Source organism: Anabas testudineus, chromosome 13 (assembly GCF_900324465.2).
Source record: "Anabas testudineus chromosome 13, fAnaTes1.2, whole genome shotgun sequence".
NCBI classification, from domain to species: domain Eukaryota; kingdom Metazoa; phylum Chordata; class Actinopteri; order Anabantiformes; family Anabantidae; genus Anabas; species Anabas testudineus.
The window spans coordinates 23552262-23624350 of NC_046622.1; the positions used below are offsets into that span (position 1 = coordinate 23552262).

At 40.4% G+C, this 72089-nt stretch overlaps 1 protein-coding gene across 2 annotated transcripts; it reads left to right on the top strand.

The window, feature by feature from the left end:
• The first annotated feature begins 405 nt into the window (after positions 1-405).
• On the top strand, positions 406-13243 carry gal3st2 (galactose-3-O-sulfotransferase 2). 2 transcript variants are annotated; one of them, XM_026365268.1, is made up of 4 exons: positions 406-486; positions 8492-8596; positions 8672-9362; positions 10302-13243. In XM_026365268.1, exons 1-4 carry the CDS (start codon positions 425-427, stop codon positions 11277-11279), a joined length of 1836 nt encoding a protein of 611 aa, XP_026221053.1. In that variant the 5' UTR covers positions 406-424; the 3' UTR covers positions 11280-13243. The 2 variants fall into 2 exon arrangements, with proteins under 2 accessions (XP_026221053.1, XP_026221064.1); XM_026365279.1 differs by having other exon boundaries at positions 8684-9362.
• Positions 13244-72089: the final 58846 nt, after the last annotated feature.

The window sequence follows — 72089 nt, forward strand, 5'->3', positions numbered from 1 at the left end:
AATGAAACTGTTTATAGACTGGAGTGTTGCTGTGTGTGTTAAACCATGCGGTTTAATGGATGATGGAGATTCCTCTGAGCACAACATCTTTCCCTGAATGACTGACACGGTTTCGCTTTTCCTCTGGGTTCAGGTCGGGGTCGTGGTTTGACCTGGGTTCAGCTGGAATCAGTGTGACGGTGACCGGCTCTCACCTGGAGGAGCCGCTCTCAACTTTCTCCTGCGGCGAACAGCAGCTGCGTGCGCGCTGCGTGCGCCACGTCTCATCCACAGCGAATATCACACACACACACACACACAGAGAGAGAGAGAGAGAGAGAGGAGGGAGAGAGAGAGAGAGAGAGGGAGAGAGAGAGAGGAGAGAGAGAGGGAGAGCCGGGATAGCGACAGTCGGAGCTGGATCTGCGTCGGGCGCCTCGCAGAGATGCTGTCCCCACCGCGGAGATGGAGATGGATCAGAGAGCAGCCTCTGAGCTCAATAAGCACGTAAGTCCGCTCATGTCCAGTTGTTCTCTCAGTCCCAGAGTGAAAAGACAACAAGATTGAAATAGTTTAGAGCAATGTGGATGTTCGGCTGTTCGACATCGGTTCGCGTGGCGATTTCTGCGGGACACTTGAACAGAAGTTGTGCTCGTACTATCTGAGTGTGTGTTGTTTGAGGATGACATCCCAGCTTCCTCTGACTTTGAAACTCAGCTTTCCCACTGATCAGATCAGAAGTGAAACTCATCAGATTGACGCCGCTTCACTTTGCTGTAGTGGAACTGGTATTTGAACCAGCAGGCTGTAAAACAGCCAACAGGAGAAATGTAAAAGGTGTAAAATGTAAAAGGTGTTAGTGTAAACTGATATTTCTGTGTATAAAACATTACATTAGTATTCAAACTGCTGGCTGTTATCACCAGTTTACCAGCATGAACCAAGAAGCCAGCAGTGCTTGAGAGTAACTAAGTACATTTACTTTCAGTGTACTTAAATACAATTTTTACAGTAGTTAAAATAATTTAAAATATATGTTTTATTAAAAATATCAAATGCATCCATAATCAAGTGCAACACATCAAGTTTTTCCTGAACTTCAGTACCATTCATTTTGAAACCAGGATTATTTATTCAAGTAAATGATCTGAGCACTTCTTCCACCACTGGAGGCCAACAGGTCAGGCTGTCTTGTGTTTTATTCCCGTGACAATACATTCCAACTCCACTAAATTAGGTAGGCTCATTTCCTGTGGTAGCGAATATCTGTCAGGAAGTGGGTCAGAGTGAACACAGGGTGGGATCAGTCCAGGCAGCTGTATGTTGGCCGTGCACACAGTACGTGTCCCAGGTGTTCTGAACAACCGTTCAAATACAGGTTTGTTTTATGGTTGGAGTCCACATTAAAGAACTAACACCCCGATCAAAAGGGCAAATCAGCGTCTGCTGCTGCGAACGTCACTCAGTGTGTTGCTGATACTGTATCCCAGTGAAACGTTAGCCTCTCAGCATCAGATTACAGTCTGCTGATGGGACGTGATAACTGTAACTGTAGTCCGGCTTGTTTGGACGTGGGCTAGTTTCATTACCCAGAGTCCAGTCCAAGGTCAGAGAGGTGTACAGGCCTGACCCACAAAGTTGATTGGTGTAAAGGCAGGACACGCGTTTCAGGTCTCCTTCATGTTATCTAACACTGCTAATGTGACACAGCGGACTGTTACTTTCCACTCAGGTTTTTGTCAGTTAGACAGTGGACGTCCACACAAGCAAGACGCACATGCTGTTGTTTTTAGTCACTTTGCTTTTATATTTAGTTGTGCACATTAGTGGTAGTTTTACATCTATTTTTAGTCAATTTGTGTCTATTTTTATGCTTCAGAGCTGGTAATAGCCGGGGCCAGAGGCATTATGTTTTCAGGTTGTCCATGCAACAGAATATGTATCTGGACAGATGTGTCACTGGTTAGTGGAGGTATACAACCACAACGCAGTAATTCTACTTAGTGATCTGATGTCTTTTGATGTTGTTTCTGTCTCTTTGTACTTTTGCATCCCCCTTTTAGTTAGTGATGTGTCTCAAGGGGTCCCATGACCACGTGGGCCCCTGGGCCTGTTCAGTAATCCATCCATACAGTATAAGCTTACTTTAATAGCAGTTTTAAAACTTGCTTAGCAGCTGGAGTCCGTGCTCTTAACTATAGATGTTTTTAAATGAATATTCAGTCTCGTGTCCTCCTCGTGTCTACTCCACTTTTTTTTTTGTTTTCCCACTTTTTTGTTTTAAAGTGTCGTCTCTAATTCCTTCACAGATGTTACACGTTAAAGCCTCCCAGCAGCTCAAAGTACAGTTACCTACTATCCTGTGGGGATTTTAATGTGAACCATCTGAAGGAAGTTTGGAGTTTGAGGAAGTTGGAGGAATTGTAAATAATTAGTGACCGACGCAGTATTTATATTAAAGAGTGTTGTGAAAAGAGTGGTGAGTATGACGTGAGTCTCCTGAAACGTAACTCACACTGAGTCAAACACTTTGCACTGTTGCATTTCAATGAGCTGATTTGACGTTCTGCCTATCCTTCATATCAACAGTCCAGTGTTTAGTTTAGATCGTAAATGTGATTTTTTCACTCAGGGTGACCTGGCTGTGTGGATTTCTCTGCCCGGAGACAGATTAGAAGCTGTGTGCGTCCACATTGAGTCAGGGGGACACATTTATCAGCTCTTACCCTGGCTGCGTATTTGAGTGAGCTCCTGCTGTTTGCCAGCACAGAAAATGTCTGGAATCCGGAGTTGCCTACCTGGAGCTCCCTCTTCACTTACACGTAGAGGTTAAAAGTTCATGTGTGTTTGTGAGGGCTGCTGAGAGAGGAGCAGCAGGCCAGGCTCCAGATGTTGTCATTGCCCGGGGAAACCTGTGGCTTTTTTCCCCGTCATTAAGTCTCAATGTCTGAAAGCATGGAATGTGGTCTATTTTACAGATTTGCTGACCAGTTTTCAAAACACACCGTGGTGTAAACCTAATGCGTTGAAGTTGCCAGCTACAATTGGTTTCAGCTCATTTTCATAGAGTATGAAAATCGTTTTGCAGATTTAGCACATGCTTTAGATATTACCAAACTATGGGGTTTGTGTGCATGCTTTGTACCGTGCATGCGCACATCAACATTGACTACGTGACCCACTATATTAAAAGCAATGCATTTGACTTATTGTCCTTTCTGCATTGAAGGTCTGCCAACTCCTGCAGTGGGTCCAGGTGAACCACTCAGGTGCCTCAACTACAGCAGTGCAGCTACAGTTTCCGAAGCAGCCATCTCGTGTTGCCTGTGAACTGCCGAAACAGGCATGTTTGAACAGGGGTTCTTCAGGTGGCTGTAACATCTGTGAAGGAAACATTGAGTTTTCTGAGATGTTGTAAACTGTCTGTAGGTAATTACCTTTTGCGTGAATTGGATTTAGGTAACAAGCCCAGTCTATGAGGGAGTTTTATAATATCATTCAGATGCTTAAATTCCTGGTGAGATTTCAGAGGACACTGTTTGAGTGTTAACTAAATCTTTTATCAGTCTTCATAACAATAGGGGCCTTTAAAAAAGATTTTTATCTCACCTACTAACTGTGTGTCAATCAAAGCTAAGGGCATAGAGACAACAAGCCAATTTGAAAGAACTAGCGACTAGTGACAAAGGTCAATCTTTGCATCGCCTAGTGTTGCCTTGTTACGTCTGTATCTCTCCTGGTGCAGTGGTTTCCACAGCTGAACAGCCAATCAGACTGGTCGTTGGTCTGCTGCCAATTCAACATGCTGAAGTGGCTGAAAAGCCGCCGACTAGTGTTAGTGGTGTGAGTCACACCACAAAACAGAGTGACAGATGCACACTGACATTGCTCAGTGCCTGACCATTGATTTGGTCCTCAGGTTTTTCCATTTCCATTAGATTTCAACACCTCAGGTGCTGCTACCTGAAAACAGTTAGAGTTGGACATAGTTCTATAGGGCGCTCCCTCACATTCTTCCTGTCACTGTGACCTCACCTTTTGATAAAGAGCTTTTCATTCATTAACACTATATTGCCATCTATGGTTGGAGAGTTTTGGACACCATGCTGTCTTGAATAGAATGATGTATACAATTAAAATGATTTAGTTAGTTTTCTGGCAAAACTAATAAGTTTCATGTTAATGTAGTTTTATATTTTCTATAAAAAATAGTTTTATTACAGCTTATGAAAGTGTTTTAAAATTAGCGTTTTCACTGAAGTTACTTTCATAATAACCCTGCTCTGCACATGGGGCATGTTGTTCAAAATGACTCATACATAAATGTCAGAGTTTGTGCTTGGTTGCTAGTTCTTTCCAAGCACTCATTTCCTATGAATACTTTCTTACCCATCTCTGTAAAACCACAACAGCCAAGGCTGTGACAATAGTGGTGAGATCAATATGATGAGTGATGTAACAGAAGCTACTGGGAAAGTTAATGAAGTCGAAACCCAGCACATGAATGCATTTGCTCCCTGAGATTATTCGTATTCATCTGTCCTGAATCTATTAAGAATTGTGTATTGTTGTGTGTATGCACATAAAGCACTTAACTGCAATGGCCTGCTACTGCTAGTCTAACTCAAAGACAGTCTCTTAGCATGGTTTGGACTTTGGGTTTGGCTAAACCAAATGTCTAATTTGTTTTCCATCTGGAGCTGTGGTTGAGCTGCTGAGCTCTGTTTATAGAAATCTCTGACTGTGCTGAAACATCAAACCAGCAGAACATGACAAAGCCAATGACCACTTCTCTGCAGTGTGGAAACCCACATAAGCCTACCCGAGCTACTCCCTTCTAGCTTCTAAAACTTGGTGTTTTGACTGATTGCAGGATGATGCTGATACTGGGATACTTGGAGATATCACAGATGCAGAAAGCCATATTGAATGCATTTACCATTTATTTCAACAGTACTGACAGAATGCTTTGTTTTATTGGGGCAGTCTGAACAAAACCCAAATCTGAAACTGAGCGTGGACATTCAGTGCTATTTATTGTATAAATAATCAGTGTAATAGGACACAGACAGACAACAAAACACATCTGTCAGTCACATGTTCCAATAAATCTGCTTACATGAAAAATGGGTGGGTTCAAATTAAAAGGTGCTATCTTCTCAGTTGTTTATCAGGTCCAGGAAATGTTTCCAGTCTACATCCAATAATGGAATTGACCTCGATTTTGCCAATACTTTTGGAGGGGAGCGTATACCACGTCTGACGCACTGCAAATGGACTGGAATTGAACAATATTGATGTAAAACTTCAAAGTGGACCTCAGTGAGAGGACAGCGTGGTGTGGTAGTGTGTGTGCCTTTGTATGTATTTATTCTAGCAGTACCCACAGCTGTTGAGTACTTCCAGCACTTCATCTTGGCGCAAGTCTACTTTGGCAGAGTAGACTGAGTATCACTCCAAAAAAAAAAAGTCCACATAGTGACACAAACACTGACTGCAGGAGAGAGTTACTGTCTAGGATAATACAGAGAGTTTTGCATCAGTTTATTGGAGGATGTGAGTAGAAACAAAAAGCATTTCTTGTTAGTTTGGAAGCCACTGCTCAATGAATCATTATATTTTGATTACTAACAGATTTGTTTTATATTTTATGCTTTTACTTGCTTGTAGGAGTGATGCTCTCTTTGTAGGATTCTGCATTTTGGTTATGTAAAGGAACCCCTGTCTTCCATCAGTTGAATCAGTTAGTCCCAAAAGCTTAGAGGGACATAGTGCTGATGAACCTTAATGTTCTCCTGGGTTAGCAGTTGTTTCCAACTCGCCACTCTCACACAGATAACATCTCTTCCCAGTGTCTATAAGATAGTTGAGTCATGATAACTGACCTCTATTGAGGTGACAAGTCTGCAGTTTCTTAGATGTTTTAGTGGGATCTTTTCAGATACCCTCAACGATGACATGCTTTTGGGCTAACTTTGGAAGGTCAGCCACTTCATGCAAAGTTCGCTATTGATCTAAGTCTTTTCCATTTATAGATCCTATCTCTAACTTTGGCTCTGTGGAATAGAGAGCCCCCTAAGGGCTATGGTGGTGAGTTTCTCACAATACTTTGGTGTTCCTCTGAAATGGTTACTACGACAAACACATAAAAACAAAAGAAATCAGTAGTTGTATGTTTTCTACAGCTCAAATACCTAAATTAAGAGGACGTTCAGCTCATTTTACAACAAACTGAGTTTACTTGTCTTGAGCAGCATGCCTTTGGAGTTGTATTACTGGATGGAGGTACAGTATGACGATGATAACATTGAAACAGTTATGTTTAGTGAAAAAAGTTCTAGAACCGTTTGTAACACAGACCAATGTATTAAAAGGCTTGTTGGATTTAACAACTGACAGTGATGAAGAGCAGAGCCTGAGACAGCTTGGTAGAGAGGACATAAAAGGTATAGACACAACAGGGGATTTTTAACCCGTTGCAAATGCAACATTAAAGATCACTGCCACAATCTATGTCTATCATATAGGACTGTTGCACGTTTGGTGCTGTAAGCTGCGTATAGCACCAATAGTGTCAGTTTTACAGGCGCAGGCAGCACAGACATTGGCTTTGTTCACATTAAAGGGTCTCAGTGATAATTTAGAAATTCTGAATTAATTTTTTCAAAAAGATTTGGGTGACTTCAGCAGGTATGAGACACTAAGACATAAGCCATTTTTTACATAGAAATTCCTAAATATTATTCACAGTGCAAAGAGTGAAGAGCTTTAAGGTTATAGAACAGAGGTAGAAGTAATATTCTCCAAACACTAAATGTCAGCGATAACACACAGCGTAGATTAGGTAGGGATAATGTTTGTGGTCCATTTCATTAGAGATGGGCTCACATCTCCCACCCAACACAGTAACACTAGAAACTAAAACATGAAACCTAAAAAAGTGACTTGTGTCTGTTTCAGTAGAGTTATCAAACTATGGCAGTGATTTGATATTGTGATGTACCTCATTCATTTTCCCTGGACGGTCAGACCTTACAGAGCAGACATTCCCAACATTCTTTATATAACTGAAGTAACACATCATCACACCATCAGAAAATGAAGATATTTTAGTCTCACAAAATATCTTTCATTTTTTTTATTAGACTGACAGTTTTCAGTGTAGACAAATATATGAATCAATACTGCTATTAAAATAGTGTGACCAGTAATCAGTATCAGCTTATATTAAATTCTGGAAAGAGAGTTCTTCACATTCAGCTGCATTAATACTTAAACCATAACAATACTAAGCCTATCATTTTATACCCATTATCATGAAGAGCATATCTTTTTCCTATATTATAACAAAGACCGCAATCTCAATTTTATGAATATCTCCAAGACCCAAGAGGCAGATGATTTAATATTAACAGTAAATGACAAGGGGACATTAAATGTTACCTCCGTCACACTGCTCCGACGGAACCTCCGTCATGGTGTCCAAACACAGTCTCAACACTAACTGAACAACTTGAACCTACAGATGAACAGACCCATCAGCTATCACACAAAGCAGCCGTTTCACTCTGGTCATTACAAAATAGTTTTTGATTAACTAATCACAGCTTTTAAAATAATGTGTCGTCCCAAACAACGGGGTTAACCACACCTCTTATGGTGGAACTTTGACCTGGGACATTTTAGGCTAAGTTAGGAGCTGACTGAGAATGTTAGATATTGAACTTAACTATGTTAAAGCATTTTTTAAAAATATTTCTATTAAACCTACAATAAACAACTTAAACAAGTGCTGGCATGCAATTAAAAATGAATCCACTATGTTCCAACAAGTCCTTCCCTCCTGCTGCTCTGCTGTTCTTATCCTTTCCTAGATTGTAGTTGAACTTATAAGGACCTACTCCATTTGTTTCAGGTACAAACATCAGTAAAATGAATAAATTGGTCTAGTGAATTAGCATGTCGGTTGGAACATCTTACCAGTAAATTGTTAAAGCTGCTGCTAATTATAATAATAATTAGGACTGAATTATTCAGTCCATATCTTCCACTGAACCAGTGCAGTAGGTTAAATGGAACAGAAATGAAAAAGCAGTAAAATTAGAAACCATGGCGAATTGTGTTTATTTGAAGCAGAGTTTTCTAAACGTGGTGATCAGGAGAGCATTTGTTGGCGAGACATTGTGAATAAAGACTGAAGTTCTGTCAGTCTTAAAATGGAAAATTCATTCTCTCATAGTTTGATATATTGTTTCACCCAGAGGCAGCTTAAGTTCCTGGAAAAGCTGTGATGGCAGAAGGGTGTTCTCTCATACTGACAATGCTGTGCTCTGGACCAGGTCTCCAGAGGGGGGGCTACCATCCAGCTGCAGCTGCTGAGTGTTTTCATTTCAAAATATTTTGTGGTCCAGTTCAAGCAAGATTTAAAAATTGTTGTTCATTGTGCAATAAATAAATGTGTAATAGAGGACAAATGTGTGTGACTGATGTGTGTATGTTGCACCACCTGCAGGTGTCTGAGGAGAGGGCTATGGAGCAGGCATCACTACCTGTGGATACTGCTGGTCCTGCTTGTGGTCTGTATCGCCATTCAGACCTTTGTCGCCCATCAGGCCAGGTAAAGTCACACTCACTGTAAAATTCCTACAGCATAGTAGGTTTCTGACTCCTACATAATGCTGACTGTGTTTAGGACTTCTTCCAGTGACAAGCTGACAGGACTCCCACGTCTGAGATTCACTGTCAACAAACAGCACCTGTTTCCTACTTTGCAAAACATCTGGGAAGGCCTTCATTCTGAGTCCTCGCTGGCAGTAAACCAGGACGCAGGGTTGCTACACACAGAAACAACAGCGGATCCTCACCATGAGAATGAGGGATATGGAAAGTCATTGGACAATATTCTGTGGAAACATGTGGATAAAAACATCAGCCTTGCAACGGGCTCTCAGGCAAGAAAAGTTTCACCTGGAAAACTGCTTCAAAAACACGGAGACAAACCAGCCGTTGAAGTTCCAGGTTCTTCGGTCCTCCATGGTACTAGAAAGGGCTTAATTGTCAGCACACATAAAAGGCTCATGAACACTCCCACTCCATCCAGTGTTTCAGAGACTCACATCAACAGCGTACTTACCAAAGCAACCTGCAACCCAAAGTTTCACATTGTTTTCCTCAAGACACACAAAACGGCCAGCAGCACCATCCTCAACATCCTGTATCGCTACGGCGAAAGCAGGAAGCTGACCTTTGCTCTCCCTCTGAACAAACACAGCCAGTTATTTTACCCGTTCCCCTTTACATCAAATTTTGTTGAAGGTGTAAGCAGCAGAAGTGTGAAGGAGTTCCACATCATGTGTAACCACATGAGGTTTAGAAAATTTGAGGTAAGTTTCATCACAAAACTTTGACTGAATTTCCAGCCCAGTTTACATATGGACTGCACATGGAGCACAACACGATATGTAAGCAAAAAAAAAAAAAAAATCCAGGAGAAATCACATGGTCTCATTTTGCCTTTGATCCCAGCCAGTATATTCATGTGGACCCCAGATTGGTTAATGATAGGCTGACATTTGGGCCTCGTTTGGGCAACGTGAGTAAGGTTCAGAAATGTGTCCATAGGCTTACTGTGGTCCCAGATGGGCTTGGACATGTGAGTTGACAATGGGGATGAGGTAGGGTGAGAGGTGCTCAGAGCCCACGTGGGACCTTTTTGTGTAGACATATGCAGTGTTGGGGAGTAGTAAAGTGCATGAGGAAGAATCACCATGTCCACACTTAAGCAAATACATTTATTAGTTTCATCACGGAAACCTATGTTTTACCTATAGTTGTAACTTATGTTAACTTGCCTTGACTTGTGAAGTAATTGGTTGGTGCAAAGCTGAACTTTCAACACTGCACCTACAGAATAATATGTGGAATAATGTTGAGACCAAGGAATTAGTGGAGCACACAAGAGTATGTGTAAGAGTATGAAATAAATGTGACGACACTGGTCACATCTTGATGAACCCCACTTAATCACCCAAATGGGAATTAAATGCTAAAGCAACTTTCCATGGGGCTGCATGTTGGCTCTGGAAATTATTAAAATATGTTTCATTCATTGTCATTTAGATTTTATTTCCCTTGAAGACAATTTACTTTATTTTATTTTTTAAAGTAAAATAATTGACAGGGAATTACAACTTTTAGAAACTTTTAATATGCTAATTACATTTTACATTTACAAAATAAATAAATAAATAAATGAAATATGAACCATTTTGTTATTTAAATATATTAAATCTAAAACAATTTCAATCTATTTTGTGTTCTAGGTGGCAAAAGTGATGCCTAAGGATAGCTTCTACTTTTCTATCCTGAGGAATCCTGTGGCCATGATGGAGTCCATCTTTATTTACTACAGGAGCATTCCAGCTTTCCACAAGGCTCGTAGCCTGGATGACTTCCTGGACAACGGTTGGAGCAACTACAATGCATCAGTTGGTGGAAACCATTATGCTCACAACATCCTGGCTTTTGATTTTGGATTTGACAACAACGTTGCAGCTGATGCTGAGGACTTAGAGGAGAGAGCCAGCATGGCTATTGCAGCCATTGAACAGGACTTCCACCTTATTCTTATTTCTGAGTACTTCGATGAGTCCATGATTTTGCTCAGACATGCCCTCTGCTGGTCCCTGAAAGATGTGGTTTCCTTTAAGCTTAACAGTCGCAGTGAACAAACTCGTCATCCACTTTTACCAAACACTGCAGAGAAAATCAAGAAGTGGAATGCTTTAGACTGGAGGATTTACTTGCACTTTAACACCACCTTCTGGCACAAAGTGGATACTCTGATTGGGCAAGAGCGGATGAAGACGGAAGTGTATGAGTTGAGAGAGCTTCAGGGCAAACTAGCAAACACCTGCTTGAAAGATGGCGGCGCAGTCCACCCATCTCAGATAAAAGACACTGGGCTGAAGCCGTTTCAGTACGGAGCTGCTGTCATTCAGGGCTATAACTTAAACCCACACATAGACAGACAAACCAAAGCCAAATGTCAGACACTTATAACTCCAGAACTGCAGTACACTGATCGACTGTACACCCAGCAGTTCCCCGAGCTGGCTGCTAAGCTTAAAAAAGCATCGAAGGTGGTTGCACCACAGCGTCAACACTCCCTGGCCTCGGCCAGAAAAGCCCATCATAAACAGTTCGTAAGACACACATTCTCTAATCCCAACAACCAAAGGGCCCCCACAGGTTCCCTGTTAACACACAAAGAATCGAACGACAAAGCAAGAATGCTGTGAATGGTACCTGTGACTAACAATGTTACATGATCATACTGCAAGGTATGAAGGCAGCTGTTCTCTCTAACGCTTATGTTCTATAAGTTATATTAGAGAACCTACAGGGTAAAGCAGTTGATGATCTCCAAGAGGTAGCAGTGACCAATATAAGAGAAAAAATCTAAGAATGGAGCAAACAGGGTACTGTGTTGCTGTTGTTAAAGCCTTACCAGTAGTGAAGCTAAAAGTGTGAAGGTGGCGCTAGGTGAACTACTAAAAGTGTCCAAAATGGAAATAGGGTTCATCTTGACAGCTTCTGAACAAGTGAAAACTTTTACCTGACCTCACCAAACAAAGTTGCACCAAAGGATCATGGTTAATTCTGTCTTGATTATGAATATTGGCTGCAAAGATCAGCTTTTCCTGATGCTGTTGTCAGGTCGATCTTGTTTGTTAGTGCCTTTCAAATGAGTTATGGTGGTTACAAAATGTACTTGTCATCTGCTGGCGCTATGGTTTAGATGTGGTTAAGTTTAGGAACAGTAGGAAACGCGAGTGATGACAGTTCAGTCGAGACTGTACATCCTCTGATAATGTAACAGTGAAATGATCATTGCTTCTCAGTGATAACTGTCATTGTTCACTTGACCACTAGAGGTTGCTCAACAAAAGACATAAACAGCATTTACAATTAATAATAATGACATACTTTATTGATTCCTTTGGGGAAATTGTTGTTTGGACAGCTGCAGTAGATGACGGTGCTACTGTGTGGTGTCAGTGTCTTGTTCAAGGACACCTCAACATATAGCCAGCAGGAATCAAGAATCAAACCAGTAACCCTGGTGTTTTATAGACGACTCTACCGTCTATAAAACCTCTGCTGCCTGTTAAGTGTTTGACCGGAGCTGTTGCGCTTCTGTTGAGACACGATGGTTTAGAGACCAGAGTATTTGTCTTGTTCGGGGAAAGTAAATTATACCAAATAGTTGGTTTATTAGGTAAACTAACATAGTGTAGCTACAGAGCTATAAAAAAGTCCCCTCATAGTGTTTGTCAACTTTAATTATTTTACAGTATTGAATCATGGTGGTTAAAATGGTACAGTGTGTAAAATGTGAAGGGTTTAGCATCATCTAATGGTGAGGTGTAAGCTGCTAATATGTCAAGTGATGAGGTTGCTTAAGATAGGCATATATTTCCAAACTAGATTTAATTACTTATCACACACATGATCACAATTCAACAATATTCTTTGTAGATACATGTCACAACCAGTACTAGTATGAAGCTTATTATATTCAGTTTTAGGTTTAGGTAAGCATCATTATACTGTAGTTGCCACAGTTTGGCTCAACTTTGCATCAAAGAGTTTTTCCATTGATCCACATGAACCTTTGTCTAAGTATGAGCTCCAGGCTTGTATTGACTATACACACAAGATACATCATAACCCTAACCCTAGGTGTATTTAGTGACACTAACTTTCCATTCTTTAAGTCTTTATGCTAAGGGACAAAGAAACCCTGCTCTGTTTAATGACTTATTGTTATTTGCATTTTTCAGTCTGTGAATTAAGGTTCATCAGTACTGACAGAGATTGATATTTATTTCTGATTTATTAGAATAAGGAATTTTTGTCTTGACCCGGTTGAACTAATGTTCAATGATTCTTCTCCGCTGTGCCCCCAGTGAAGCTGTAATCGCCACCACAGTGTCTGGAGCTTCTAAAGAGGTTTTACTTCACCCAAGGTGACTTTGAAGCCAGATGCTGCTTTTGATGTTGATTTTTCATGAAGTTAGTGGTGAGAATCCAGAAAATGTTTTCATTGTTATGTTGTTAAATTATAAAGTTTAATTTAAGTTTTCACAGTTGTGCTTTTCTTACATAATGAAACTGATGATGATGATGATGATTCTGTAAAGGACATGAAATGATTTCCAATGATCTTGATTTCTGGATACAACACAATAAATTTGACTGTGTCAGATTAAGCAGGATACAACTTTCATTTCCATGTGTCACACATAAACATCACCTTAGAATGTCCATCAACCTACAGCCTGACTAAACTGTTGCTATAGAGACCAGAGAATATATCTATAGATAGATTTTATCAACTGTTTAGTAAATGGACATGGACACTTGTTTTACTTTGAATTCTTATGAAGAGCACATGAATGCACCAGTGGTCTGGTCTCTGTGAGACCTGGTGATGTATGAACCTTGGTATTGTGGAGCAGAATCGGGTTTAGTCATCAGTCTTCAGCCCTATCTAGAGCAGATTTAGGCTGAGTCGTTCCAAGAGGGCAGAGCTCCGTGTACTGTATTGGACTGATCCATTAAGAGTGGTTGGTCTGTTTGCACTTGGATTTGTTACTTTCTTTGTAGAATAAATGCCAGAACCAGAAGCCTCCAGTATTAAAATACTAAACCCAAATTTTACACAGTTAATGTTCAGAATTCTCACACTTTAATAGCAAGCTGTAAAAACATGGTGAACTGGAGAGATTTAGTGCCCAGTAATGAGACAATATCATGATCTTTTTCCTGTATAATATGAAATGGATTCTATAAAATTGTGAAACGTTATAATGAGAAAATCAGCAGAACTGTCTTTGGATCACAGCGACAGCAGGGAACATGTTCCAGATTCTCTCTTTTTCAGAGAAATCATTTCAAATGTCCCGTTTCATCAACACAAAAGAAGAGGAATGGATGTTAGACTGAGACAGTAATATGATTCGACCACTGGAGCTCTTCTGCTGACACTCAGTTTAAGTGTGCAGCATGAACCATGGCTCAAGTCTGCTCCTGTGTGGTTAGTAGCTGTTATTACATTGAACAATTCAGTTTTATTCAGCAAATCACAACAAAAATTATCCCAATTTACACAGTAAGATTAAGACCTTACAGAATTACCCAGAAAATCCCACTTGACCAGGACTCAGTGAAAGTGGAGAGGAGAAACTTTGTTAAACCTCCAGCAGAACCAGGCTCAGGGACATCTGCTTCAGGCGTTTGCTGTCACTGGAAAGAGGAGGGAGAAAAGATCTGCTAATCTTCTAGCTACTAGCTGCCTACTATTGGCGGCCGCTCATGGAGAAAAATGATCTAAACCTCACTGAGCACTGGTTTGATCATGTTTTTCAATTAAAACCTATTTCACTGAAAAGTATTCTAATTTGAATTGAACGTTCCATGTTCATAGTAAATACATTGGAGAAGTAACTGTGATGGGATGTTTACATGTGGTTTTATGTTTTAATAAAAATGTTTATAATGCATCACATCACATCAGAATCAAGGCTGGATTGGGAGCAGGCTAGTAGGGCCCGTGCCCTGAGGCCTGAACAGGAAGGAGCCTTGGAAAGATGCAGGGTACACCCCTCCTGAGGTTCCTGATGGCCCAAGACAAGATGTGAGGTTTTCTGAGACATTAGGGAATTTTCTGAGGCTTTAACAGTTGTGGTCTAAGTCTGAGGCACTGAAGGCCTGGGGCCTGATCCCAGGCCTCAGAATTCCAGGTGCCTCGGCTCCTGGCACCCTGAGGCTTTGCCAAACAAAACCAAGGTTATACTACAGTTTTACAGCCCTGTGGAATGTGCCCCAGGACCTCCCAGGACCAGAATCCAGCTCTGGTCATCTTTTACTACTGTAAGTAATTATGTTTGTGTCTCTGAAAGCCCTGTGTGGCCAGTGTGTTTCCTGAATGACAAATGTATTGAAAAGCAGGGAAAGCATAAGGAGGTTTTGCCTACTGGAGGTAGGCCACAGCCAGGATTCAAACCCCAGTCTTCTACATGGAGGGCAGCAATGTTACCACTACACTCTCCAGCCGCTTCTAAGTAGGTGGATACACACAACTTCTTACACATCTTCTAATGTGTGCTATACATAGATTAGCTAGTGTTTCTTAGGAGCAGTATTTACACTGTACTAAGCTTTCTACTAGAATAGAAACCTTAATGTAACCATTAAGATTTACATCACATCTCACAGCACTGCAACGTGACGCTCCACTTTCCCTCAGCTACAGCCACAGCATCCTGATGCACTCCTGACACTGGACAGCACACTTAATCAGCACAGCTCAGTTCCTGCAGCGGTGATCCGGTGGCTTCTTCTTTTCCCTTTCGAATGAAGGAAACAACTTAAGAAGTGTTATTTTTACACAAGCTTGAAACAGGATTACTGTGAAACAAGAAGCCTTTTCAGATAAGAGCAGGAGAAAACTGACTGTGGTTTTAGAAGTCCAAGAGAAACAGTCTCGATATAGTCGAGTCTAGTCATAGAAGCTTTAAAATGTGCCTTTTGTCTGGGAGCAGATCATCCTTCTTCAAGGCCCCTCTGCAGTCTGATCTGTTCGTAGCTGACCTTTTCCATGCAGCGTAACCTTTTCGCTCTCTGTCTGAATGCTCAGTGTGCCGTTGAGTATTTGCATGGCCCAGGGCCTCCATGACTGAGTGTGGGAGAATTTACAGCATGTTTCTGGGAATAAACAGAGTGTTAGTGACTCTATGTATTTTCCCTGGGTCTTACAGCAACTACTGGCAACTTAATTCAGCGTGTAAATTCTTACATGTAATTACTAAATAATTAATTGAAACCCCTTTTTGTTAACTTTTGTTACATTAGTATTAACAGTATTATAACTGTATATATATATATATATACATATATACATATATACATATATATATATATGTGTGTGTGACGCGTAACATTGATTTAATTCAAAATCACTGTATATCTGAGTCACAGAGTGACTGTATTCAGTTAAGTAACATTTGATGCATATGGGCTTCAAAGGTTCTTTCTTTCTGGTATTTCAAACTTCATTGGCTATTTATTTTTAAGAAAACTGGCTATTTAGCATTTGGATTTGAACTATTATACTATTAATACACAAGAGAACTTATGGGTCTGTTCATCTGTAGGTTGTTCAGTTGGTGTTCAGACTGTGTTTGGACTGATTGAATAATAGTAGAGTTTATTTAGTCAATATGATGGAGGTTCCTGTAACATTCAGTGTTATAGTGTTACAGTATATAATAACATGATTTATATTAGAATTCATATCTATAATAATTTGTTAAATTATACTTTAATGTTAAATTATATATTATATTAATTGTTATAAATTAATCTTATATCTATGTACATATATATATAAATTATGTGTTTTGGATATTGCCATAAAATTAAGGTCTGTTTTTAGATTCTTCACTTCCATTAACACTTATCACAATAAAGAAACAAATATAATAATGTGTTCTCAATGATTAGCACACTCTAATAGTTTACCTGTTCTCTCTGTACAGAATATATTATAAGCTGATAATGATTATTGGTCATTTATCTATTTCAATAGCAGTATAGATTAACATATAGTATACACTAAAAACTGTCATTCTAATAAAATTTAAAGATTCTATGTTTGTGTCACATCACTTATATCAAGACGGATGGGTAGGTCTGCTCTGTATGGTCTGAACGCCCAGAGAAAATAAATAAGACATGACACACTATGAAGCTATGGAAGTGCTGCATTAGCCTTTAGGCTGAAGAAGGTTTGTGAATACGGCTCCTGATGTTTTTGTCTCCTTGCTGGAAGAGACAAGTGACATTTCTGCATTTCAGCATTTATTCACTAAATGTGGTGCCACTGGAAAACACACACTGACTTCCAACGTACATGGGGAACTGCAGCTGAGCGCCTGACACAGCCACAGCCATTAGTTTCACTCTGTGTTTGTGTTGAGTGTGTGTGGTTTCCTGCTGTGCACACCTGCTACTCATCCCCTCATCAGCTCCTGCACCCTCAGCAGCTGCTCCTCATCACTCATTACTCTCTGAGGCCCCGCAGAGTCGAACCTAATCACATACAAACATCCTGCAGTAAGCTCACCGGAACTAATATTGTTATTGTACTATTAACGGAAAGCTTAATCCTTACAGTAAAACAGAGTCAACTCAACTTCAGACACGTCACTCTGTCCCTTTAGGAAGCACACGTGGTTGTGAAGCAGTTTCACCTGCTATTGGTGCAAATGAAAGTGACGGCAGGTGAAATGGCGAGACAAACACAAGACAAAGCCCCAAAATGGAAGAGTTTTTACATGTGGTGGTCACAGACAAGGGCTCTCTTCTCAACTTATCCTTGTTACTACTGGTAGCATGAGACAGTACATGCAGCTCAGTCAGGTTGCACAGTTGCACCACTTACTCCAAGATGGTACATTCACACATGCAGTTGGAAGAAAGTTAGTTGTGTTTCTCAGCACAGTCTCAGGAGCACAGAGAAGCTACCAGGAGAGCTGGACAGGACTGTAGAAGGCTAACACTACAGCAGCAGGAGGGGGAGCAACAGAAGTGCTGTGAGAACCCTACAAAACGGCCTCCAGCAGGCTACTGGCGTGTACGTTTTCATCATGTGGTCAGAAACACATTCCACGAGGATGGCATGACAATGTCCAGCCCTATGTGGTCAGAGTGTGTAGGTCGTTCCTGAATAACAAACATGTTGATGTTGCTAACTGACCCTCATGTTCCACTCACCTAAATTTAATTGGGCACCTATGGGACATTATGTATTGGTGCATCCAACACCACAAAGTACCACCACAGACTGTCCAGAAGCTGACTGACGCCCTGATCCATGTCTGAAAGGAGACCCCCAAGGACACCATGTGCTGACTCGTCCAACACATTTCCATAGTTGTCGGGGGTCCAAACAGACAGACAGGGGCCGCGCACGCTTCTGAGTCACATTATGAGCTGCTGTATTGAAATTCACGTAACATGGTTCAGCCATATTTTCATTTGAACTTTCAGTGTGGTTTTGTGGGTTGATGATTTTACTGCAGTTTCCACTGGCTATGTAATTTTGTTGTGAACAAATTATAGAAAGCACATTCAACTTGTATAAATGATGCATCAAGTTGGAGCAGTCTACATCCTAAAAACGATCCTCTATACACAGAAGCGCCCTCCTCTGGATCATGTGTCGGCTGGACTGCAGAGTGGAGTCCACTCTGTGTCTTGGGCTGATATTCACTAGGTTTAATTCTCAAAGGCCTGCAGCTGCACCTCCTGCCTGCTCCACTTGCTCTGGCTCAGTGTGGACTGCAGCAGACAGATAGGTGCGTTCAGCTGTAATCTGTATTTGCTCTGTGTCTCTCCTTTTTCCAGCACGGGCAGATTAACTCTCGCATGCCCTGCCAAACACATTTGAACAGTGACAACCGACGCTGTGCTTGGCTGCACCTCACTGCGCTCTTCAGTCATTCATGCCCCATTCTGTCCATCTACTCTCTGTTCAGTCTTTTCTTCATCCAGTGCAGCTGGTCCAGGTGTGACAGTTATCTCGGGCGTCACAATCTGTCTTTCAGACCGGGACAAAGGGAAGATAGACAAGCTGATTAGTAAAATGAATAAAGCTTTCACTCCACAGGCAGAATTTCCCTTTTTACTGAAACAAAGGCTGTGTCTTTGTCTACATCTGTATTTTCATGTCATGTAAAAATAGATGTTCAGCTAGCTGCATTGAAAAATCTAATGAAGTGTGGGTCATTACACTTAATAAGTGTATTGATATAAAGTGCAATAAACTTTATATCACCAACATACAGTCATTGTGCACTCACAGTAAATTTATATTTATATATATATATATATATATGAGTATATATGAAGAGGAGAGACCTGGGTCACGTCTGATCTTGACAACACAGATTTGTAAAGGTTCTGAAGACTATGGTAAGAGGAAGGGTCACAAGAAAATTTCCCAGGAGTTCACCACCAGTTGACTCTCGGGCAGACTCTGTACAAACAGTCTGCTCCTTTGTTATCCTCCCTGGAAGTGGTCAACCAACAAATATCATGAGAGTAAAGTGTGCAACAGTCACAGATCACAAGGAGCCTCGGGGTAATGTGTAGGGAACTGAAGTCCTCTCTTTCACTGCTTAATGTCAATGTCGACCATTAGGAGACCACTGAACAACAGTGGGGGTCACGGCAGACGTAGAGAAAATATTTATGCATTAAGTATAAGAAAACAAGAGAAAACCCGAGCTAGAGAGCAGCTGGGTCTGCGGAGTACAGGGCACCTAGTGATCCAGACTTGACCTGAGAGGCTTTTAGGTGTGGTCAGTTTTTCAAAGACACATTTCTTTGTCTCGTTAAGGGTCCAGTAGAGAAGACTTTGACCACCCCACTGTCACTTTAAACATGTTTCCTCTCTACTTTGGAATAGAAGACACATGCATTTGTAATCATACACTGCACATCAAATCACTTAATCAAGTTCAAATAACAAACCACATGTATATGGAGACTCATGAATAATTCAGTGCTGCTAAATTAGCATACAGTATGCGATTTTCTGTTGCTGTTTTTTTTTTTTTTACCTCAAAATGCTAATTGGAGTCAGGTGTTATCATCAGTTAGGAAAATGAGTTTGGAGGAGTAGAGTTACATCAACTCACAGAAACCACTCTGCTCTGCACAAGAAGAATATGTGAACCATGCCTCACAAAAAGGAGCTTTCAGGGGATCTTCGATCAAGAATAGGTCATTTACATAAAGCTGGAACGGGTTACAGACAAAAGACAAAGTAACACAGCAACAGACAGAGTTGATCACGTTTGGTCACTGTGCTTTATGTTTCCATGATACACAGATGAACCAACAGGTTCATCGCATCATATTTCAACGATTTTTAAAGACTACTGCTAAGATAAGTAGCTGCTATGCCAATAGATTGTCCCTCCGATTAGACATTCCCAGTGCTGAACTGTGGGCAAAATGCTGTGATCATTCCTGAAACATTGGTGCTCTGCTGATATACAGGTGGGGCAAAAAAAATCAAGCAGTCTTTATGTGGTACATCAGTTGTAAGGAGAAGTTAGAGCAGAGGCAGCAAATGGAAAACTCCTGACCAGGTTAATTGATCTGACAGTGTGTCTTGCACGGCTGGGACAAGCATTCAAAAGGTGAGAGCACCTCCAGTAACAACTGTGTTAACAGCCCTGAGCTCGTGGATCTATTTTACTGCTGTGGCAGTCTGCTGAGATGCATTTAGAAAATGTTGCCAGAGTAAAGAGTTTCCAAGAAAAGGCCGAGGTGTTAGCGTTGTACAATAAAAGACAAAATTACAGAATTGTGCTGGGTATTTACATGTACCCACATCAGGAGGGACATATGAAGTGAAACTAAGGAGGCTTTACTCCTCCATGTTGGATGAAACCTCTGAACAAGTGTTATTTCTAGTACAATTTATTCATTGTATGACAAAAAAGGGGAAAATCATTGAGGTGTGCTGAATACAACTGGCAAGGAGCTGGAAAATGTTCTCTCCCGTCTGCAAAAGAATGTCCTAGACTTGAAGAATATGTAGTCCAAGGCTACGATAGCATGTAAAAAGGTTGGGTAGTAATTGGTGAAACCGTGGATCAGTTGGTGGGGCAGTTGTCTACATGAAGATGAATTCATTGTAGTGTAAAAACCCTTTTTCAGAATAAAATGAGAATGTCTGTATGTCAGCTGAACCTGAAGTTTATTGCTACCAAGAGGGACACTGTTTTCTTTGTTCATGGTAGAACTTGTGTGGTAGTTCAGTTTGTAGTTGTTTAAGTTAAACTATCTTTTGTTGATCTTCTGGGCCCCAATTTGTTAGTAATTAGATGTTCTTTGTCAATTTTTGGACTACTTCTTTTGGGAACGCACTTCCTGTAGCCTATGTCTACCTACTCGGTCCCTGACAGCAACACTGCCTGTGTCAGTAGTATACAGTATATGGAGAAGGAAGGCTCCCAGACTTTCTGCTGCCTGCCATTAAGCTGGGACAGCCAGATAAGAACTGGTGAGGTCATTGAAAATTCCTCAGGACATAGCACCAAGGAGGCTGTGATCATAAGAAATAATGCAAACTCAGTCAATCCCCATGAACTGTGTAAACCCCACAGTTTAGCTCACTCATTACATTTCTGCAAATTCTATGTTTTGTCTGTGCATTTCAGCACCAAGAAATGTATTATCCCCCACATGCACAGTCAGATCTTTTAGGCTGTCTATGTTACCATTTGCAAATCTGCATCATTATCATGTGTGTGTATCATACATAAATAAAAGATATGCTGCTGAAAGTGACTTTATTTTTTGTGAATAACTGTCGGGGAGTGGGGTGTCCCTTTTATTTTATTTTGTGTGAGTATGTGCACCCCGAATGTCTAGGCACGGCCCTGTGAGCACACGAAGCTGCTATTTGACCGTGTTGTGGATGATCACACACCATCACACTTGACATAGGAGCTTGGAAACATTTTTGTGGCAGAGAGCAGTGTAAAAGTCCAGCCTGGACTTTCCAGTGAAGCCTCCGACTGGTCTGCAACTACACACAGCTGCACATGCAGCAAGATGCGATGCACCGATGTTAACATATTCTGACACCTGTCAACCGTGGGCAACTATACTTTTGTGTCCACCACAACATAAAACCCACCAGGTGAATCTAATGTGGTGTCTGATGGGTGTATTCTAACTGCAGAGCCTTTGGGAGCTGATCAGTGCTGTGGTGTGTAGGAAATGAGACACCAGTCTACCAGCGCAGGGAACACTGTAATTTCCCATGGCTGAGCCTCTATCCAGACACGATAAGAGTTCTGTCAGAAACCATTTGTGATGTGCGATTCCAGGCTCACTTTTCAATTTCATGTTATTAAGATTATCCAGTTCTGCTTCTACCATCTCAGGAATATCGACGAAATGTGTTTAATTGAGCATTTTAAAGACACTGACACCTCCTACGTGCTTCCCTTTCCTCGCGCTGCAGTGTCTTTTTACGTATCAGGTAACAATCCACAGACTCCAGATTGAACAAATGAGATATCATCATGTCAGAACTGCAGAGCAGATATTTAGCAGGGAGCTCCCAGCCATTCAGGCCACTTAGCACACACGCTGTCTGCAGACAGGCCCACATCATAGCCATCATAAAGACTGTCTGTCTGTGAGGTCAGACCTGCAGTCTCAACGTCTGCCTTTAACTGCTGCTCTCTCAACACTGACACACTGCAACCATGTCAGTGCTCATATGGCTATTACATAATGCTAATATAGCCGTGATGTGGTGCAGCCCTTGTACCAACAATTTCATTACTGAGTACTACATTACTGAGTACTAACATTACCCACCATAAGATACAGTAGTGCACCTATCCTACTAATAAGAATGAACTGAATGTGCAGCAGTGATTCTGGGTGTTTTTAGTGCTTATGAATCTTTTGATTTGAAAAAGAAACATTGCTACTTATTTTAACAGAAACGACGCAGTGTCTATAAACACTGATGGAGATGAAATGCATCCACAGACTAATGGGGGAAATAAAAGAGAGTTATTGTGTTTTTCCTGTATTACTAGAATCCTCGTGCAGTTTGCCAGGGACATTCACTTGGATTGGGAGCTTGTAAGTCAGCAAAACACTCCACACTTTACTTCTTTTATTGCATTTGACTGCTTATTAAATCTTTATTGATGCTTTGTTTTCAGAATGGACACAAAACACAAGACATTCGCCGGCACCTCATTTGCATTGTTGTTTCCTCCAACGTTCCATGGTACTAATACTATGTATTAATGATAGGAACATAAACTGTGTGCATATCTGCTCATGAATTGCTGTAAAAAACTAGTAGAACACACTGTAGATTGAAGCTCCTCGTGTGTGTGTGAATGTGAAAATGGTTTTATTTGTGCCCTCACTTTGGAGCACTGCTGCTACCAGGTCAGAACAGGCCAGTTAACCAGCAGGACATCCAGGAGTTCTAGTTCCTACTCGCCTGGCTTAATCTCTCCTGAATAATTCAACGAGCAGCTTTTTGGCTGGGATCGCTGCAGCAAATGAGGAGTGACATTAACATATGACTGCTATCTGCTCTCGCACACCTTTCCTGCCTTTTCCATTTTGACTGAAAGGGCTGAAAAAAAAATAACAACTGAGCTTTTATGGCTACTGTTAGTAATCAGTAGGCCTGGGGGGTGAGTGAGCAATTATCTCAACAGGGTTTTCCTCTGGGTTAGTTATACCTTTTTGGAAACAAAACACAGTGCTTTTATTGAGCCACAGCTTCAATTGGTGGGATTTGGAAAAAGTGAGAGGTGTTGTCTTGTATAATGGATAAAAGAGCCACTTGTGTAATAAAAGTTTAAGGAGCATTTAAACATTTTATTCCGCTGTGCATGTGGAGAAGGGTGATTACATGTCATTACAGTGTAGTTGCTGCCGCTGCACAGAGGGAAGTAGCTGGAAACAAAGAGTGAGGCAGACTGGGACTGTCATTCAACACTGCACTATATTGCTCCCTTACCTGTGTTTCAGCTTTATTGCGTTTCCTCCTGCAATTACAGTGTCAGTGGTGTTTTTGAGCATAGCTGACAATATTCAGGTGGGTGGGAAAAGCCACATGAGACGACAGAGCACACTGTAAAATCAACACTGAGGGCATTTGTATTTTATGCAAAATAGATGAATCCTGACTTGCGAGCAGTAAACTACACTATGTTCTCTGGTAGCAGCAACCCTGGGGTCCATACGAGTGCTGTCACAAATTGACCACTAGAAAAAGCATTTCGTACAAATCTACAATTCTGCTGTCCAAGAAATTACCTTGAGCATGCCCGAGGCTGAAGTACAGGAAGGGTTTCTCAGTCTAGATGACTGTTGTCCTCAACTGCCATTTACTGTTACTCCACCAAGTTGAGTTAAATGTGGCAGTTGCTGCTGCACTTCTGCAGAAACAACGTGCTACTATAACTGTGCTAAATGACACCTGCTAGTGTAAAAGGAACACGTGACCTTACAAAATAACGCAGTATCAAACAATACATTACTGTCAGGTAGGGCTAAGGAGAGACGTTTCCTAAACTAGTGGTTCACAGTTACTTCTAAAGCTGTACTATGTATTATGAATGAAGGGGCGCTGAAAATAGAAAACACTGCAGCTTTTTCGGCTCGGTGTTATGGAGAAGAGCTGCAGGATGTAGGCAGTAATGATTGTCATTAGTATCATCCCGAGGTGGGGGTGGGGAGGCTGCATTGATCTCTAGCTGCAGACATGGGGAGATTCACCCACGCTTCATTCGAACTACACCAACTACTGCTGCCTTTGATTACAAATCAAACACCACTCATCCATGCTGCTGAACACTTCATTGTGTGTTGTCTTTAGAACTAAATCTAGTATACGTAAAAGTATATTGTGTACTTATGGCTGTCTAGTACCTGTATGATCTGTGTTTGCCAAGAGGAATCTTTGATGTGATGATCTCCCAGTCACCAACGTCATTTGAAGTCATCAAGGTAACATGCACTGGAGGGCGGCCCTCACTGCAGAGCCACTGAAACCTAAATGATGAGTATGGTAACAATAATAACTGATACTTTATTAATCCACTTGAGGAAATTCTTATGGACAGGGAGCTGCATTTAAGGCACCAAGAGTGCCAGGAATCAGGGGAACCGTAAGTCAAATGACTTCGGAATATGGTTGCCCCCAAATAAAGATCAATAACATCCAGTTTGACAAACAGATCTGAGCTTTCAATTAATATGCACAACTATGTACAGCAATCCCAGGGCCTTTACAAGTCTGGACATTAATTTTTTTACAACATTGGATTTACCCTGTACCTTCCAGATTTTTGTAGCATGCAAAAACTACAATTTCTTTTTGGCTTAGTAAGAAGAAACCATCTAATGAAACTCTAAAAATAAGTCTAACCTAATCACCAATTGTCTGACAATCACATATAGTACACTTAGTTGAACTAGGGGAATATCAGCCTCATAAGCCTGGGGTTAAACAGCTGCACACTGCAGTCATAAGACCATACTTATTTTCAATGTGATGTTAGTGGGAAACACGTTACAGTTTGTCTTCCCTCCACTAAGTAGTGTATTAAAAGCTGGGGGATGAGGGACGCGTGCACAGATCGGAATATGTAATACGTCGCTGAACTGATCCAACAGTGAGCAGCAAAGAGTAGAAACTAGGGGACAGTCTTGGTTATCATAATAACATCATTATCTCTCAGTGTGAGGCCCACACGTGGCCTGACGGATGCACTGTGGCAGCTGGTGTGGCGTTTTTGTTATGCAGGTATATTGATACATAAACACACACAACAAGTTGGAAATAGAAATATATCCCAGTAATAAACACACCCAGGATGGAATTTGCAATGAATTATATATTCATTCACTCACCCTGGTATTATTCAGTCTGCAGCAGGAATGTGTGATTGGCAGGTGAGGCTGCGTTCCTTTTGCACTGTTCACACTCGTGTGTCAGTGTTTGGTGGAAAGAAATAGTAAAGAACACAAAATGCAATTTTTTTTTTCCTGCATCGAAGGCAGCGCATAGCCCGAGGCTCAGCACAGACTCACTGCATACATCACACGTGTACCTCAGTCTGACAGCATCGCACACACACACACACACACACACACACAGAGGAGTCGCTCTTCTTATTAGACTTTGTAACAAGCACCCACAGGACTAATGTGCACATACATGTGGGCACACACACACACACACACACACACACACACACACACACACACACACACACACACACACACACACAATCTCCAGCCGAATGCCCCTCAGGGAGATTCTGTTCTTCTGTCATTCCAGCTAATGCTGATTCTTCATATCTCTCTACATGCTCGACTCACCTGCTGCCGCTCTGATCCGGCTCTGGATGCTCTGTGGCTGTGAAGGCTTTATATTGGGTTTTGTTCATGTTTTCAGTCATTCGTAACACAGAATTAACTGTCAGTAACGCTGGTTTGATGGAGGTTAGCGGACTGAGAGGATAAAACAAATGCTTGATATTTTCAGCTTTGCCTCTCAACGGAAAATGACAGTTTGAATGGTTCATACAGCTACAACAGACACATGCTTAAGAATATTAAAAGAAAATAATCTATGATATAGTTAACTAATTATCTATTTACCACTATTGCTACCAGTGTGACCAACTCAGCCATTTCACTGCCAGATTTGGATTTGTACAATATAAAGGATCTAGGTACAACCAGCAGATAGTGGGATTAAGCTGTAAATATGCCTGTGTCTGTCCAAGTCAACTTTATTTAAATTTAACTTAAATTTAAATTTTATTCAGCACAAGTTCATTTGAAACTTTTTCATCCTCTCTGTTCATCATACCTCACTCTGTGGAGCTGCCTACATAAAAAACTTATGGAATCTGAGGTAGATCAGAGATACAGTAGATGCATATTGATGTGAAGATAGGAGCTTGAGAAGTAATGATTCGTAATGAAAAAATTCAAATAAATTTAATAAATTAAATATACTGTGTCTTACAGTACAGTAGTTAAAAGCCACTAGTTTGCAAATTAGCATGTGGCGTCATCCGGTGATATGTAGTGACTTTCTGTGCCAGCTTTAGAAGATGTTGGCTATGCTGGCTACATCTGACCAGGTGAAGCTTACCTTTTCCCTGAGTATGGTCTGGTTATGTGGAACACGTCTCACTGAAACCCACTGTTGCTATGGTTAGTGAGAAACTGACCACAAAATGTAACTCTCTACGATTTATGCCAAGCAAATAGGCCAGAAACCTTTGTGTTAACAGCTGTCTCAGAACTAAACCTTGGGTCTCATATTAGATTCATCACTATATGTGCTCTTTATCATCTCATAAGATCACTACAGTACATGTCTTCTCTGAGGAACACTTATATCCCGTAGATTGGGCTATTATAATGCTCTCTTACCTTATGTTTCTATCTGATCCAGAACTATCAGGTTCTCTGTCATTTTGAGGGTTTTTTTGGATCAGACATATAGGACCAACCCCTATGTTGAGGTCCAATCCATCCGTTTTCCTAATTGCTTAGCGAGCAGGACTGGTGGATCCTATCCCACCTCTCAGGTGGGTGAGAGGCAGGGTACGTCCTTGAAAGGTCACCAGTCTATTACATGGCCGACATACAGAGACACACAAACATTCACATCTAAGTGACAAAATTAAGCTAACATGGATGTTAAAGTTTGAAAACCTTTATTGAATTGTTTTGTCTTGTAAGTTTAGAAAGCGGAGAAACCAGAAAAGAACCAACACAAATGCAAAATAATATCAATGCAACATATACACACAATATGTCAAGAAGGGATGAAATGGGTCAATAATAATAGACTAGAGTGGAGTGAAAACTTATGATATGACGATGATGAAATAATGGTCATAGAAGATGACGCTCAGCACCACAGACATTTTAGAACATCCGCAGCGCTGTTCTGCAGACCTAGATGGACCTGGGCCTCCTCAGAAAGTCCATCAAGTTCTGAGCCTACAGTGCTGATGAGTCAAAACACATGTGGCCCAACAAGATCAACTTGAGCAAGCACTAGGCAAACAGTGGAGAGGAAAAACTCCCCCTAGAGGAAGAAACCTCCAGCAGAACCAGGCTCAAGTTAAACGGCCATCTGCCTCGACCGGTTGGGGTGCAGGAAACAGTAATACACTCTTCAAGGTATTCTGATGTGACCTTCATCCCCCCCTCCTAGACTCATAGATTTTCAGAAGTCCATCACTAGCTCCTTTGTTTTCCTAGTGTGCTGAGGTAAATAACGACCTTTGAGAAATGCAAAGTGAAGTCGTTGTCCTGTCTTAGTGTTCAGAATGCAGGAAATGTTTCCTCACCTTCACTTTCCTCTCTGAATGTAGAGGAACAGCACAGTGATCGCTGTCTGTTCAGTAATACTATAAACAGCAAGCCAGCTGGTCTTTGCACTTTAAGGCCAATTGCCTTGGTTGTACCAGACAAGCTCAATCAACCCCAGAGTCCATTTCAAATCAAATTGACCCCAGGTCTGCAACAGCAGCATACACTGTAGATAAGTGGGTGGGAAGGTCCCTGCAGGTGAGCAGGATGAGCGATGGGTCTGCCTGGTTGTCAGCTTGCGGGTCAACCGACATCTGAGCCGATAAAGAGTGAAAAACAGCGGGCGGTGGAGGATATTGCAGCTGTCTGTGTGCTCAGAGCCGCAGTGCAGAAAAATGGATCCAAACAGAATCAGATGAGGAGTGATGATAACAGACCGGCTACGCTCTTAGCCATTGTTCACAGAAGAACACACATCTTTCATAAGCCCCATCTCTGCTTTCAAATGAGATGAAGTTTAAGTCAATATCTGGAGGGAAACAGGGGGCTAGATGAGAGATGAGGGAGGGTGGAGGGTATGTGTTAGGAGGTGCGAGGAGCGCGTGGCGTTACGCTTTCGGTGTGTGCCGACTTACGGAGTTTTCACATGAAGTCTTGTGTACGTGAACCAAACATCACAATGGTTCCGATGTCCTGATGCATGCATGAAGCATTTCAGCTGATTTGATGGCTCTTGAGAAATGAATGTGTTTTGTCTTCAGACTTGTCTTTCAATCAGACGGGGGCTGTCAATCCATTCCTGAGTGTTTTGCATTTGTGATTGATGGTTTTCTTTCTGGTTTCTTTTAATGAGGGTCCTCACTGCCAGTCCATCTTCTCCACATGGCAGGTAGCTCCTGATGTGCGGTTGTGGGTGAGGAGGCTGTTTTGTGTGTGGCCTCTGGTGTTTTTTGAAGCAGCTGCTGGCTGCGGGTTGCTACAGGGGAAAGACCCCCCCATAGTGCTGTGATCTTTGGGCTTGTTGAACCTATGCCACCTATTTCTGATGAAGTACGCAGCAGGATATGGCTCCCACATCATGTCCTGAACTTCATCACTGGCGTTGTAGTACCTCTTGTGTTGAGCTCTGATATAGTAGGAGGCCGGATATGGCCTCCACTCCATCCTTTCTACTTGAGCAGCAGCTGTGGAGTTCCTCACAGCTGATGATACAGTAGAGCGGTACGTCTTGTTCATTGTGCTTCTTTCGCGTTGCTGAATCTGATTGTCGGTCAGATACTTTGAGATCTGTCTCCAGTCCTCATACACTCTAAACTGAGTTTCAGAATCTTTTCTCCTAAGCAGTGATCAAAGCTCAGAATGTTGTGATGTCACAAAGAACAGAGGAAGAACTCTCTTTAAAAATTAAAAATTAAAAAACAACCAAAAATCCAAAAACAACAAACTTGTTTAACACACAACAAAATGTTTGTTATTTTAGTTTTAGTTTTAGTCACTTGGTTATATCTGGGCTGTGCTGAACATTTTACATGTTTAAACATTTCTTATTATGTATTTACATCACTGGAAAATACAGACTACTTTCCAAAAGATTAGTATACACGATCTCCATATCTCTCTGACTGGAGCTACCATATTCTGACTTTCTCAGTACATACAATACTTTCAGAAGCTTTTCAGACAGTTCCATATTTTGGACATTGTTTTTTTATTGTAGATTTTATTTTACCATTTAGACCCCTAACTGTGCACTGTGTAGAACCCCTTCTTTGAGTCTGGGGAAGTATCTACAAGCTTCTCCAGTCTCTACAAGGTCTCTGCACAGATGTTTAATATGGTTTAAATCTGGGAATTCGGCTGATCCACTCAGACTTGTGCTGAAGTCACTCCAGCATTGTCTTCGTTCACATTTCAGCATGACAATAACTTGAAACGAACAGCCGTCTCATAGCACATTTTGATAAGGCTGTCCCATGTAGAAACTGAGAAATGTGGCGTTCCTTTCCCAGGGGATCCAGCAGGTGGACTGGACCAATCCTCAGTAAGGCTATCCCAAGATTCTTTGTGCACCATTGATGCCTTTGAAGACCGTGCAGTGTCTCTTTTGAAGGATGCAGCATACTGCTGAGACACTGCTATAGACTTGAGTGTTTGGGCATAGCTGACATAGCTGAATTTCCATTCGTCTGGACGGCAAGTGGTCACTCCAGGCTTATTGTGATGTTCAGAGAGGGTAGAGAATGGATTGTTTAATTTGATTTGGAGGAGCTGTTGACCAGTCTTAAGAGTTCAACCAGTTTGTCTCCCTCACTTTTCCTGTTCTATTATTTTCTTTCCCCAGCAAACCTGTCCTGTCCTCTGGAGAGTTTGAACTCTTAAATCTGTGGATCTGAGGCTGTTCTAGTTTGTTTTACTTTACGTTATATCACGATGAGAATGAAAGGAGCCTCAGTGATGGGGAAGTGACAGCCAGAGAGAAGAAGGAAGTTTGTTCCTCAGTTCGCTCTCTCCTGCCTCCTCCTGTTCCTCTATGATTGACTCCTTTCTTTTCCTCTTTTCCTGCATTTGATGGGTCCTGACGACTAATAGTTAAAAATGCTAAGCACTGATGAACAGCGCATTGTGTGCTTTTTCTTTTCACTCACACTCTTGTTTGTCACAGTGACAGTGTTTGAGTGATCTGCTCTCTTACTTCCAAAGAAACAGTCTCCCACTGAGAATTCTCGAGCTTTCATGTTCCTCAGACATGCATGTCTGTCTGTCTCACTGTCTGATTGTCCATCTGACTATCTGTCTTGTTCAACAGCTAATTTTCTTTCAGTTCCTTCAGTTATTCAGTCGTTTTCTGACACTGCTGCCTTCCCTGTCACCTCCCCTGGGTTCTGGTGCCCACACTTAGCTTTACAGCCTTCATTACTGATCATATCCTCACTATTCTAATCACCTTCCTCTTTTCTTTTGGTTGCACCCCTTTTGTAACAGTATTCTTACCTTCTTCTCGCGTGACATTTGCCTGTCTGCTGACTTTGCGATTCCCAAAGATGAGCTGTTCCAAATTGTGAATTGTCCTGTTTCACAGTGAATTCAGGTAGTAAACAGTGTGCTGCATTGTGGGACTGACAGGGGTCAGAAGCCAACTTGTAACCAATTTGTAGCTGGTGAAGAAACATATAATTTAATTGTTTGTGTCCCTTGTTGTCAGTCAAATTCCAAGAAGCACAGCCTTTACTTTATTTGGCTGTCATCAACAATAAGAAACAAAATAGACATTGGTTAGTGGACCAAGAGACAAAACGTATATTTTCCATGTTTGGATAAATGGCTGAATGCAGCAGAGAAAGCTAATATTAAAAACACTAAAGATTGATAATAAATCATATAAAATGCTAATGCTAACTGTCATAATGGGATTTTGTACATAAATGAATCTGGTGTCAGGTCTCTCTTGCAAAGTAGATCATGATCTCATTCAGAGTTTTTGATGAATCAAAACATAAATAGTTAACAAATTTTACTAATTTAGCATTTAATGTGTATTCAGCTGATGCCTTAGTAATAATGCTGTGTTAACCTTGGTCTCAACAGGTCTGTCTGGAGTATGAGTGGTAGTGAGTGTAGGGAACAGGGGAACACGTGTAGTGCTGTATTTTTGTGTGAGACCAGCCCTGTCATAGTCAGATTGTTTGATAATAAATATATTTATTATTGAATATATTTGGCTATGTATAATTTGAAACATCAGAAATTGTGCTGCTGTCTGCTGCACAGATTAAGCTGAGCTTTATTTCTGTATGAGACATGAAAACAGAAACCACGCTGCCCTGCTACAGTGATAACTGTAGGTGTAGGAAAATGTTCATTCTACATGAATGTATGAATGAGAAGAGAGTACTGAGTATTGTTTGCCGTTTCTTGTGCAGTTCCTGTGCCTATGTGCACATCTTTGTGTCACCTAAAACCTTGTGTATGTGTTTACAAGCAGGTAAAGCAGTTGTCACTGAGCATTATGTTGTGGACGTGAGATTCACTGCAAACTGATTCATATTTAATGGTCTATTACCTCATTTGCCTGTGTCTATGTTCAGGTTTGTAGACATCTAGACTTTGTAGACTGAACTTTCGTTTAGCTTTTGCAACTTATGTGTGTGTGTGTGTGTGTGTGTGTGTGTGTGTGTGTGTTCACAAGGGTGTCACCGTGAGCCTTCAAATTCAAAAATATTAGGAGTTCTATAATCAAGTAAGTGTATGGTGGGTCCTGTCTGTGGTGAATCCACCAACTTAAATTAACTGCTGAAGGACTTCTGGTTACAACTGGTCACATGACAGAAATTTACATGAGAGATGCACGGTACACTCTGGCATTAGTCAAATGAAAATATATATAATAAATCTGTAACAGCAGACAGTAGGTCATTAATAAAAATGTGAATTAATTTGTAAATCACTGCTGTGTTTCCATCAAAAAGCTGCAGGATGATACAGAACATGCTAACATAACTGTCAAAATAAGTGTATACAGCACTGACATCAGAGAAATCAGGGGTATGTTGTCAAGCTGTCTTACCATAGTGGTGTTACGTGCTTAATTACCACTGGTTCAAAGAGGGATTAGGCTGAGATGCACCTCTTAAACTCTGGTCTCTGTTATAAAATCTGTAATTCCAAATAGCTAACTGTCTGTATGGTCAGAGAACTGAGACTCTACTGAAAACAATCATGTCTACAATACGTGTTGTATGAAAAAAGTAACAGGAAACAGCACAAGATACAAATTAGACTGTTGTTTGTCTCCAAAAATCCTGGTTTAGTGTTGTACTGGAGTCTGTGGGGCACTTTCCCTGGCACACTTGTCACACAGAGGCTCACATTTCAAATTGTGCGACTCTGATTGCTTCCATACTTTAGTATTTCGACAACAACAAATTTCTCTACATTTTGACCTGAAATGAGCCACGAAGAGCACAGATTGTAGGAATTACAGCAAGTTCTAGAGAAAAATTCAATTCAAATCAATCCAATTCTCTCTCCACTCTAGTGTCATGACAACAACTGTGGCTTGCCAACAGTCTACACATGTATTTCTCAGTGTCTGCCTTTCTGACCAAGGCTCAAACTAAGTTGAACCATTTGAAAATGATGAATGCAATTTGAAAGTAAGATAGTAGAGAAATGTATGAATTATTTAGAGTTTGAAGGGAGTGTATGAATGTGTAGAAATAGTTGAAAGATGCATGAAATATTCAGAAAAGGTGTGAATTTTGAAGATTTCGTAATCCACTCAAATGGAGAAAAAAAAAGGTGAGAAAAAGCTGAATAAATGGAATGGTTTGGATATGTTGAAGGGTGTGAAAAGAGTTAACTGCCAAAAAATAAGCATAATAATAATAATAATAATAATAAAAAAAGAAGAACCTGAGAATAACATATTATGGGATTGCTTGGTGCACAGCAATCCCACCAATAACTGATTCTGTTCCAGTATTTTAAATGGAAGCCACACCTCTGCTATAGTAGTATAGAGTTAGCCTCATTTTCTAATTATGTTGGTACTACTTTGGACATCTTCTTTCAACCGTCATACTTGGTTTCTTGTAAAGAAGTTCAAACTTAAACTGGGCTTTCACTTCAGAAATGTGAACTGTTTGTCTTTTAAGGCTAGAAAGAAGCTTGTCTCTGCTACTTTCCATACATGAATGAATGATGCGAGCGCCTACATTCTCTGCACTCATAGATCACGATGCTCTGAGATTCATTAGGAACTGTAAGGTATTCATCACTGTAGGCTCAGGTTGGCTGGTCCTGTTTGACCTCTCAAAGATGCCTCTGTTGGCATTATTTTACTTGACATCTCTCTGATATGTTGAAAACCCCTTAGCAAACAAAGACTTGTGCAAAGTGCTGCTAGAACTGTATGTTTGATGGCTTTTAAAATGATAAACTTTGAATAAACCAAAACTAGGCTTACTGCAATGAGGTTGTTATACTCTAATATGTTTCCGCAAGAGGCCAGAGGTAATGAAATGCCCAAGAATTGGACAGATCTGAGGTCACAGTGACCTTGACCTCTGACCACCACAATCAGTTCAGCAGTCCAAGTGGACATTTGTATCAAATCTGAAGACAGTACTTCAAGGATTTTCTGTAATGTCATGTTTATACAGATTGTATGGACAGTGTTTATTGTAAACTTGACATTTGACCTTTGACATGTAATCACATCATCTTTAAGTTCAGGTGAACATTTGTGCCACACAAAAAAAACAAAAAACCTTAAGGCTTTCCAGACATATAATATTTCCAAGGTTACAGTGCCCTCAGCCTTTGACCACTAAAATCCATTCCAGGTCCTTGTCAAATTCAGCATAATTATCCAAGTGGAGGGAAAATTACATTAAGGCGTCTGAAAAGGTCTGTGGCCAGTATTTGCTTCTCAAATTCTCAGAGTGGCAGAATTTTTCGTCGTACTTTTAGGATTAGGAGCACCTCATAAAGAGTTGTATATCAGGAAACACTGCTATCTCCTCCAAAAGATAGGAAAGCTCCGGAGTTGTCTTAACTGCTTAGGAGTTGCCAGTGATGTCATTCAGTGAAAGATATTGGAAATACCATTTGGTCCAAAGGAAAACGTGAAAGATTGACACGTGTTCTTTAGGACGCAACTGCTCCATCAAGAAGAACAAATGTTGTGTAGTGTATATAGAAACCAGCATTACTGCAGACACACATGGACACAAATAAAAGAACCAGTTTAAAACTCCAATCATTTCTGATTCACCATCTCGTTAAAGTAGAGGATCTGTTTTACTGTGAGCCCAAAGAACCATAGCCAATTAATAACACACTATTATTTCCTACTATAAATAACATAGTCATAAAGAGGAGAAGAATTGTAAATCTTCAAAGGTATATTCTATAATCTTCACATCCTGTTTTCCAGTGTTGGAAAGATAATTAATCCACCAACACAGTTAGCCTCTGACCTGCTGTATAAAAATAAGTGTACTGAATAAAAGTGTAAATCCATGTGAAACTGTGGACCCAGACCACTTCTGCAGCTGCACAGGAACAATTCAGTTCGGCTGTCAACATTCAATGCCGTCAACTCCACAACGCTGGATGACGTAATTAAGGATCTACATTCATCCAGCTGCTGTTTTGACATCTGGCCAACGTTTTCAAAAATGTTTTCAGTCGTGTGAAATGGATAAGCTGAAAATGGTCAGTGACTCACTCCTATCAGTCATTTTTCCGAAATTACTCTAAAGTGCTTCTAAAGAAAGTCAAAGAGAAAATGATTGTGGGAGCTGTTTTCATTCAGTTTGAAACTCTTTAAATGTAAATGTCTGTTTTGGAGAGATTCCATTCTGACAATTCTTTAGCATACCCTGATAAAAACGAAGAATCAGGAGGGCACCCATCAAAATATACTGAATCAAGTAAATCTAAAATATCAGAACTCTTAATCAGCATTTAGTTTCTAAACAGTAAGCGTTAGACATCTCATGTCAAATAAGATTTAGAGGACCTCATTCATGTCTTTGTCTTTAGCAGAATGGCCTGTTCTCTGGAGGGTGTTTCTTGTCTGGACTTCCCAAAAGGACCATAAGCCAACTAAGTTAAATACATGTATAATCTTGAAATAACCCAGTCAGCTGGCAGCTACAGCAGGTACGGTCCATCATCTGTCTTATAAAGATTACTGAGTTATTTCAGTTCAACAAGGACCTGATGGGAATATTTTAGTTTCTGAGATGCAGCACCACACATAACAGTTGTGCCCCATGGCCTCCATTATTCCTCATTTCTTTCTGTGTTTGACATCCATTTCTTTTTGATGGTATTTTTGCAGCCTTTGCAGCATTGAAAGTGAGACAGCATTGCTGAGGCAGTTCACAATAAAAACAGGGAAGTCTACAAAGGAAGAGCTCATTCAAATCACAACTTCAGGTTCAATCAAGGCCCAGCGAACACACTTTGAGTCTCTGAGTAGATGAAATATTTATGCGTTGTCACTAGAAGGTCAGGGATCTTTGTATTCATAGCAGAACTGTGCTATAACACACCAAGGCCTTTGGCCATAACAAACTCACACAAATCAGATGACAGGATAGAGGGTGGTTTCTGTGAGAGCAAGAAAAGTCTGTCAAAGTCTACTGATCCAAACCCTCAACGTCAAAAGGATCACTGGTTGTTGGTGTCAGGATGAATATGTGTCATTGGGCTGCAGCACATGTTACATGCTTAAAAGTCTAAATCATGTTTATGCATCATGTATTACTCACACTGTGATACATGACATGACTTTATCCATGGCCACCCTCTAGAACAACTATGGAAAGAAGACAGGGACACACATCCTTTGCAGTATGTTAGTATGTTATTATTAGTATGTTATTTTTGCATCTCTAACAGCCATTCAGGAGAATGAGCCTATGAACCCTACTACACTCAAAATAAGAAAAAAAACTTGAGGATGGAGATTTTACTGACTCTGACAGGCAGGATCTCTTCTCAGGAGACTAACTGACCTGAGACTGCTCATGAGACTGTGGTTAAAGAATTAGTATCAAGGTGGGAAAACTGTGGCGACCATTTCTCCGCTTAATCCCCAGGTTGTGCCCGTGTGCATTAGCTTTAGTGCTGCTCGCGTTGAGTGTTTGTTGCACTAATGGTTTATTAAGTGGCTGCGTGCTGCCCTGTCTGTCAGATAATCAGCTCCCATTAATGTGGGATTCATCGCATTATCTCGGGCAATTAGACCCTGCAATAACAACGTCCCCCGGGACAACCCAGTTCTTATCAGTTGGGTCAGATGTAGCCTAAGTAAGCGTGTGTGTGGTATAGATTTGATGCCTATTAATGACCGGATATAATGGGAGGAACCTCTACATCATATTACAAATAAAATTAATTGGTATCTTTCCCGTTAACTTTTTGTAGGAAATGCAAAACATATAAACAATCAATAGAGTAGATAACTAATTGTACAGAAATCACACTTTGGTTGTGGAAATACTGTATAAATACTGATAAACTGCAGTGTTACATTACCCACCTCCAACCTGCTGGGGCAGTGTCCCAGGAAGTTGTTTTTTCTTGCTTGCGTCCTGGTTTTGTGGTTCCCCCTCCTGGGGGCATGTCTCAGCTGGTCTAAGTGGCAACAGGTGTGTGTTTCTAGCAGGTGTTTTTAATTTCTTTATTTAAGTTAGTCCTGTGCAGCTAGTTTTTGCTAGTGTGTCACCTGTCAACCTCGTTACCTCTACTTACCTTTTCCCCGACGTCTAGCTCTTGATAACAGCAGTTTAGTAAGTAGAGTAGCGTAGTCAGTTAGTCAGTTAGTCTTGTGTTCCTTCTCGTCTCTTGTTTCTCTGGTTAGTCCTGTTTCTTAGTGATCGTTAGTTCCTGCTTTGCAGTGCTTTTTGGTATTTTGCTCTCTTAGGGTTGTTCGTTAGACCACTGTTAGTTGTTGTTTTCTCTAGCTTTCCAAGTTTTTCTCCTGTCTTTGTGCAGCGAGACTCTTGTCTACTGTTCAGATATCCTCAGTTTGCCAGGTTCACATTTTTTAAAAGTTTGTCTTAAAACAAGAATCATATGCAAATATTTAAAAAGGGATCCCCTGGAATTGTTCTACACTGGCCGGGAAAAGGTTCCTTTAATAAATTACATGTTTCTAGTTGTAAGAGAAAAAGCTCAGCCAAAGCTGCAATCAGACTTTATTCAGATTGGACAAATCTATCTTCACCTTGATCATAGTATTCCCTTTCTGTTAATATCCTTCCACTAGCACATGGATCTGGCCACATCTTACTGGCAGAACCAAATCTGAACCCTAGAGTCTAGTGGCTGAACCCAACAGGTATATTACATTTTGTGGGCAAACACAAAATCCTGATCCTGAGAGAGCTGAGTTTGTGTATTTCTAGCATGGCCCTCGTGTGATCCATTTGAACTGAAATTACATGAACTTTCCAAGTGACACACCATGCCAAGATCAAAGAACTAGAGGTGACTTTGACCTACCGTCGTGACACCTCATGTTGCTTTTTTCTGGGTCAAAAAGTGGCACTATAAACGACTCTCTATTCCACCAGTAGTGGTTGTCAGTAGTCCTCATTCAAAAAGTGATAGCAGATGAAGAGCTATGACTGCAGATATACAAATTATAAATATTAGGCAGTGTTTGCTTACTATTTTCACACCACAGAAAGTTTATAGCTACTTATAATGGAAAATATGTTTGATAATAGGTTTTAAATGGCACTGGGGTTCAGTTCTCTTCTTGTGCAGTGATTTGCTAATCTGAATAGTCTATCAGTGTAGTCTCTCTTACCGATACTGATTCAACATCCTGAATTGGCAGCTGACCAGCATGTTGAATCTGAAAAGCTGCCAACAATTGTCCAACCAGTGGCAAAGGTGCAGAACACGCCGCCAAAACTATGACAACTGTCAGCTCGGGGTGTCATAGCCCTATCTGCTTGCCTATTATAGTTGTCTTATTATGTTTTCATTAAGGACCTAATTGCATATAATACGCGTTATGCGTTTGGGGATCACAGAGGTTCCCTAAGACTTGACAATGTGTCATTTTGAACATGAACTTTGAATTGGACCATTCATAACTGACTTCTACAATCAGGAAAATGTATAAAAAAAAAAAAAAAAAAGAAGAGAGTGCACTTCTAACATAATTGGTTTGTGTCTTCATGCAGCAGACAGTCATATGTGTACAAACATTACCAAAAAGTGGATTCTGCATAATATGGGCACTTTAATAATCTTAAGCAAAAATACACAGACTGATAGATTAATAGCTGCTAGTTTGAAATAAATAAATAAAAAAGTAGAAAGTGGCAATAAATAGAATTCAGGCCAGACTTCTCACCAGATGACAGACAAGACTGAATGCAAACAAATGTGAAAGTGGCCAGCAGAGAAAAGTTAGGTTCACAGAAAAGGTTTCACAACACCTTTAGAAGCGAGTGAGTCTTTATGAAGTGGAGCTCAGTGTCACAAGAAGAAACTGACAAATCAATGTGGGAGGGTGTGAATGAGTGAAGTCCGCTTATATACTGGCTGTGATTGTTGGGAATGAGCTGCAGGTGAATCCGGGGTGGAGTGGGGCAGGCCAGCTACAAAAGGAGGGAACAGAGACAGGAGACAGGTGTGTATATGTGTGGTAACCAGGAACTGAGGGCATGTATCGCAAGTGAAAATGGAGTAAGGGAGAAACAGACAAGATAAACCAAGGCCTACAACACAAATTGTGACACTAACTCTGAACAGTACTGGCCACAAGGGCGCTGCATGATAAGCTATTTGTGAGTACAACCCATGGCCACTGTTCCCAGCAGCTGCATAACACATCTTATGAGATCTTACTGTGCACTCTTTGCTATGCACCTTAGACTTTTTTCCTTGCCCCTTCTGTTTCCCTACAAACTGCAACTGCTACATGTATTCAGTATACAATACAATACTTACTTGGTCCAACATATATTTTTTCAAATGCTCCCATAAAATAAATTTCAAGTCAAAAGAGAAAATGCATATAGTAGAAAATAATCTAGATGTGTAAAACTTAAGAACACAATCCTAAACCAAGCATGGTGATGATTCTGAAACAAACGAACAATGAGATTAATAAGCCAAGTGCACAGCTCAATAAACTGTAAGGAGCAGATCATCTGCATATTAATTTGACACAGTAAGTTGCCCGGATGTTCTTCCTGACCTAACATTTGCTTGTGCCACCTTAGTCTCTGAATGAATGACTTTTGGACATCTAGGGTGTTCAGTTTCTTGTCCAAGGCCATTTTGACATATTGGCAGGGGCAGAGGGAGTCCAGCTTTGAGCTGCTGTAAAGGATGGCAATGAGTACGGACTGAGTCAGAAATCCTGACAAATGCAAAAACACTAGCAATAAATATCATAAAAAGAACTACTAAAGTAGTAAGAAATCAATAGTATCATGTACATGTTATAATCCCATCAATGGGCATTTTCTCTGTGTATTTAACAACTGTAGAAGGCAATACAAGAAACAGGAATATTTTTCAGCAATTTACAAAAAATGTTTGATGTGATATTCTTAATGCCGACCTTGAGGTTTAAGAGTCTAAAAGCTGAAAAGATAAAAGCTCTCCCTTTTCATCAGTAGGATGCTGATATCGTCTGCTCTTTACAGAGATCCAATGTACGTGATGACAGTGGATAGTATCTATGCTATCTATGCTTTCGGCTGCAACCTGCACGCTATAGGTGCCTGCTAAACCAAATGATTAAAATATTTCATTTAGAATATAGTACTTTTGTTTGCAATATATTGCGTAAACATAGTAAAGTCACACAGTTTGCCTAATGCCATTAAAACATGAGTGCTTTAGCCAAACTCACAAAGCCACAGTTTGGGATAGTGTCATGGGTTTTAGGTCACAGATTGGATCTTTTTTTTTTTTTTTGATTAGCCCACCCCCAATTAATTGTTAAAATTTTCCATTTGTATAAAGAAGCATTATTTGTAAACACGAATATCTAATACAACTACTATACTTGTTTTTTAATATAATAAATACACTTATTTAATAGTTTATTCAGTACACATAGCTGAAAAACATCTAGTCTAAAGCTAGTTTCAAATTCTGACAGTGCATCAAAACTAACCAGCTTATGTTGCTGTGCAGGATATGTAATTAACAGGATTTGGAAAAAAGTTAAACATATCACTTGTCATTATCTACAGATATCAACAATGTGGCAACAGGCAACCAGATTGAACTCATCCGATGTACCAGTGTCAGCAGGACTCAAATGAGAACCTTAGCTGTAAAATAAATGAGGAACAACCTCCCTATCACCTTACCCCAGCTGGAACAATCACTGGCAACACGTGCTGCCAATTCATGGCAGTCTCATTCAATTACCTCAGGCACAAACTAGAAATAATCAATGTTTACCCAATTAATGAGGGAAGTCGTGAACATGAGAGGTGGAGGCTGATTATGCTGTTCTCTAATGGTTCCCACATGGGGCAGAGCAGAAGAAAGCACTACACATGCATTAGTTGAAAATGAGGCATGATATGTGCTACTGGAATAAACAAATGAACTCACACTCCCACCATGTGCATACTTGTATGACGGCTCCTAGAGGTTTATATGGATTTCTTCTAAATCCTTCTTATCCATCTTAAAAGTCATATGGTCGTTCGACCCTGATAAAAAAACTGGACTGTTGTTTCTTTTCACATGATTAACTCAGTCTCACATTGTCCATATTAGTAGATTTCTGTTTGGAAGGAGAGTCATTAGATTTTTGCCAATTAACAGGAATAGGAGCAAACAACAAAAAGGATTTATCTTAATCTCAGTTTTGGCTATTTTTAATAACAACAGTGATGCACTGTATTTTTATAGATACAACAAAGTACAATACAATGTTGTCCACAAAACAAAGAATAAAATAAATACTAAACTCAAAACACACCAGAATGACCATAACAGAAATATTTAAAGGAAGTACCACTAATTACAGATAAAAGAACAGACAACAGAATACGGTGAGAAAAAAACGATAGATAAAATTGTTTCTAAAAAAAAAGTAATTTTAAAATGATGAGTTTATGTCAAGGGACATATGAGCTAATTGCAGTTCCCACATAAAGTTTAGTCCTGGACCGAGGAACAGTTAATGTAAGGAAGTCAGCAGAGCACAGTAATCTTTTACAATTATATATTGTGAAGAGCTCATTGATGTAATGTAGAGCAAGATCATTAAGTGATTTAAAAACAATAAGAAGCACTTTAAAATTCTCTGGCAGCCAGGGGAAAGATTTTAATGTAGGGGAAATGTGTTTGTCATTTTCATTCACTTTAGTTTGGGTCTAGTTGCAGTGTTTTTAACCAGCTTTAATAGCTTTACCAGGTTCTGCAAAAAGGGTTATATAACTGGTTGTAAAACATTATCAAGCTTATTCGAATTCGAATCAAGTTCGAATGTATTATTCTGGTCTAATAGTGATAAAATACCACTTTGCTGAAGGTTATTTTAAGCCATTCAGTCTCTGATTTCACAGATAAAATGTATTGTTCACATGGCTCAAATCATCAGGCCAGAGATGTAAAGGTGTGTGTCATCTGCATAACACTGGAAACGGATACATAGTCTACAGATAAAGGAACCTAATGGCAGCATGTGCATGTGTTTCATATAATGTATTATTTAAACATATTTAAAACAGTACCAGGAAGGCCATCCCATGTTTGTAATCTGTCAATACAAACATGGGATGTTCCCACACAGTTGATTGGGATCAACTGTGTCAAAGGTGGCGCTGATCCACAAGAACTACAACTGATATTTTTTCGGTATTAAGATCTATTGTGATATCACTTTCCCACTTTTAGAAGTACTATGTACTATGTTTGGCACAAAACTCAAATGAAGTGGAATGAGCCAATGAAATTAATTAATGAAGTATAAACCAAATTCTCCATTATTAGAGCAGTTTCAGAAACAACCTGTTTGTAGGTAGGTAGGGAAAGGTTCATAATATGCAAAAGCTCTGCCGACATACACTGTGAAGAACTTACTAAATAGAATAAAATTATCATAAAATCCTTATTGGAATTTCTCAAAGATATTATTGACATTCATATGAGAAATAATTTGTAATGCAACAGACTTTAATAATAATTTGGATGAATGGATGTATGTACATTTCAAAGTAGATGGAAATGAACCGGCAACATTTGGGGCCTGAATGGAATATGTCTTTTAAGAGTATAGAGGGAATAACATCTAGGTGACTTGGTTGAGTTGAGGTGAAATACTATGTTCTTCAAATCAGTGAGTTTACTAAAATGAGAGAGAATTTTGGGCAGATATGGTTATTTGGTGTGGTCATTTTACTAATAAAATGTTTGCGACATTGCTCACATGTATTAAAGGAAGCCACTGAATGTTGAATTGAAGGGGCACTGATCATTGAGTTGTTTGAAATAGAATCCTAGGGTTGTAAAAGTTTTGAGTAATCAACAGTGTGTTTTGCCTGTTTGACTGTCTGCTATTAATCCATCATTAGACTTTTAATCATTTTATCTTTCATTTTCTTTCCGCTCTGTGTGTTTTTGTCTTTAGTTCCCTTACATTTTTATTAAGCCATGGTAATGGATTGTTCTTATTGAGTTTCCATTTGAGAAGCACAGTGTTATCTATAATAAAGTACAGGTCTGATTAAAGTTTGTCTACATGGAGGATTTGACCTTTGTAATTTATGGCACTATTAGCTGGTGCAAACTTTTGAGAAAACTTGTTAGTGGACTCAAAAAAAGATTATAACAAATACATACAGTGAGGGAAAAAATTATTTGAACCCCAGCTGATTTTGTAAGTTTGCCCACTAACAAAGAAATGATCAGTCTATAATTTCAATGGTAGGTGTATTTGAACAGTGAGACACAACAATGACAAAACAAATCCAGAAAAATGCGTTTCAAAAAGAGTTATAAATTAATTTGCATTTCCACGAAGGAAAGAAGTATTTGATCCCTTCGAAAAACGTGCTTTAGTACTTGGTGGCAAAACCTTTGTTGGCAATCACAGAGGTGAGCCGTTTCTTGTAGTTGGCCACAAGGTTTGCACACATCTCAGGGGGGATTTTGGCCCACTCCTCTTTGCAGATCCTCTCCAATGTTTGGCAACTCGAACCTTCAGCTCCCTCCACAGATTTTCTATGGGATTAAGGTCTGGAGACTGACTAGGCCACTCCATGACCTTAATATGCTTCTTCTTGAGCCAGTGATTTGTTGCCTTAGCCGTGTGTTTTGGATCATTGTCATGCTGGAGTACCCAACCACGACCCTTTTCAATGCCCTGACTGAGGGAAGGAGGTTCTCACCCAACATTTGACGGTACATGGCCCCATCCATCCTCCCTTTGATGCGGTGCAATTGTCCTGTCCCCTTGGCAGAAAAACACCCCCAAAGCATAATGTTTCCACCTCCATATTTGACAGTGGGGATGGTGTTTTTGGAGTCATAGGCAGCCTTCCTCCTCCTCCAAACACAGCGAGTTGAGTTGATGCCAAAGAGCTCGATTTTGGTCTTATCTGAGCACAACACTTTCACCCAGTCTTCCTCTGAATCAGTCAGATGTTCAGTGGCAAACTTCAAACGGGCCTGTAGATGGGCTTTCTTGACCAGGGGGACCTTGCGGGCACAGCAGGATTTCAGTCCTTCATGGCGTAGTGTGTTACCAACTGTTTTTTTGGTGACTATGGTCCCAGCTGCCTTGAGATCATTGACAAGTTCCTCCCGAGTGGTTCTTGGCTGATTCCTCACCGTTCTCATTATCATTGAAACTCCACGAGGTGAGATCTTGCATGGAGCTCCAGACCAAGGGAGATTGGCAGTTAATTTATGTTTCTTCCATTTGCGAATAATTGCACCAACTGTTGTCACCTTCTCACCCAGCTGCTTGGCGATGGTCTTGTAGCCCATTCCAGCCTTGTGTAGGTCCACAATCTTGTCCCTGACATCCTTGGAAAGCTCTTTGGTCTTGGCCATGGTGAAGAGTTTGGAATCTGGATTGATTGATTGCTTCTGTGGACAGGTCTCTTTTATACAGGTAACGAGCTGAGAGGGCTGCCAATGTCTGCTCGTTACCTGTATAAGATCCACCTGGGAGCTAGAGATCTTGCTGATGGATAGGGGATCAAATACTTATTTCCTTCATGGAAATGCAAATTAATTTATAACTCTTTTTGAAACGCATTTTTCTGGATTTTTTTTGTCATTGTTGTGTCTCACTGTTCAAATACACCTACCATTGAAATTATAGCCTGATCATTTCTTTGTTAGTGGGCAAACTTACAAAATCAGCTGGGGTTCAAATAATTTTTTCCCTCACTGTATGTTAGAATTACCAAGAATTATGACTGTGTTGTATTGGAACAGAATAGTACAAAACTGTACACTTGATCTGCCTTGTATCTCTCTTTCAAATCCTGGAAAAAGTAGTTGCAAAACAATTATGTGACCACCAACGCAGGAATAACCAGTATGAATTTAGAGTACATCATAGCACAGAAACGACACTGGAAAGAGTCACCAACAAACTTCTCTTAGCTTTAGACAAATGACTTCTCTCTTCACTCTTTCTATCTATCTTGTTAGATCTCAGTCTTTACATAAATAACACAAAGTGAATTAAATTAGTGGATAACAAATAACTAACAGGTAGTCAGGGGCAACTGTCTTTAATATTCAAAATTACATAAATAGAGTTCAGAGTCACCTTTTAGATTTAGATTCTAAATCTAAAAACTGCATCTGCCTAGCAAGTTTTATCCCATGATTACACAACAAAAGATTCTTTGTTTTGGTTTGTCTTTAACCTTTCTTAGTTTAAGAGAATTACAATTCTATGATGATAGCAATGCATTATAGATACATGTTCAGAAATGTCATCTTTGGTGACTGGAGACTATTAATTGCAAGAGAAGTAGGGTTATATTTAAGAAGTGATATTAACAGGAAGCGGAAACACAAGGTTACTGTTTAATGATTCAAATATGATGACACATTAGTGGGAATGTTTTCTACAATTCGAATATTTTGCTAAAACTCCCAAAATCACATTTTATATTAGGAATTAGACCTCAAAGATGTTCTACAATGTTTGAGAAAGTTAAAAAAACATTTTCTGCTTTGTTTTGTTCAGGCTGCTGAAAGACAGTGTGTCATTTGTTTCTGTATGAACAATTGTCCTGTCGATGGAGGAGTCTTAGTGCCAGGGAAACAGTGTGTGGCAGCATTAAAGAAACAAATGTTCCTGACTATTGAGTCACCAACAATTACTGTTGTAGGAGAGCAAAGGGGATGGAGGTGGGATGGGGATTGTGTGCTATGAAAATGAGAAAACTCACCTTCAATGCCTGACAGTATCAATGCTCCAGGCATGGGATCATCTCATAATGGCCTCCTTCAGCAACCTATGACACGAGGAGGATGACTACCCTTTGAGCAATGCTGTTTGCTTGGCACATCCAAGGTGGGCTAAAGAGTCTATGCACTGCTTTATTTTTTCATGAATTTCAGTTTCTGTATTTTAACTATTTATCGTGGGCTACATGAAATACAGAAAACGTGTAGTGACTTATAATTGTTAAAATTAAAAGTGAAACATGTCAGACGTCTTGTAGTGTTCTAGCTAGTGTAAAGTAAGATTTACCTGCTTTATAGAGCTATGTTGAAGAAAAAAGATTTGTGCTGCAAACACATTATGTTTATTTTAGAAGTGAAAGCATTAACACTGCGGTAAAACAGTAAATAATGCAATAAGCATTGTGGGTGCTAGGTAGTCTCACAGATGTCAATTAGTGAAGCCTGCTGGATGAGAATGACATGTTTTTAGAACTGAACAACTCTAGATGCCACTATACAGCACCTGTGGGTTAACCATGACCTGGATCACTGACATTAAGGCCCAATCCCACTGCTTATTATTTACCCCCACCTCTTGTTCTCAAGTGTTTCCTAAGTGCCCCACAAAACAGTTTCTGTAAGGATAGATATTTCTCTCTAAAATGAGACAAGGACGCTATGTGTTATCAGCAGTTTACATTAGTGAGGCAGATTTAGGCCTAGTTCCAATTCATCCACTCCCTTCTATTCTACACCATACATCTCATTTTTGTGAGACAGGGTTGCCTGATTCTCTCTGGTAGTGAGGGGTTGAAAAATCTCAAACAGAGGGAGACTTGCAGCTAATGGGTATGACAAATGATGCATAATGTCTCAAATGTAGGTATTTACTTTGTTAACTGGCCTGGAAATGTGTGGCCAAAACATTGGCATTAACTTAGTGTAATATGGTTTTAATGTATTATACAGCCACACACACACACACAACAATATTTCCATTTTGTCCCACTCTCCTATGTATCAGCACTGTTCCTGGATATAGTAACACATATAAAGATTCCACTGGAATGACATCAAAAGGCTGTTCTCCTTCTTACAGACCTTTATGTGTTCCTACCATCATCAGTCCACCTGACTAACATCACAGAGTGTCTTTCGATTCCTGCTATAAATATAAAGCAGCGCCTCTGTCACCCTCCTTCATTGCACCTATAGAAAATGTAAAATAAGATTAGTGCAGGCTATAGCACAGCATGTTGCCAGATGATCTTAGTTTTATGATTCATGTTCTTCTGTGTGCTCTCAGACAGTCTCTATCTGTGTCTGTGGAATACTAAAAGCTTTCACATCTCCTGCTGGACAGATACAGTAGCCCAATATGGAATAAATAAATAAATATGTGTGGGTGTGATTTTATCACAGTAGTTGCCATAATCAGTGGCCAGCAGAGCTACCTGCTGCCCAGTTCTGATATAGATGATGGAGAATTTAATAGGTAGCAGCTGCTTCCCAGCGCTGAAGTGGAAACAGCCTGTGGGCCTTGGTCCAGTCGCTGCTGGCTCACAGCCCACACAGTCCACTGGGACTTCCTGTTTAGCCCTGCGGCTGCAGCCAGCACTCGGGTTTGGAAATGGTGGTCTTCTATACAGACACTCAGCAGACACACAGCGTGACGGCATCATCCAGCATAGTCAGCATGTACAATACTTGCATGTTTCGTAGAAGACCTCTCACAGCAGGGGCTTCCCTTTACTTTAATAATAATTCAGTCAGGGTTCTGTCTTACCTTAGCTTTGCCCAACCACCCTGCACCTCATTATCAGTTTTGATTCTCTCTGGAAAATCAACTGTTAGATGGATTGCTATGAAAATTGCTATAGGCATTTATGGTTCCCACAGGATGAATCATGACTGTTCCCTAGCCTTCCATCAAGCACCATCACAGTGTTTGGTAGTGCTTTGTAAATTATGAATCCTTACAACTTGATGAACTGCCGGTGTTACCACATGAGAGTATGTTTTTCAAGGTGGATTTTGATGTGCCTGTGCCGGAGAGCTGCTAAAAAGCAATGGGAGAGTGAAAAAAAACATACAATGTGGAGGTGAGTGTTTAGAAACAGCCCACAGCTAGAAATGAGCCCTGACAGCTATTAAACTGTGCAGAGGAAAGGAGAGGTGAGGAAAAAATGAATGTCAGCAGAACTAAGGGGAGAGGTACAAGACCTCACACAGTAATTAGTCGCTAACAAGCCAGGAGCGATTCTATAGGAGGAGCAGAATTACCTCACTGACAACACAAATAGATGCCGCCAGAGAACAATAGCAGTTGGGAGGGAAAGTGCTGACAGTTTAGAATAGCTCGTAATTATGTTGAGGAAAAGATCGCTTTCCAGGATGCATGCAGAATACACCAATCAGCCATAACATTAAGAACAGCTGGTTTGGTTAATGTTGTAGCTGATCAGTGGATACTGTAAGGAGAAGTCCTTGAATTTTAGTTTTTGCTTGACATAACATTCTCAGACATTTTGGTTTGTCCTAACAAAAACCATAAAACTGGAACTGATGCCATTCTTATGCCACAAATGATGAATTTATGTTTGTCATGTCATTCAGAGAAATGCTTATTTAAAAGTTGGTATTTGTATGTAAGGCAGACTGTAAAGATGTCCTTATTCAGGACTCCAACACCATGGATCAAATACATAAATCTGAATGACATTCTGTGTAGAATTCTGTTTTAAAGACTGGGATGCGCTCAGCATACCACATGGTGAGCCCACTTATGGACTGACAAAACTACATCTGTTCCGTTTTGCCACCTTGATACACCACTTATATAAGAACAAGCCCCAGATCACACTCAGGTCCATTCTGAATGAGCTAAAAAAGGCATTCAGGTAAGGTGACAAAGAAATGTGAGAGAAGAGGATATAAAGACTGCTGGTTGTCAACATGAAGGAAGGAAAAGAAGCTTACAAGAGGAAGCTGGAATAAGTCTAAGGCAAACCATCTACTGTAGGTGTGAAAGGGCATAAGAAGCATCACAGGCTACAAGACCAGCAGCCAGATGACTGAGGAGAGTGTAGTTTGGGCCAAACATTTCCACAGTAATAAAATGTAGAGTGCCACATAAACCCCATCCTGCAGCGTTGCTATGAGCTTCTGATGCTCACCAACCCTGGTCTATCCATGAATGTGTCGTGTTTTTTCATAATTAATGACAGAATACCATGTAGAATACCAAGAATACCCAGTTCTTACTGACCTTCCTCACTCTGATGTGACTGCAGATGAATTATTATTATTATCTGTCCTATTCCCTTCAGATGGCTGCAGGGATTCAGTGAACAAAAGGAACAACGTTTCCTACACTATAAAGCAGCTGTGGACATCAGATACTGTCACACTGTCACGCATTTACAGACCAATACAGCCATCTTTACCAGTTTCACTGCACAATAAACAAACGTCAGTGTTGTGAGAAGTGCTGCATGAAGACAGTTCACCATTACACTTTTTTGAACTGCACAAGTTGTAAAAAACAGGTTAAACTGGGGTTAGTGATGCACATGTAACAAGAACAACCTGCTGGGCCAGCGCTCTGCTAACCCTAATGGCAGAGCACTGGTCCTTATATCTCATCTCATCTCTTACCCATCTGCACAGGTGTATCTCAGCCTCCTCTCCTGCTGTGCGGTGTCCAGCTCAGCTGTTTCACATCTGCTCAGTAGTAATTTGTGTCAGTGATGCCTCTGCCCATTCAAGGTGGGTTTACCGCATCAATACACTGCCACACAGTTCTGTTTAAAAAGTACCATACCTGCAGGGGGGGTCTGTGTTCACTCTCCGTGTTTAAGACTTGTTGACTCTTGTTTCAGACTGGATTCCACTCTGGAGAATTGGGTAAATTTGCTAAGGACTGCTACGATGTGCAAGTGGTTAGGGCAAGACAGAAAAAGAAGGTGATCAGTTTTTTTTGGTGACAAAGCCCATCCAGTCATATATTATTATGCTTAACCAAACCACTCCAGACTCTAACTCTGACTTTAGTGGTTTAGATAATTAATTTCTAGTTTATATGATAATATAATAATTATTTGATTCATGATTCTCATAACCAAATCAACAACTCAGCCTCTTTTGTATGATGACTAGGAAGGTTTCACAAAACCAGTTGATAACCAGAGCCCTCATTTCTCAGTTTTGCCTCAAATGGAGCTGTAGCTGCCACTCCTGCAACCTCTTTTCTCCAAAACAGCTGCAACAAAAGCAAGTACTTCATTCTTGTCGCACCTTTTCCAGAGTCCGTGGTAGATTGATTTTAGTGCCAAAGTGTGTGGTCTGTTTTATTCCAATGAAAGTCAGTAGAAAACAAAAAGTCATGTTCAACAGTAAGTGTGTTTATCTGTCAGCTGAAGACAGTCAGCATTCCTAAACCAACCAGGCCTGTAGAGTTTGTGAGGTTTTTATAATTAGTACCAAGTACTTTATTGAACATGGCAGCAGTTCTCGTTCTGTCTCAAACTGACCACAGAAAGGTTGAGTGGCTGTGCTCAGGACATAAAGTAGTGGTCCACCAATCGTGGGATCTATGATTTGTTTCCTGGCTTCTCCTGTCACTGAACCTCAAGTTGTAAGATCAGCTGTTTGGCAGCTCTGCGATCGGTGTGAGTGTATGTGCGCGAATGAGTAACAGTGTAAGCAGTGTAAAGCTCTATGAATACCAAAAAGATAGAAAAGCCCTATAAAAGTGCAGACCATTTATCATTTTATTTAACATAAGTTGACACTGAAAGTGAATCAATACAAAGGGCTGCAATCTCCAAATTGAAAGAAGATCCAGTGCAGCAGTGAAGTCATGCTGCATGTGCTCACAATGTTTTATTTCTGGTTGGTCAAGTTGATAATTACAGGAGATGCGTAGGTTTGCTTCAATGAAGAGAGAGAGAGAGACTTTTTAAGGAATCGCTGCCTCTAATGTTCCATTAGTCTGGTATTTTGGTTGTCATGTGTACCAAACCCTACTTCTAAGTTATTAAGTCATCTATGTTGCCTGAGCCGAGTTTTTTGGTTTGGGTTGATTCCTGCAGTCCCTGCATTGTGTTTTCATTGCCATGAGCACATGAATACACATCTTTTAATGAAACTGTTAAAATAGTCAAATCAGGAACATTGTTCAGCTGGGACATAAGTAAATTAAATGACAAAAGGAATATTTAAAATAAACCGAGACACAGAAGTCTAGACCATTTATTCATTATCCCCCTGCAAAGTCTCATTTACTTTAATTGCAGCTTTCATAAAAGAAAATAACAGTTAACTGAAAAGAGAAATCACTAGTGCTAGAAAATACAGCTGAATACATTTTCAAGTCAGCTGACTCTATTTAGCTTCTGGAAATTTCATATGACTCTCAGCCAAACTTTGGAATGAACAAGGGCTGGGCATTTACATACTGGGTAAAGGCCTCAGGGGAGCAGTGGAGAGTAAAAAAGTAACAGTGACTAAACTCACATACGATAAGTACAGTATAAATATTGCAAAACAGTATTGTTTTAAAACCAACTTGGAAGGATCTGAATCTCTCCTCAGACACCAGTCAGTGCATGTACATGCACTCAAGTAACCACTCAGGTAATCAGGAAACAAGTTTACATAGTCATTTACTTGATAGATAAGAAAAGGTTACAGTACACTCGAGTGTTTGTGAGCATCTTTTTCCCCTACTTTTGCAATATTGCTACTAATTAAACCCCTAAATGAGCATGGGGTCTAGACAATGTTGGTGTTTCAGTCAGCTGAAGGAGGATAACTTGAGGAAGTTTCTATAAATGTAGGTCAGAAATGCAGAATGGCTTAGCGAGGTGATTGCCATGAGGGATTTGGCAGAATGGTCATTGGCTAGATGTGCTGACAAAATTGAAAGAAAGGAATTTTGACAGGGAAGAAACAGAAGAAGGAAAATGTGGCATGTGGTGGCACATCAATAGGTGTCAGATAAGTCCTAATGGATGCCACTGAACCAGGTTCGCTGTAATCCGGACGAATAAGTGATACTTTAATTGTTTTAAATAGTTAAATAGTTTTTCATGGGACCTGAATTCACAGTGTTGAACAGCTAGCAAACAGTTGACACTGAGATTTCCAAAATTATTTCTATTTTCTGCCAGGATAAAATACTCTGTGGTAAGTTTGGGAAGTCAAGTTAGCTCTATGAATTTAAATCTAGAGTGAGAGACAGGGGACTAAACTTTGGAACATTTTGAGGGGAGTTTAATAGAGTTTAATAAGATGATGTTATGTAAGAGTCACATGGAAAAAACTGGATGCTGTTTTACTTGAGGCACATTTCTACACCTCAAAGTTTGGCTAAAAACATGGAAGGCTTAGAAACACCTGGGGGGTTGTTCTGCAGGTGACGCAACGATTACTGCCTGGCTCTTGCTTCTCCTGTCCCACTAAAATATACTAACACACAAGCAGGCATTGGTCTTTTTGTTTATTGTGGGGATGCTGGTTGACGTAATGCATTCCCTAACCTCCCTTTCAATTTATTCATCACAACTAAATGTCTAACCCCAATCCGAGTTCTAAAATTATCTAAAGGTCAAGTCTTCCTCAAACAGTTAAGAGCAGGCCAAAATATCCTTACTACTACTACTCACAAACACACAAAGACAGGTTGACACCAACATGTAATGGAGGGCACTGGATGCTCATGGTTGACTAAGAGTTTTGTTGTATTTTAGAATCAAACTTATTTCCTGAAAGGTTTTGGGCCACGTCAACAACTCGTCTTCTGACGGTCTCTTCTTTTGTCAACCAATCAGATATGCAGAAATTCTGTTTTAGGTCCAAGTCCAGACCAGTGGATAACATTTGAAAACCTTTAGAAATACACAAAGTATGCAAAGAACATGTAACAGTTGTTTTCTTATAACATTTGTGAAGAAGTTCTGATTAAACTGTGTGTCAGTGTGGTTCTAATTTAAGTTCTAAGTCTATTATTTTTTTTTAATAATGTGACATTGAGAGTATGTGTGTACCTGTGTACTCACTGGATGTAAAAAAAGGACAAGATGGGACTTGGTTGGGAAGGTGCAAAAGTCCCACAGCAAGCAGACCAGACCAGACATTGTGCTGTGGTCAGAGGTACACCAGGGTGTGCATTTCGTAGAGCTGGGTTAGGGTTAGGGTTAGGAAAAAAGGTTATACAGCGTTTAGATTGACGGCCACAGGTAGAAAGGATCTCCTGTGACGTTCTGTGGAGCACTTGATGCTAATCAGTCTTTGGCTGAACGTCCAGGCAACACACTGTGTAGTGGGTGGGAGGGATTTTCCAGGATTGAGAGGAGTTTGGACAGCATCCTCCTCTCAGCTACAACATGTAGATGGTAATAATATATATCTTTGAGTTATGAGTGCTGGGGCTGCCACTACTGTTGCTGGTGGTGCTGGACAGTCCTCTTCTCAGGCTTGGGCAAAGGATGCACCCCTAGTAACTGAACTATAAGTGGCTCATCAGATTGTACCATTGTCTACCACCTCTGAGGGGGGAATCTAGATTAAAATTTTTGGGGACTTAATTTATACATATATTAGTCTTTTGGAAGGAGTTCTTTTGGATTCATTATTTACAACTTATAAGACTGATTTATGACCATCTGTGTGTTCATTTTGTCAGGTCAGTTTGTCTTAGTTGGTCTGTTCAGTTGAAGTTAATTTTGATTGGTTAACTTTGCCTGAGTTTAGTTAAGTTTTGTTGATCTCTTTTATGGGCCCATCAAATTTTTAAATAAATTTTTTGAAATTGTTCTTTAAATTCTTTAAAGATCCACCCAGGTTTCCTCTTGCCTGCCTGCTTGATCCCTCACAGATTATTCAAGGTAAATGGTACATAAGTAGCACTGAGGACTATTACCATGTATACCCTCCAACCAGCTCACTCCCTCTAAACAGAAATTGAACTGCACACTCCCACCGCCTCCATCACCAATGCTTTTTTTTTTAGAACTAGGAGTCTAAACACTTTTAAACACTGGATCAATCTACTGACAGAACACAATATTAACGAGAAAATAAAATCTACACACAAGAACAATCTTTTTAATGAAACCTGGAACCTATTATTTAGGTTCCTGAGGTCGGCATCTGTCGGAGCTGGGGGCAACCCAAAGCTACAGAATACAAGTCAGCCACAACCACAAACAATACAAGAAGCAGGCCTTACCCAGCCGGGCCATCCTGGAGTCCCCTGATGGAGCCCTGACCTCGCTTTGCCATCAGTGGTTCAAGAATACCCAGTACAGTATTGTTGTGGTTTTATGTTATCATTACTTGTGCTGAATCTAGTATTACAAAATCAGCTGACAAATTATATTTCTAGTGTTAGCGTTTCTAGTCAGCAGTAAAATGTTAATCTCATGCAATAAATGCTAATAAATGTGACTACATCTATAGGTCATCCTGTTTTGCTCCCCAATTCTTTTTTCTGCAGGTAGCTGGTAGGTAGAGTTAAGGAGGCTGTAAATTCCATATCTCTGTAGCATGGTGTTAGAGTAGGTTTGACACTTGAACAAGCAGTAGAAACATTCCCTAGAATTATGATGTCTACCACCTCAGTATTATTATTTAAGGTCTTAAAAATCATGTTTTCCCAGATGTGGAGGTAGAGAGTGTGGCCCATGGTTACTTCCCTCAGGACAGACTGTTGGTGAGAAAGAGTGTTCCCCAAGAGGAATGTTTTGTTGGGGAGGAAATCTTATAGCTAGTTCTTATACTGTAGATACTTCAGACTGCTCCTGATGGGGTTACCGGACACTTAGGGGTGAAAACATACAATCATATTTTGCTGTATTTTTATTGTCTTAAATAAAATAAGAAATAAATAAAGTAATGAAATAAGTCTGACCATCTGAACACCTTATAATTGACAGTGTTAGTTAAGTATCGAACTTTCACAGTATAGTGCACCTTATGCCTCAAGCCAAGGTATTTGTAAAAGGTTTCACCAAACATGAACCTCTTTTGCAACCATATTGCACAGAGTTGGAGTGGGAGTGGGAGGATGGTCTGCTGTTTTTGATGAGATGATACAGGGAAGTTTGGGTTTTACGTGGCAACATAACGGATTAATAAAGATTCTGAGGTGAAGTGGTAATAATGAGTTTCTAAATGGACTTTTGTTTTAGAAGAAAAGTGGTTAAAAAATTTTAACTTTTTACCAACCTGGCAACCTGAATGTTTTGTTACAAATTGATTACAACTGATTTTTTAAGTGTTAGTAGAATATTTCTTGTATTAAAGTGATCAATTACAGCGCTAGTGTCTTATCGGTATTAGTATCTATGGTGCTGTTTGTTTGTTGTTCTGCTACTATAGGACGGCAAAAATATGTGTCATGTTTAGGAACAATCAGAAATTTTCTCATTTGTCCCATGAAGAGTGGAACCATGAAATCAGCTGTCTGCCTCTGTACCTCTATGGAGGGGGTGGAGAGGAAGAGCAGACAGCCTTTTTTCACAGTTAAGCACCTTCCTATACTGTGCATATAGGAAGGAAATGAGTCAGCCTCCCTCTTCTTTGACACTGACATTTCTGCAGGTTACTTCATTTCAAACATTGTAATAAAGCAAACATACATAGACACATTGTGTGCATGCATATTCAACCTTCCAGTACGCTGTGTGCATATTTATCACCCACATGCATTGATATACACATATCAAACTGAACTATAGAAATGCTGCATACGTATGCAGACATAAATACTTTATTACACGCATAAGCATTTTTTGAATTTGACTCTGCAGCATCCAAAATTGATGAGCCAGACCTTTTTCCCCCAGCTGCATTCTACTGAACACAAAAATGGTGTATTTAAGTAGTCGAGCGAGTGTTTTTATTTGCTCTATTTGTGCTTCTGTGGCCACCTTTGAGGCATCAGTGAAGTGTCTCAGCTTTTCCCTGGTGTTTACACAAAGCTACGCCATGATTAAACCCAGTGAGCTGTTATCACAGAGTGACAGAAGGTAAAAGAAAAGGTGAGAGTTTTTAGGTTTGTTGCAGTGAGTCCCTCTTCTTCCAGTCTGACCTGAAAACCTTTTAACCACCTGAGGCCATTTTTAATTCACGCTGCTATTCATCTTTATTAAAGCCCACTGTTCTGCTCCTATTATTATTGTCCTCTGCTGCCGAGGGTGTTTAATATCGGAAAAGTCTCATTATTCTGTGGCTGCACATTGCGCAATTACAAATACAATGCACTGGCTCCTGCTTTCCAGCCACACATCCCCACATCACCCCTCAACCAATTACCTTTTATTATAGAGCCAGCGTTGGGGCTTTTTTTTTTTTTTTTTTTTTATGAGGACCATACTCTGTAGACCAACATAGCCTCTAGCATGTGTGTGTGTGTGTGTATGTGTGTGTGTTTGTGTGTTGGCAGTGGTAGGGGCTGGGAGGTAGCAAAGAAAGCAAACTGTTTCCATTTGGTTGATTTGATGGAGGTGAGGTGGCTAAGTGAGCTACAACACATAAATAACAACACATAATGCATGCCTGGATATAACCTAGGATTTATACAATAGCCATTACACTAAAAAACTAAAATGTGTGGTGCACAGTATACATATTCCCACCATTGTGCACTTACAGGGGAAAACTGCTGTCCTGTTCTATTCAAAGGTAGAGAAACACCTTAAGCTGACCTGCACTTTATGGTGAGATGATTATTAATATTGTGGTTGAACCGAATCTGTTCCAGTCTGGGTCACTGACCTATGATGTTACAGCAGTGGAAACAGTAACTACAGCGTAACCTCTGCCTCAGCTGTTACAGTCAGTGCAGACTGTAGTACTTTTTTGGCACAAATTGCCCATCCAAGTTTGTTTTTGGCACAAGAAAATGATAATTTCCTTTGTCGTTGAATCTGCAGGATTGTCAGTTCATTATGTTGCCCACACTCTACTCAGTTGTCATAGTAATAATGACATACTTTTCTGATTCCATTTTTGTTGTTTGGACAGCTGCACTAGATGACGGCGCTACTGTGGTGTTTGTCTAAGAACATCTCAGCATGAGGAATGGGGAGTCTAACTACTACCCTGAGATTTGTAGACCACTGATCTATTGACTGTTATATACCACCCCAAATGAGGGTGCTACTTCCACACTGTCAAAGACTCAAAATCTGTGACATGTGAACTTTCCGCACTTGAAGGCCTCACCGTAGTCACTGTTCAGGTGTTTCAGGACACCTCTGAAGCTCACTGGCTGATCTGACATCAACTCAGACACAATATGTCTGACTTGACTTAATATAAGTATGTGGAAAACGACAAATTAGATCTGATTGAAAAAAAAAAAAAGTCTCTGGACCTACTCCTATCCAATACATTTCAAGCATTATTTAAGGCAGATAAATTGTAGCTACACATAATGAAAACATAATGCATATTTAAAACTTAAAGTTCCCAACAATAAAACATTTGAGGCAAATTAGCTTTGCCTCTCTGTGAATGTGTACCAAGCATTGCTTGCACCTGTACAGGTAGAATGAGCTGAACAAACAGAAGACAGGTTTATTCAGATGAAGGAATGCACTGTGTTTGATATGAATACACACATATGCAATAAGAATAAGAAAAATATGCAAGGAATCACAGTGGTTAGTATTATCAATTATATGTGAGAACCATGCCGTGTTTTGACCAAAATGCTGAACCAAAGGTTTATAACTCAAATGAAAACTATGTTGTACATGCTAGTTGCAGCTAAAGAGGATAGCTAATGAGACCTTCAAGAGTTTTGTGTCCCAGCTGCTCTTTGGGCTACATTCTAGGATTTTGAGGAGAAGCCAAAGCTGCTGATACTAGGATTGAGGCAGACATTGTGCACCCACAAGGAATGTGCAAATGTGTTTGCTTAGAAAGTAAAAGCTACAAGCAAACAGACCTTAATCACCAAAACAGTTTCTCTCCAAGCTGCTACAGAAAGAGAAAAAACTATTGGCAAAAGACATTTTAATGACAGCACAATTTCCCTTCTGGGACAGCTGGGTAGAGCAGGGTGGATTGAGTCTTATCCTACTTTTAGTTGAGGTCATTGTTAGTCCTAGGAGTGATTGGCACTTGTTAAGTTGGTATTTTGTTGATATCAACAGGTGATTTCTCCACAAACCCACACAGAGGTAATCCTAATTAACAAGCTGTGTAGCCATTAAATAATTCATTATTTATTTACTCGAGTGCATTCTGCACCATAGGACCAAGACCCAAGTACTGAATCCAGTACTAGCAGTAGAACACCGTTTAGCCAAATACCTAAAAGCATGTCCAGCGATTCACATGTGGTCAGAGATTCTGGTGCGCATTCTTCATAGTTCATTTTCATGTGGAGGCTGATGATTAAAGATGGTTTCTGTTAGCTCTGAGAGAGCACAAGCCACAACTGACAGGGTGGTTTTTATTCCTCAAAGTTGCCTGATGAATGGGTATTAGTAAGTCACTTACTGCAATTTGAAGCAGAGTGTAGTATAGAGCCCCTGTTGCAGAGGACAATATAGTGCTTAGCATCCCGTGTAATAAATCTACATATACATTAAATTCATTATAGTGGACAAGTAGGTGCTAACACTAAATAGCAAATGTCAAATCCATATTAGAATCCTTTTTTTCTAGATTACCTGCATATTTAGGGTGTGAACTGACTTTCGATTCATACAATCTGCCTCATGGGTGAGGTGCAAATGCAGAGTCAATAGCACTAATTACTAGGACCCCTGTAGGAGAATTTCATATGAGATGGGTATTATTAACCACTTAGATGTCTGTGTTGTCTGTGTGGGCTTTAGATTGTAATTTTCAACTGTGACTTATCTACGCAAGTTACTTGCGTAACAACTTGACATACAGTGTTTTTGCTGCTTTTATTCTCCCGCCAATGAACAGCATGAAGTTGCCAATTACTCACAATCTGGTCCACATATAATGCCTGCATGACAGCTGATGCTTTGATTAGGATAACAGCGTCTGAAGGAGGAGAGAGCAATTCAGTCTATGTGCACTAGACACATTTGATCTTACGTTGCAGGCTTTGCTGCAATAAAAGAAGTTAAACAATATGTTACCTGGTGCCATGTAAACATAAATACAAGTATACAGAAATACAGATGTTAGTGGTAGAGGATATACTGAGATTACTTAAATAGAAGTATAGAAATACTCTTTTACAAGTACAGGTTCTGCATCTGGAACTTTATTTTAGTAAAAACACAAAAATATGACCCTCAAAATACACCTAATAATAATTACATTGTGTTGGACAATATATACACTGTATAATATTAACAGACCATAGTTATTGACACATTCATCTGTAAACCAGTAATGAGGTAGACAGAGCTTATTTTAACCACCTTGCATTCTAATAAAGATGGTGTCACATGACACTGTTGCCTTTATATACATGAAAGGAATTCAACATGTGACGTAAGTTGCATCATCAATAAAACATTAAAATATTTCCCTCTTCTAAATGAGCTTTATATTAATATCTTACCATGCTCTGCTCAAACAATTTAAAGGAAGGAGTATAGCATCCAGTCAATTAAATGTTTGGAACATTCACTTTCTCAGTTAAGTAGCACAGGGGGCTGTTAATCAGTTACAGCTGCTTTGGTGTTAATTAAATTAACAACAGGTGAATTAGAAAGATGACCTCCAAAACAGGTCGCTCATTGTGGTTTTGAGGCCACTAACATTTTTTCCTCCTCGTTCTGCTTTTTCAACTTGTAACTTAACTGATGAAGCTACTTGGATGAGCTAAACAAACAGAAAGGCCCTGAGTACCTCACCTGGATTTTCCACTCCAAACACTTTTACTATTTGGTCAAGATTCAAAGTGAATTATTGACACAATGTGCTGTCACTTTCAAATTTTCCTTATCAAATATTTTCCTGCTCCATTTCCGTGACAGCTGATTGTTCTGTTGCACTTTTCTTTCTTCTGTTCTTCACTTCACTATCTTACAGTCCTCATTCTCTCTCAGAACCACAGCTGCACATACCCTCTGTCTATGGAGCAGCTCATACATGATGCAGTTTGATCAGTGTGTTGCATAGAGTTCCACCACACACACACACACACACACACACACACACACACACACACACACACACACTGTGCTGCTGCTGCTCTAATAGTATGCTCTTTGAAGAGGGAATGAAAGTGATAGTAACTATTATAGGAGGTGTGGAGAAGCAATGTAAGGCTCTCCATATTCTCAAACACCTGTCTTTGACTTTTCATTACTTTCTTCTTTTCTTGTGGAGTCAAGGTCAGACGGAAATTTAATCCTTGACCTTGGAAACAACAGTTGACAAAACAATCGTAAATCCTCTCAGTTTGCAGAGGAAGATGTGGTTTGATGGAAAGAACAGAACAGAACAGCTACTCTGTGACCTTGGGGAGAGGTTTATATCCACTGATCCAAGTTAAATGACCTGAAGGGCAAAAGTTACAACCACCACACAATTCAGTCACATAACAGCCGTGAGAGCACAAGGACACACGGTGTCGAAGGTGAATCTATAATTCAAACAGGTATTCCTAGAAAAGAGAGAAAATCTCTGAAACCACTGATTCATCTTTATACACTATGTCAGTATGCAACATCTCAACTTCAGTATGTGTGACTATGTTAGTGCTAACTACAGTAGCTTCTTCTTTCAGATGTAACATCCAATAAATCAGGCCTGAGGTGATGTGTTTACTGTCGTCCTGAGCTATAAAGATACTCGTAAATGCACTGGTGGTCCCCGAGTTTTCATTCAGTCCCCTTCAGACTGTCCTGACTCCACCTGTATACTGACTTTCTGTCTTTTGTCTGTATTAGCTGTATATTGCCATATATCTGTGTAAGTGTAGGCTGTCTCTCTCCAGACATATTCACCCAACATTAAACATCATGACATTTCCCAGTCCCAACAGTGACCTTTAGTGTGCGAGGAATGACAAACCAATTAAAGAGCAATCAGCCATATCTCTTAAAGACACGGAGCACCATTTTCACAATAATACGTATTGCTTTTTCTTGTTCTCTTTTTCTTATTTGAATTCTGCACACAGAGGATAAATACTGCACCGATCTCAGGTTGACACCCATGATGTGGTTTGTGTTCAGGTCCCACACAAGGCCAAGAACTTTACTGAACTGAACTGACTTTTCCTCAGTCTCTGTTTGAAAGGGAAGTTAGTGTGGTTATTTGGTATATATCAGGTGTGAATAAAAGCCACGAAAACAGGCCTGCACGCTTTGGCATGCTCGGCTGCTGTTTATGGGAAAGTCTGGCAGCACTACTGAAAAACAAACAACTGTGTATCCAGCATACAAATGGTAGCTGGCTCTCCAGGGGAGGCTTAAAGCGAAAAAATACTGAATAGGCTGTAAGCCTTCTGACGCCAGAAAAAAAAACAAAAAACAGATTAGCTTGTATGGAACATTTAACTGAGGATTCACTTCACCTAACGCTATGTGGGACAGAAAAAATAAAAAAATCCTTGGTCAGAATTTTTCCAGACTTGGTGCTTTACTGTTACCCTTTAATTGGGTTCATCCACTCCCACCATCCAAGGTGGGACATACAGACAAGGTCATTAGGCACCGAGTCCCCTGCAGTCCCAAAATCTTTTTATAGTATTATAAACTGTACTCTAGATGGTGAAAGATCGAAATTCTCTGCAAACTTGCTTTTTGAGAAATGTTCTTTTCTCATTAAATTAGACACAGTGTGGTGAGATCCATCTTCGTTTGAAAAGACCCTGTTCATCCAGAACAATATTACAAGAACATTTTATAAAGCACTGAGTCATAGTTTGTCTCTATCCACACTTTGAGTGTGTTATGGTATCAAACTTTAAATATGATTATATTTAGAAAATATTCTGATAAGTGCCACATGTACTTTTTTTGAAAAGTGAAAAGTCTGTCACTGTAATACTAAAATAGGTTCCACAGTCTTATCATGTGTTAAAGAGTTTGTTCATAACTGCTTTGCGAAGCTGCAATTCATGCCAGTGTTTGAGCATGATCTGTTTTATTGGCCAAAGGAGATTACTTTTGACTGCTTAAAACTGCCCGAGGAAGAAGTGCCAAGCTTAAAATGTGAGCAGCTGCCGTTTCACGCCTTTTCTGTGCTCTTCATGCCATTAAGAGCCTGCATTTGTGCACACATTGAGATTAATATTAAAATCCCTTTTTGTTTCTCTCTTTTCTAAGTTCAGCGAAACCCTTCACTGAAAAATGTCAGAGAAAGAAGGCGCGCACACACACACACACACACAAAGTCTTCAAAGTTGGATACCTTTCTAACATGACATTATAATTGTGTTGTCTAATTCAAACAAAACTCGCTTCTGCAAATATATTTGATGGTAATTAATGGTAACCTGGAGGTCAGTAGAATCACAATGATGACAGAACACTGAAAAACATGAAACTTTATGCGATGCGAGACTGGAAAACTGTCAACACTAATGTAAAGTACACAGTATGTGATTTGTTGTAAATGACCCGACAAATATTGCTTTAGTCCTTTGAAAGCAACAGAAGATAGGTTTCTCCAGCATGGAGCGCCTAGTTTAAGCTTGATGGCTCTGAAACAGAAAACAAATGCTGGCTGAACAGCGACTGTGGTGTGATGACATCCCATCTGTATGTGCGCAGATGGCTGTGTGGGCGCTCAAGGGACAAATACCTAGACTGGATAGCAGGCCATGGATGGCTGGCAGTGCTAACTGGCAGCACAGCAATCCGCCAATCACTGGCTAGTTCATCAAAGTCATCTCTAGAGCCATCGCTGCCTGTTACAACACAAAACACTTTTACACAGCTCCAACAGTGCTCTCAAGTAGGTGACTGTGTGTTCTGTGCAGTCGTACTGAATAATGGTGGAAGAATGATTCAAGTCAAAAGTAAGTGAAAGTATGGGATGAGGTGGCTTTCTTTAATCAAGAGGGTGGGTTTTCAATTTGAGAGCACTAACGATTTAATGTTCAGATTGTGTTGTGCTTTCTCTCAAAACACTTCCCCCTCATTCCAAATGTCTGCTCGTGTTCGAATCTGAATTTGTGCTCTCAGCTTTCCTGCTCCTGCATCAATTCATCACATTCACTGATAAATAGGAGTCCAGGGATGACTGACCAATCACATTATCGGTTACACTGTGGATACGGAACGAAAGAAAAATGTCTCTGGACCTGCTCTTTTAGCATGGAACGGCACAGTCAAGAGCCTCAGGTAAGAGTTGGTCATTTTTATGGAGTGTTTCTTAAGTAAGTGTAATGTTCTGGTTTTTAGATCAGTGTGATCATTCACGCTAACTGACAGTTAGCTTACTGTTTTTCATTCCTCCATATATAAATACACAAATCCATATGCATATCTGTCATTTACCCTAGTAAATGACGTTTACTCCAGCTATTTCTTGCTGCCTCTTGGATGGAGTTTCTCTGTGTAGATAAATGAGTGTCACTAAATGCGTCTTAATTTGTTAGCAATGCATGTGGATGATGGAAAAACTCACACTTTACACAGTGGCATAAATTACCACCACACCTAACTTAGCATACAACTGATTTGCTGTTGTGCACACATTACAAACAGCGTTTTTATGTTCAAAATTGCTGTGACATACCAGTGATCCATGGCATTGAATATGGCACTTGAAATCGTTAATGTCAGTGTTATCAGGTGGTAGAACTAGTTGACGTTATAGTAAGGTAACACAGTCAGCCAGGTGACCTCAATTGGTCCATCAACACCAAGACTGTCATCAAGAAGGCACAGTAGCACCTGTACTTCCTGAGAGGGCTCAGGAAGAACAATGTAGGTCAGGAGCTGCTGGTAGCCTTCTACCGCACAACCATCGAGAGCATCCTGTCCTACTGCATCACAGTGTGGTTTTCCCACTGCACTGAAGCTCTTGAGTGATAAAGACAGCGCAGAGGATCATCGGCTGCCCTCTCCCCTCCCTGAAGGACATTTACCTGCCACGCTGCCTCAGCAGAATGGCTAATATCACCAGTGACTTCACCCATCCTGCCTTCCCCCTGTTTGACCTGCTACCATCTGGCAGGAGGTACAGGTACTTCAGAACCAGGACAAACAGACTCAGGAACAGCTTCTTTGTACAAGCAATCATCATACTGAACACACACATACAATAACTACACCCCACTCTGACTTGACTTACATACACCTCTACATACTGCACTGTGCAGTGCGACTTCTCATTCTACACCCAGTGGACAACATCTGTGTGTAAAAACTGCAATGTGCAATTCAGCTCTACCTCCATTCCATACACAATATTTATATTAATGTTAATTGTTTTTCTTTTTTGTTGTTTTCTCTACTTACTGCACCTTATTCTATTTTATAAGTATTACTTTATTTTTTATTTGTATACTTGTACATACTTAGATTTAGATTTATAGTACCACCCCTCCAAGGCTGCTACAATTTCGTTGTGTTCTGTACAATGACAATAAAGGCTTCGAAAGGATTCTAAGGGGGACATATTTAGAGCAAACAGAATTGGTCCAAGCACAGAACCCTGTGGAACTCCGTAGCTAACTTTGCTTTGCATGGAAGACTCATAATTAACATGCATAAACTGGAATCTATCTGATAGATACAATTTAAACCAGCCTAGTGCTGTTCCTTTACTCCTAATGATATGTTCCAGTCTGTAAAAGGTTGTGATCTATAGTGTTGAATGCTTTCCTCCTGTAAACTGTCTTTCTTGAAACACCAAGGCATTCGACAATGCAGGAGACTGGCAGGCGGGTGTCCAGCAAATTCCTTGGTTTTTCCTCAATCTATGACAATTTTGGGGTGGCCAGATCGTGGACCAGCTTCTGTTTCTTGACAATGAGCACAGAACTGGAACAGATTTCACGCTGGACCAAATAGGTTTTGAGAGCTTCTGTAATGTCTGGCATGCCACCTATCGGTTCAGAGAATGACTCAAACAGAATCAGTACATTAAGCACTAGACATGTTTGTTAGATTTACTCTAGCAGACATTTATTTTGGCCTCTCTCCTGTTAAAGTCTGCAAACTTGCGCACATGTATGCAGTCCACAGTAACGTTACAGACTGCACAAACTGGGCAGAGAAGAAGATGGCAGGTGCAGACTGGTTCTCTGGCTTTCTGAAGATGTCAGGATTCCGGCCTCATCCCTGTCCGGTTAGGAGTTTTCGTCTCCACCTGGTGTTTCCCTGGTTCTCCCATCCTCCACCTCCACTCTCAACTCACCAGACTAATGACTCTTTCATTTCACCTGTGTTCCCCTTTGTTTTATAAGCTCCCCTCAGTCCTCTGTTTCCTGCTGGTTTGTTGTGTCCTGCCCTGTCCTGTCCTCCTCATTCCCAGCATTTGCCTCGATAACTGGTTTGTCCATCCTTCAAGTTGCTCCTCTTTTTGTTTGTTGGATTCCCTGGGACTCTTTTGTTTGTTGGACTGTTTCCCCACGTGTGAGTTGATGTTTTGCCTGCGACTGCAGTGATTTTGCGTTGTTACTTTCTATTGTTTGGTTTGCGTCGTTGCTCATGTTTTGCCTGCCCTCGGCAGTGATGTTCGTTTTTGTTACTTTGTGTTTCTTATTTTGTAGGTTTGTAGTTTGTGCTGTGTAGTCCTTTTTTATGTTAGCCGGTCCTTTGTGTATTTAGTTTACCAGTTCATATTTCTGCCTGCACTACTGCAGTGTTTTCAGTTGATACTTTGTTAGTCCTTATTCCACCGTGTTTTCGGGTCTCTTAATGTTGTTACTTTGTGTTTGTTAGCTCCCGTGTCCCTGCATTTTGTTAATAAATATATTCCCCTGTACTTACCTGTTTGGTCCCGTCAGTCCCATTCCCTCACAGAAGAGGCATCTATCACTCTCAATCAGGACCCTGGAGGCCACTAGCCTTTCATGTGCCACAGCTTTTAATAAGCATAATGTGGACCAGTTCTTAGACAACTTGTAGAAAGTGATACAAGTTTGAGCCCCAGTCCATTTGAAATATGGATGAAACTGGTGTTCCCACTGTCCATAAATCAAACAAAGTGGTAGCCAGGAGAGGCTACAAGCAGGTGGAATCCCTGACACCTGCTGACAAAGAAACCCTGGTCACACTCTCCTCTCTGCCACTGGGAACAGTATTCCTCCCTTCTTCATTTTCCCGCCAGTCAACAGTTTTTGACCATTTTCTAATTTCTGCTCCCACAGGAAGGGCAGGAGGGGCAAATCCAAGTAGGTACATGAAGGAGGCACATTTTGTGGACTTTTTGAAACAATTTGTGGTACACGCAAAGTGCAGCAAAGAAAGACCATGTTTCCTGCTACTGGACAACTATAATTCCCACCCGTCAGTTGATGGGCTTAACTATGCTAAAGAGAATGGGATTGTGATGCTGTTATTCTCCCCTCATTGCTCTCACCGCTTGCTGCCCTAGATCTAGCTGTCTTTGGCCCTTGGTCTTGACCATTCACGATATACCCAAAATTGTAGCTGCAGCCCTACCTCTTGCTGTAAACATGGTCAACATTCAGGCAGGCCTCGGGCGAGTGGAATATATCCCCTAAACAGGGAGGTGTTCCCTCAGTTAGCTTTTGCTCCTGCCTTTGTGACTGACCATCCAAATTTTGACTCCAGCCCAGCTGCAGATCTGAATGCCGCACCATGTGCAGATGAATTTGTGCTAAATGACACACAGAACAGGGCACCTACAATCCCCCAATCACAGGCTACTACTACTTCATTCTTCTGACCTTTCCACTAGCTCTGGATGCAGACATCCTACTCCAGCGGAGTTGAGGCCATTTCATACCCGAAAAAGAAAAACCCTGACAAGTTCCATACTCACCAATACCCCCAGTGAAAGAAAAGACTGAAGCCGAAAAAACATTCACTCAGCAGAGAATGAAAAAGACCTTCTTCTCTAAAAGTGAAAAGTTCTTATGTTCCTGTGATCTTTTTAGGCTCTTGCATTTAAGGAAATTGAATCATTTTTTTAATTTTCTTTTTTTTTTTTTTTTGCATTAAAGTACATAAGGACAACAAACCCCAGTGTGTGACAACCAACCCTACAACAGGGAGATTGTCACAAATGCACAAGATGCGTTTAAAAGTAAACATGTTTTGAACAGAATAAACTTAAGGAAAGTAAAGTAACTCCATTCTTAGCTGACACAGTTCAATCTGTATATAATTAGAAAAGTGTGACAACCAAACTTGTTCTCCCCTACTAAGTCAACAGTACTGACAATATGGATTACCATGACATATTTGGTTTGTTAACATTTAATACTTATGTTAATATCACCGATTCAGCCTGACACCCAGCCAGCTTTGAATTCTCCCCAGTTCTTCCTCTCCCTCTTGACTCCCTCCACCAGCCACTTCTCTCCCTCTGCTCCCAGTCACTGATTGCATATTGGCTCCACCTGTCTTCCCCTGTCTCTACAAAAACTCTCCTCAGTCATCTCCCCTCTGTCAGATTGTCATCATTCCCCTGCTTGCTCTCAACCTGTTTTCAGTCCTGCTCCTAGCCATCCTCCTCAGCCCTGTTTTCTTACCCCCCTGGATCATCTGGACTTAACCCCTCTGAACTTTGGACTTTTGGTTTTCTGTGAGTGTTTTCCTGCCATTGAGCAGTGGTTTTCTTTTGTACTTTGGTTTCTGGTTTGTTACTTTGTCCTCGCGTTTTTTGCCTGTTTTTTGTAGTGTCCGTTGACACCCCCCTTAGTTCTGTTTTGTGTGGCTTTTTGTAAATAAATCTACAGTAGTTTCTCGTTCATGCCTGCCTCGTCCCTTTCCCCTTAATACGTGACAGTTAAAGTACTGGTAATAACTTGTTTTTACATACCCTGCAGCTGTGTTGAGCTGTTAAGCTGTTCTCTTAAGTTCTGCAAGCAACGTTAAAACATTTTTGCTTATTACATTAAAACACAACATGTAAGATTTAAAACAAGACAACAAAAATGTATTTAATACAAAAAAGCATGTAAAGGAGAACACTGTTGCTCAACAGTCAGATCCCAACACCTGGATGCCAGAAACAAGAGAAAGCCTTATTCTCCCATGAGCACAACACAGCACACCCTGTGTCTATGGTTGGATAGACAGAATGATCGTTAGGAGCTTTTGGTGGATGTCCTGCTAATTTAGTCCTTTGTCAATTTTCTTAGTCTGATTGTGAAAATGGCTCTGTCTGTGAGAACCCAATACACACTGCGGAATCCAAACGCAGAACCCAAACAGGCAAGGCCGTGTCGAAATTAGATTTGTTATCAATAAACGGAATAGATATAATACAAACGGCAGACACGCAGATGAAACAAAACAACGAAAAACACTTACCATAGAAGGCAGGAGCAAAGTTACTAAAACGTAGGAGGAGGAGAAACGGGCCATCAATGAGTTGTCTGCAGGCAGACTCGTCATCGCTAGAGATCAGCCCACCAAGGTAGTGCTGTCTGCAAACTTCACTATGGTGTTGCTGGTGTGTGGACTGGTCTGCAGTCCGCTGTGTAGAGGGTGTAGAGCAGTGGATTCAGCATACATCCCTGTGGGAAACCTGTGCTCAGCATCCAGGTGGAGGAGAGGTGGGGTACTAGTTTAACTGTCTGTGGTCTGTTTGTGAGAAAGTCCTTGATCCAGGAACAGATGAGTGGGTGGAGTCCTAGGTCGGACAGTTTGCTGACCAGGATGTCAGGAATGATTGTATTAAAGGCTGCGCTGTAGTCTACAAAGAACACGCTAGCGTAGGTGTCTCTGTGTTCCAGGTGGCTCAGCGCAGTGTGGAGGGCAATATTATTTAGGCAATATTATTAGGAAACACTGTATACATTTCCACTGCTATGCAGATGATACCCAGTTATATTTATCTATGAAAACAGAAGAAACCAATCAATTAGTCAAACTTCAAGGATGCTTGAAGTTCAAACAAGCGCCATCTTATCTTAAAGACCTAATAGTTCCATATTTTTCCAGCAGAACTCTCCGTTCTCAGGCTGCAGGTTTACTTGTGGTTTTTAGAGTTTCTAAATGTAGAATGGGAGGCAGAACCTTTAGCTATCAAGCTCCTCTCCTGTGAAACCAGCTCTACTATACTTTATATTTAAGACTAGACTTAAGACGTACCCTTTTTTATAATGCTTACAGTTAGAGATGGTTCAGATGACTCTAAAATAAAAGATGGAATCAGTTCCTTAAAACATCTACTGTAGTGAATCTTATCCGTAGGTGTAGTATAATTTGGTACTGTAAATTCCATTAAAAAAATGGTCAGATGAAAGACGCTTTTGGGGAAAAACTATTAAATGGTCAATTTCAACACAGTATGTCGAAACAGATTAAAACAGTGAGTGGGTTTATTTACATTTTGGGCAAAACCAGTGCAGTATAATAGTGAATTAAATGCAGTGGTGAGGCCGTTATCATCAATATCTATATCTATATGGATATATCAAAGTCACCCACTATAATTACTTTATTTGCACTAAGAACTAAATCAGATAGAAAGTCTGAGAATTCAGTTAAAAACTAAAAGTAAGGGACCAGAGGATGGTACACAATGACAAACAGGACTGGTTTTTGAGTCTTCCAGTTTGGATCAGAGAGGCTAAGGGTGAGGCTATCAATTTAATTAAAACTATGTTTGGGTCTGGGGTTGATTAATCAACTTGTGTGGAAAATTGCTGCTTCTCCTTTACCCTGACCTGCGCTTCTAGGAACATGATAATTAATATGACTGGGCGGGGGTTGACTCTTTCAGACGGACATATTCATCCTGCTGCAGCCAGGTTTCGTTAAGACAAAGTAAGGGTTTTAGACGAGACAGGTCGGATATTTAACAGTCCATTATCAAAATGGTGTCAGTATCAAAATACTGTTAAACATGCTAAAAAAGAATACCTTTCAAACATTATTGCATCAAATAGCCAAAATCCATGTGTGCTATTTAAGACAATTGACTTTGTTTTAAATCCCTCAACAAGATTGTGCTGCCTGGCATCCTCTGCTGAAATGTGCAATCATTTCCTGCACTTTTTTACTGAGAAGGTTGTTGCCACAAGGGCCTCCATCTCAGCTCCTGCTGTTGACCCATCCGATTGTGCTCCTTGTATGGCTGTGTTTGATACACTTGAGCCGGTAAAACTCTCGCTTTTGGAGGAAGTGATTTGCCACAGTCAAGCCATCGGGCTCCCCTCGAGATGCTCTCCCTCCTCATTTTCTTAAAGAGGTTTTCTCCAGTATAGTTGGTTTTGTCCATTACAGCCGGCAGCCTGATTTCAGGTGTTGTCCCTGCAAATTTCAAACATGCAGTGATACAACCCCTGCTTAAGAAACCAGGTCTCGACCACACTGAGTTGGCTAATTTTAGGCCCATCTCCTTGCCTTTTATCTCTAAAATCCTAGGGAAAATTGTTTATGTGCAGTTGAAATCTTTTAGTTGAGCAAAATCATTTAGAGGTTTTTCAATCTGGTTTTAAAACCCTGCATAGCACAGAGTCAGCATTGCTAAGGGTTTTTAATGACATTCTCCTGGCAACTGATGCTGGTGATTTTGTGATCCTTGTTTTGCTGGATCTGACTGCTGCTTTTGATACTATGGACCATAACATTTTATTATCTCGGCTGCAGCATCTGGTGGGCATTCATGGTACTACTTTGGAGTGGTTTAGGTCCTATTTGGCAGGCAGAACCATAAGTGTGAACCTTGCTGGTTCTAAATCATCTTCAGTCCCCCTCTTATATGGAGTTCCCCAAGGGTCAATTTTAGGGCCTCTCCTTTTTTCCCCTTTACCTACTTCCTCTGGGTTCTATCCTAAGGAAGCATGGTCATTCTTTTCATTGTTATGCTGATGACAGTCAAATCTACATGCCACTGAAAAAAAGTGATGACTTCTGTATAAAATCACTTCTGGCTTGCATTGATGACATTAAGGAGTGGATGGCCCTAAGTTTTTTAAAGTTTAACAATAAAAAACCAAGGGGATGTTGATCGGTCCAAATGGCTTTGGTAAACCCTCCCTGGTTGACCTTGGCCCTTTGGCACAGTTTGAGAAGCAGATTGTGTCAAACTTAGGTTTTAAGATGGACTGTGATTTCAAATTTGATCGTCAAATTAGTGCAGTTTTAAAGTCTGGCTTTTTCCACCCTAGGCAGCTGGCTAAAGTAAAGCCTTTCATTACACGGCAGCACTTTGAAACAGTAATCCATGCCTTTTATTACATCTCAGCTGGATTACTGTAATGCACTGTATTTTGGTGTCAAACAATCTTCCCTTGCCGTCTTCAACTGGTCCAAAAAGCAGCCGCTCATCTCATGGTTGGGGCACGAAAAAGGGAGCACATAACTCCCATCCTGGCGCCTCTCCACTGGTTGCCTGTGTATTTTAAAATGCTTTTATTTGTTTTTAAATCTTTACATGGTCTTGCCCCCACTTATCTTGCTGAGCTACTTATCCCCTATGCTCCTTCCCGGTCTCTCAGGTCAGCTGACCAGCTTCTCCTAACAGTACCGAAGTCAAGGTGGAAGCCTAGAGGGGACAGAGTTTTTGCCGTTGCAGCACCCAAATTATGGAATGCCCTACCACTGCACATTAGGCAGGCACCTTCATTGTCCATTTTAAAAACTTACTTGAAGACTTATTTTTATTCCCTGGCTTTTAATTCAGCATGAAGACTGAAGGTCTGTTTGTTCCTTTGTTTTTTTCTTTTGTTTTTATTGTCATTTTATCTGTTATTCATTGTTTTAAGGTTTTTTGGGTTGGTTCTAGAGAGTAGAAATACATTTAAAGTGGGATGGATGCCATCTCTTCTAATCAGCCCAGGTTTTCTCCAAAAAGTTTTCCAATTGTCTGTGTAGCCCATGTTTGCAGGACACCATGTCATCATTTTCTGACATTTCCTTTATTTCTGTCTGCACTCTTATTTTTGGTCCCCTTTTTGTTTCAGATCATACCCTCCTCCTGCATGTTCCTGACTCCGTCTCACCGCAGTGCATTAACCCTCATCTGGTTCACCTGTGTCTCGTTATCTTGACCTCACCACTACATAAGCCACTCCACTCCGCTGCCTCCCTGTCAGTCTGTCGTCTCTTCTGAAGAGATCGCTCCAGTCTGCTCGACCAGTTCTTCTCCAAGAA

What these genes read in the sequence shown, in the direction of transcription:
- gal3st2 (XM_026365268.1), top strand. Translation starts at nt 425, where the DNA reads ATGCTGTCCCCACCGCGGAGATGGAGATGGATCAGAGAGCAGCCTCTG. An exon ending in CCTCTGAGCTCAATAAGCAC is followed by an intron (nt 487 to 8,491) that starts GTAAGTCCGCTC and finishes CACCACCTGCAG; the next exon opens with GTGTCTGAGGAGAGGGCTAT. An exon ending in TTTGTCGCCCATCAGGCCAG is followed by an intron (nt 8,597 to 8,671) that starts GTAAAGTCACAC and finishes GACTGTGTTTAG; the next exon opens with GACTTCTTCCAGTGACAAGC.